Source organism: Pseudorca crassidens, chromosome Y, assembly GCF_039906515.1.
Source record: "Pseudorca crassidens isolate mPseCra1 chromosome Y, mPseCra1.hap1, whole genome shotgun sequence".
Lineage (NCBI taxonomy): Eukaryota > Metazoa > Chordata > Mammalia > Artiodactyla > Delphinidae > Pseudorca > Pseudorca crassidens.
This window is the reverse complement of record NC_090318.1, coordinates 15,857,529-15,921,819: the sequence shown is the minus strand read 5'-3', so window position 1 is coordinate 15,921,819 and position 64,291 is coordinate 15,857,529. Positions and strand designations below refer to the sequence as shown.

Here is a 64,291-nt window from a genome sequence, read left to right as displayed (position 1 = left end):
TACGAAGAAATATTCAGTTTTAAAAAGGAAAAAATCTGAGACCTTCCCTGGTGGCACAGTGGTTGAGAATCTGCCTGCTAATGCAGGGGACACGGGTTCGAGCCCTGGTCTGGGAAGATCCCACATACCGCAGAGCAACTAGGCCCGTGAGCCACAACTACTGAGCCTGCGCGTCTGGAGCCTGTGCTCTGCAACAAGAGAGGTCACGATAGTGAGAGGCCTGCGCACCGCGATGAAGAGTGGTCCCCACTTGCCACAACTAGAGAAAGCCCTCACACAGAAACTAAGACCCAACACAGCCATAAATAAATAAATTAATAAACTTCTATCCCCAACATCTTCTAAAAAAAACCAAATCTGAGATATGCCACAATATGTGTAAGTCTTGAGGACATTATGCAAAATAAAATGACCCAGTTACAAAATGACAAATTCTGTAAAATTTCACTTATATTAAGTATCGAGAGAGAGAGTCAGACTAAGACAGGGATGGTGGGGAGTGCTAGCTCTTTCTTTAAAAGGATACTATTTCTATCAAATTAGAGCCCCATTTTTATGGCATCATTCAGCCTTAATTATGTCCTTGAATTTTTTTTAATACAAAAGACTCTATTTGTCAAGACCTAAAAAATAAACAAACAAACAAGAACAACGAAAATAAAACACTAAGGTAAATTCATACCAGACCTCTGTGGTTTCCAAATGCAGACACACTGAGGATTAAGGTGTTAAGGCTTCAACATACAAACCTCAGAGAAGGGCAGACAAACATTCAATCCCTAACAACAAGTATTATCAAAATTAGGAAAGAACATTGTCATAATACTCCTTTGTGATATCAGAATTTATTCAAGTTTCTGCAATTATCCCAATGATGTCTTTCATATGAAAAAAAGTGAATTTTTCTTATCCAGAAAACAATCTAAAATTATGCATAGCATTTAATTATCATAATCCTTGTCACCTTCTCTATAATCATTTATCAGTTTTTCCTTATATTTTATGATCTTAACATTTGTCAAGAGCACAGGACATTTATTTTGCAGAAAGTCCCTCATTTTAGATTTCTGGTATTTTCTCTTGATTATAATCAGGAACTCATTCTTCACAAGAATATTACAGAAGAGATGTGTCCTCAGGACAACTGAAAACACATGATGTTAGCATCATCTTTTTGTTAACTTCTATCCCTCAATTAAAATGGTGTCTGCTAGAATTCTCCATGAAAATTACTGTTCTTCCTTGGTAACTAGTAATTAACTTATAGGTATTTACTCTGAAACAATATGTCTTGTTTCTTATCAAACTATCACCCACAAACTACAGCTTTCTTTGATGATTCTTTCCTGAATCAAGGGCATACGATGATTGCAAAAATTAATAGCTGGTATTCTACTGAAGGAAAGTGCTTTTTTCTTCTACATAATTAATTAATAAATTAGTATTTCTTGAACATGGATTCATGGATTTTTTTTGCTGAATGGATTAGGATCTATTACAATTTATAATTATTTAATATACAAATCTCCCCATATTTGATAAGTGGAAATGCTTAAATGCTGTTGTCCATATCCTTTCAAAATGTCAGTTTCTTACTTTCCGGAAGTGTATTCTAGAATATCTGAAAATACTTCAGTTTCATTTTTTACTTCCCTGCCCTATCCTGGAATCAGTCATTTTCCCAATAAGTCCTACATTTAGTGGGGATAAAATTTATTTAAAAGTTTACATTGCAGGGCAAAATGGCATGTATCTGTTTCCTCTTGCTTTTTGCCATTAAGCATAATCATGTACCCTGAAGTTAATGCCAGAGTAGATCAAAGGAGAAAATTATAGCAGCAGAGCATCTTGAATGTTTCACCTAATAGAGGAAGGCCAACCATATCCAACTTTTCCTGACCCTATTCAACAGTAGAAGGCAAATCATTTCTTCCCTGAGTCAAACGTGAATCCCAGCACATATATGGAATCTAAAAAAATGGCACTGATGAACCTAGGGGCAGGACAGGAATAAAGATGCAGATGCAGAGAATGGACTTGAGGACGGAGGAGGGGGAAGGGTAAGTTGGGATGAAGTGAGAGACTGGCATGGACATATATACACTACCAAATGTAAAATACATAGCTAGAGGGAAGCAGCTGCATAGCCCAGGGAGATCATCTTGATGCTTTGTGACCACCCAGAGGGGTGGGTTAGGGAGGGTGGGAGGGAGATGCAAGAGGGAGGTGATATGGGGATATGTGTATACATATAGCTGATTCACTTTGTTATAACGCAGAAACTAACACACCATTTTAAAGCAATTATACTCCAAAAAGATACAAAATAATAATAATAATAAAAAAAGACAAAGAAAGACACACATACACACACAAGAAAAGAAAATTCCATGTAAACAAAACACTGCTGTCAAGAGATATCAATTGAAAGCCATGCCAGAAATAAATCAAGGGGGCACTATCTTTAACCAGAACTAAGTATCCCTTTTTCAACTAAGATATGCGGCTCTGTCAAAGACACTGCATCATTCAAGTAGAACCAACAGGGGCGTACTTCTCTCTCATCAACACACATCTGACTACATTCTTGAGCGGAACTTCTGAGAATCAGTGGAATCTCAGCTGTATCAGGTAAACGAAAAAGAACAAAGGTCTGAATGTCAAATGGCAATTGAAACTGCAACTGACAAAGTAGTCCAAGCCATATGTATTATACATAAACAGGGTCATTGCCTACTAAAATAAAAAGATTTAAAGACCCAAAGACTCCTAACATAATTGACAAAATATCCAGAATACAATAAAAATCAACTATCATATCAAAAATAAGAAAATTACAACTGAAATCAGAAAAGGTAATTAACTGATACAAGCACTGAGTTGAAATTATATGACAAGATTTTTAAAGAAACCATCATGAAAACATTTGTATAACGATTACAAATTGAATAAAACAAGTAAAAAATAGAAAAATCTTGACAAAGAAAGACAAATTATAAAAAGAACAAGTGAAAATTATAGAACACAAAAACATCAATACAATAACCAAAATAATAAAATTTGTACAGTGAACTCAATAGTAAAAGATAACAGGATAGGGTTATCGAGCTTGGGAACAAAAGAATAAAATTCAGGTAGTCTAACCAATAGAGGGAAAATATCCTAGAAAAAGAATGACCGGAATCTTAGAAACATGAAAGAAATAACCAAAAAGGTCAATTTTTGTATCATTACAATCTAAAAAAGAAAGGAGAAAGAGGGAAGTAGGGAAAGATTATTGGCAGAAGCCAGATCAAATATCTTCCCAAATTTGACAAGACACACAAATGTAAAGACTGAAGGAGATGAGTGAACCAGAGATAGGATAAATTCAGAGAAATCAACACCAAGACATATTGTAACTAGACTTTTGAAAATTAAAGATAAAAAATACATCTTGAAAGCAGCCAGAGAGAAATGATGTATTATCATAAGAGAACAACTCAACAACAGTGAATTTATAATCTGAACTAATGGATGTAAGAAAGAAGTGGCAAAATATTTTTCATGGGTTGAAAGAAAGGAAATGCTAACAGAAGGAATTTTGGAGTATCACAAACGAAGGAGAAACAACAAAAAGTGCAGCAATGTGGATACATACAATGTTTTCTTCCCCATAAGTTTTATGATAATATTCGATAGTTGAAACAAAAATTGTAACACTATCTGATACTCAGAATTTTAGTATTTAAAAGTAGGAAATATAAAGGATGTAAATGCAAATTAAGCATTTCTTTTGAAGTGAAAAATGTTGATACCAGTAGATTGTGATGTCACACATGTATGGTAATATCCAAACCACTATAAAAACTATAAAGGTACACTTATAAGCACTATAAATATATAAAGATGAAAATTTTTAAATCCTAAAATAGATGGAATGCTAAAAAATTCTTAAAAAAAAAAACTCCCACAGGAAAACTCATTTTTTGTTAATGGTATAAAATTATCTCCCAAACAAACTGTGAACTTGGATACTACATCATGGTTTTTCATTAAAAAATACTGTGTTGAAAATGGAATGTCAAGGGTTGATATACAATTGATCAAAATCTAAGGACAATATTAAAAATGAATAAGAAAAATTTTCATTTGGTAAAGTTAGTCAAAAAGATGCATAATCATGTCACATTGGATGAAAGTAAAATGTGGAAACATTGTGTTTATATTTCCCTAAAATAACACCAAAACCTTAGGTTTTATGAAGATGTCAGACTCCCCCCAGAAATATATTTTATTTTTACATCTAAATTTACTTGGAATAACTGAAGCATAAGGCAAGGGTTATTTTAAATACTTAGTCAAATAATAACTACATAATTTATATATTAAAATACAACTAGGAGAGTGATAATTGAAAGTCATAAAAATATAAATAACCACTGTACACAATTTAAAATTTCTTAAGGTGAGCACTTATAAGATTGGACAGTATAAGACATGTTTTTCTAGGTACAACTGAAAATAGAAATGTAAACAAAACCAAAACTTTGGTTCAAAGATGTAGAATAAAGTTTAAAGTTAATGTTAAGAAGTGTATCTTCAGGAATAAAATGTTCAATATGCTTTTTCAAGGTGATGCAAGAAATTTTCCCCTATTGAAGTATGAAGAAGCATTCTAGCTTACACATGATTTTGCTTGAACTTTATGCTAAATAAGACAGCCTGTCTTATAGCCTGTCAAACAAATATTGTACATCTGCTTTAACCACCCAAGAAAAGAGTCACTCATCATCCAGTTACACAAAGAGTTAAGTCCAAATCCACTGCAGTTGTCCACCAACAGTGGACCCTGTGGGGAATTCAGGATGGGAAAAATAAGATGAAGAATTCTGTGCTTTGGATCTATGGGCTTCTCAATAGTTAAGATGCATATTTAAGGAAGAATTTTATTGATCCCAGATTCCAGCATCTCCCGTACATAGAAAAACACTAAAATCACTTGCTTGAGGCATCTGGTTTCTCTGAACAACCGTATGTTTGACCACATGTATTTTCCAGTTAAAAAAATTTATATATGTACAATTATTATATCAGACAAAATAGACTTTAAAATAAAGACTATTACAAGAGACAAAAAAAAAAAGACACTACATAATGATCAAACGATCAAGCCAAGAAGAAGATATAACAATTGTAAATATTTATGCACCCAACATAGGAAAACCTCAATACATAAGGCAAATGCTAAGAGCCATAAAAGGGGAAAGCAATGATAACACAACAAGAGTAGGGGATTTTAACATCCCACTTTCACCAAGAGACAGATCATGCAAAATGAAAATAAATAAGGAAACACAAGCTTTAAATGATACATTAAACAAGATGGACTTAATTTATATTTATAGGACATTCCATTCAAAAACAACAGAATACACTTTCTTCTCAAGTGCTCACAGAGTATTCTCCAGGATGAAGCATATTTGGGTCACAAATCAAGACTTGGTAAATTTAAAAAACTTGAAATCATATCAAGTATTTTTTCCAACCACAACTCTATGAGACTAGGTATCAATTACAGGTAAAAAATTGTAAAAAATACAAGTACATGGAGGCTAAACAATACACTACTAAATAACCGAGATCACTGAAGAAATCAAAGAGGAAATCAAAAATTACCTAGACACAAATGACAATGAAAACATGACAACCCAAAACCTATGAGATGCAGCAAAAGCAGTTCTAAGAGGGAAGATTATAGCAAGTCAATCCTACCTCAAAAATAAGAAACATCTCAGATAAACAATATAACCTTATACCTAAAGCAATTAGAGAAAAAACCCAAAGTTAGCAGAAGGAAAGAAATCATAAAGATCATATCAGAAATAAATGAAAAAGAAATGAAGGAAACAATAGCAAAGATCAATAAAACTAAAAGCTGTTTCTTTGAAAAGATAAAGAAAATTGATTAACTGTTAGCCAGACTCAACAAGAAAAAAAGGAAGAAGACTAAATGAATAGAATTAGAAATGAAAAAGGAGAAGTAACAACTGACACTGCAGAAGTACAAAGAATCACGAGAGATTACTACTAGGAACTATATGCAAATAAAATGGACAACCTAGAAGAAATGGACAGGGCTTCCCTGGTGGCGCAGTGGTTGAAAGTCCGCCTGCCAATGCAGGGGACACGGGTTCGTGCCCCGGTCTAGGAAGATTCCACATGACGTGGAGCGGCTGGGCCCATGAGCCATGGCTGCTGAGCCTGCATGTCCGGAGCCTGTGCTCCGCAATGGGAGAGGCCACAGAGTGAGAGGCCCATGTACCGAAAAAAAAAAAAAAAAGGACAAATTCTTAGAAAAACACAACCTTCTGAGACTGAACCAGGAAGAAATAGAAAATATAAACAGACCAATCACAAGCACTGAAATTGAAACTGTGATTAAAAATCTTCCAACAAACAAAAGCCCAGGACCAGATGGCTTCACAGGCGAATTCTATCAAACATTTATAGAAGACCTAACACTTACCTTCTAAAACTCTTCCAAAATATAGCAGAGGGAAGAACACTCCTGAACTCATTCTATGAAGCCACCATCATGCTGAAACCAAAACCAGACAAAGATGTCACAAAGAAAGAAAACTACAGGCCAATATCACTGATGAACATACGTGCAAGAATCCTCAACAAAATACTAGCAAACAGAATCCAACAGCACATTAAAAGGATCATACACCATGATCAAGTGGGGTTTATCACAAGAATGCAAGGATTCTTCAATATACCCAAATCAATCAATGTGATAAACCATATTAACAAATTGAAGGAGAAAAACCATATGATCATCTCAATAGATGCAGAAAATGATTTTGACAAAATTCAACACCCATTTATGATAAAAACGCTCCAGAAAGTAGGTATAGAGGGAACTTTCCTCAACATAATAAAGGCCATATATGACAAACCCACAGCCAACATCCTTCTCAATGGTGAAAAACCAAAACCATTTCCTCTAAGGTCAGAAACAAGACAAGGTTGTCCACTCTCACCACTATTATTCACATAGTTTTGGAAGTTTTAGCCAGAGCCATCACAGAAGAAAAAGAAATAAAAGGAATCCAAATCAGAAAGAAGTAAAGCTGTCACTGTTGCAGATGACATGATACTCTACATAGAGAATCCTAAAGATGCTACCAGAAAACTACTAGAGTTAATCAATGAATTTGGTAAAGTAGCAGGATACAAAATTAATGCACAGAAATCTCTTATGTTCCAATACACTAATGATGAAAAATCTGAAACACAAATTAAGGAAACACTCTCATTTACCATTGCAACAAAAAAAATAAAATACCTAGGAATAAATCTACCTAAGGAGACAAAAGGCCTGTAGGCAGAAATCTATAAGACACTGATGAAAGAAATTAAAGATGATACAAAGAGAGAGAGAAATATACCATGTTCTTGGATTCGAAGAATCAACATTGTTATAATGACTATACTACCCAAAGCAATCTACAGATTCAGTGCAATTTCTAGAAAACTACCAATGGCATTTTTCACCGAACTAGAACAAAAAATTGCACGATTTGTATGGAAACACAAAAGACCCTGAATAACCAAAGCAATCTTGAGAAAGAAAAATGGAGCTGGAGGAATCATCAGGCTCCCTGACTTCAGACTATACTACCAAGCTACAGTAATCAAGACAGTATGGTACTGGCACAAAAACAGAAATATAGATCAATAGAACAGAATAGAAAGCCCAGAGATAAACCCATGCATATATGGTCACCTTATTTGTGATAAAGGAGGCAAGAATATACAATGGAGAAAAGACAGCCTCTTCAATAATTGGTGCTGGGAAAACTGGACAGCTACATATAAAAGAATGAAATTAGAACACTCCCTAACACTATACACAAAAATAAACTCAAAATGGATTAAAGATCTAAATGTAAGGGCAGACACTATCAAACTCTTAGAGGAAAACATAGGCAGAACACTCTATGACATACATCACAGCAAGACTCTTTTTGACCCACCTCCTAGAGAAATGGCAATAAAACAAAATAAACAAATGGGACCTAATGAAACTTAAAAGCTTTTGCACAGCAAAGGAAAACATAAACAAGATGAAAAGGCAACCCTCAGAATGGGAGAAAATATTTGCAAATAAAGCATCTGACAAAGGGTTAATCTCCAAAATATACAGGCAGCTCATGCAGTTCAATATCAACAGAACAAATAACCCAATCCAAAAATGGGCAGAATACCTAAATACACATTTCTCCAAAGAATTATACAGATTGCCAACAAACACATGAAAGCATGCTCAACATCACTAATCATTAGAGAAATGCAAATCAAAACTGCAATTTGCTATCCCCTCACACTAGTCAGAATGGCCATCAATAAAATATCTACAAACAATAAATGCTGGGCAGGGTGTGCAGAAAAAGGAACTCTTGCACTGTTGGTGGGAATGTAAATTGTTACACCCAATATGGAGAAAAGTATGGAGGTTTTTAAAAAACTAAAAATAGAAGTACCATAGGACCCAGCAATCCCACTACCGGGCATATAGCCTGAAACACCATAATTGAAAGAGTCACGTACCGCAATGTTCATTGCAGCTCTATTTACAATAGCCAGGACATGGAAGTAACCTAAGTGTCCATCAACAGATGAATGGATAAAGAAGATGTGGGACATATATACAATGGAATATTACTCAGCCATAAAAAGAAATGAAATTGAGTTATTTGTAGTGAGGTGGATGGACTTACAGTCTGTCATACAGAGTGAAGTTTGTCAGAAAGAGAAAAACAAATACCATATGCTAACACATACATATGGAATCTAATGAAGAAAAACAAAGTGGTTATGAAGAACCTAGGGGCAGGACAGGAATAAAGACGCAGGCATAGAGAATTGACTTGAGGACATGGGGAGGGGGAAGGGTGAGATTTGATGAAGTGATAAAGTGGCATGGACTTATATATACTACCAAATGTAAAATAGATTGCTAGTGGGAAGCAGCCACATAGCACAGGGAGGTGAGCTCCGTGCTTTGTGACCACCTAGAGGGGTGGGCTAGGGAGGGTGGGAGGGAGACGCAAGAGGGAGGAGATATGGGGATATATGTATATGTATAGCTGATTCGCTTTGTTATAAAGCAGAAAGTAATACATCATTGTGAAGCAGTTATACTCCATAAAGATGTTAAAAAAAGTGAAGAAACATCTAATACAAGATCAATACCAAAGCAAGAACATAAATGGATTGATCATGGATGGATTCATGCATCCATCCATGCATTGTAAGACGTGGCCTCAGAAGAGAACTGACAACATGTATATAGTGACTGGCTACGTTCTCTGTCAATAGGTTATAAAAATGTATAGTCAATACTGTAAAGGATTTTTTTTTACCATAAATACTACAGAAGTGGCCTTTTATTTACTCATAACTTCACAAAAGCATCAACCACTTTTCATACATTCCAGACAAAGCTCATTTAAACAAAAAGTTTACTTTTTTCCAAAAGCAGTGTAGTGTCTATTTGAAAAGCAGGTCTTCTCTTTCATGTGTATAGTATTAAACTTAAGCTCTAGTGTGTCAAGTCTGGATTTGTTTAAAATATATGTGTAGGTACATATATGCAGAAATAAACTAGTGTACTTTGTTGACAGCACAAAAATATTTATTCTTCAAAACATGATAGAACTAGTAAGATTAATGAAAATTTATCACAAAATAAAAAGATTCTATGCAATAATCCAACCAGGAGAAGTGGTAAGCATATTCCACCTGTGAAAATTCCAGTTTGTGTTCTAAATGTCTAAAGTCTATGGGACACCATGTTGCTCACATAATTCTCATATGCATATAATTACTTACGCTACTAAGCTATCTCTTCTGCAGCTAGGATCACATTCAATTTATATTTCATTCTGAAGGCATTTAGATTTTCTAAAAGAATCTTTGGCTTTGTTACATTTTTAAAACAAAATTCTGAGGAGGCTATTCATTCTGCCCACACCCTGAGGAAATTTCTACTGTATAGTCCATCACTTACAGTTCATGTTCCCTCTGCCCTACCCATGCATACTGTTCACCTATGTACTGCATTTGTTTTAGCAGGCTCTAGTGTTGGTCTTGAAGCTGCTTTTGCTGTTCTTTCATTTGGGTTTACATAAAGCTCCGAAATTTCACACCTGAGAACAGCCACATCAGCATTACTTATTTAAAGTGCTGTTAGAGTTTGGTAACCTCTTGTGTTTAAGGGCTTTGCTTGGAGAACACTGAGTTATTGTTAGGGCTGCAGAATGTTCTGCAACTGGAGGAAAAACCATGAGTATTCCAGACTAATTCGATTATGGTAATTTTTTCTGAAGAATTAAAACAATTTTCTCATCAAAATATTCCATTGCCGTGGAGAAAATACCCCTAACTCTTTAAGTCCTTCATGAGCTCGTTGGGAGAATCTGGTAGAACTGACATTTCTCAGCTCACCATAATTTCATCAGTAACATTTTCTGAGATGAAGCAACAGAGATTCGAATCCACATACTTTAGGAAAGTCATATTTAATACTGAAAATCTTGTTTCAGTAGCAGTAAAGATGTCTTCATGAGCAGGTAATTAATAGTTTTTTTGTTTGTTTCTGATTCTCTTCTTGCAAGTTGTGTTTTAAATTGTTACTGAAATATATTATACCTCTCTATTTACACAAATTCCTGATTCAACATTCTCTGGCAGACCAAGTTCATTCTTTCATAGATGAGGTAGACCTAGCTAATTTAATCATAGGACATAAAGCTGATGATGTTTTTAGTAGTTATGGTGGGCAACTGCCATCAATGTTTGTTTTGAGGCAGCTGGTCTAGAGTCAGTGCTGGGGTTGGACACTACTGGGACGCCTGTTGCTAAACTGGAATAGGAGGGTGAGGGCAGTTGCTGAGCAGATTGCATGGTGGAAGAGAAGCCATTGTGAATGTGACTGCCATCTCCTTCTTCAACTATTCACTGCTTTGTTTCTCTATTGTCTTCAGGAAGGCCCATTTAAAAACATGTTTATTAATGTGTTATGAAATTCACATATTATAAGAAAACAATTCTATATTATTTAGTAATCTTACAGAGTAATGAAACTTTTACAGTCTTTAAGTATTATATTTCTATCAGCACAGAAACACTCTTTGGGCCTATTTGTAGTCAATCTTTTCTCTCACTCCAAAAAACAAAAAATATGTTTTTTGGATATTAACTTATCAGATATAGGGTTTCTAAATATTTCTCTCATTTCATAGATTAACTTTTCACTGATTGCCTGATCACAATCTTTACGTACAGAAACTTTTTAGTTTGATACAGTCCCACTTGGGTTTCTGTTGCCTATGCTTTTGATAGCATATTCAAAAAGACATTGACAAGGCCAATATCAAGGAGTTTTTACTATGTTTTCTTCTAGGAGTTTCACAGTTTCATGGCTCACATTTAAATCACTGATCAGTCTTGAGTTGATTTGTGTGATTGGTCTGAAAAACCAGTTTCATTTTTTTGTATGTTTAGATATCCAGTTTTCCCAACACCAGTTATTGAAGAGACTCTCATTGTCCCCACTATATATTCTAAGCACCTTTGACATGTAACAGTTGACCATATATATGTGGGTATTTTCTGGGCTCCCTATAATAAATATTCCAGTGGGCTCCCTATAATAGTCCAAAAAATACACACACACACACACACACACACACACACACACACACACACACAAACACACATATATATTTGATTTACGTTAGCTTTCAATATAGTCTGAAGTCAGGAAGAGTGATTCCCCCTTCTTTTTTCCTTACTTTTTTTTTTCCAAAAATGCTGTGGCTTTTTTTTTTTTATTCCATTGCTTTGAGCCACAACTGTTCTACTTCACTGGGGAAAAAAATGCCATTGGAATTTTGATAAAGATTGCTTTAAATCTATACATGACTTTAAGTACTATGAACAATATCACATTAATTCTTCCAAGCCAAGAATAAGGATATCTTTCCATTTATTTGTACTTCTCCAATATCTTTCATCAATGTCTTATAGTTTTCAGTTTACAGAACTTTTACCTCATTGGTTAAATTTATTATTAATTATTTCATTGTTTTTGATAATATCATAAATGGGATTGTTTATTTAACTTCTATTTTGAATACTTCATCATAAATGTATTGAAATGTAACTGATTTTTGTACACTGCAACTTTGCTGAATTAATTAATTAATTCTAATAGCTTTTGGGTGGAGTGTTTAAAATTTTCTCTATATAAGATTACATCATCTTCAGACAGACTATGTTTTTTAAAATTTGTTTCCTTTTCTTTCTTCACTTTTGTTTTTCTGTTTGTATTTATTTTTCTTTGTTTCCCTTTCTGTCTTTTTCCTTCTCTTTCTCCTTCTTTTTCTTTCTTCCTTTCCTTCCTTTCTTTTCCTTCTTTCCTTCCATCCTTTCCCTCTTTCTTTCTCTCTTCCTTCCTTTCTCCCTTACTCACCCCTCCCTCCTCCCCTTCCTTCCTTCCTCCCTTTCTCTCTCCCTTCCTTATTTCCTTCCTCTCTCCCTCCCTTCTTTCCTTTCCTTCCTTTTTTTCCTACCTTTCTTTCTTTCTCCCTTCCTTCTGTCCTTCCATCCTTCCTTCCTTGTTTCTCTCTCTCTCTTTCTTTCTGTCTAATCAATTGATCTAGCTGGGACTTCCAATATCATGTTGAAGACAATTGGTAAGCAGGGGTACCCTTGTTTTTTCCTGATTTTAGAGAAAAAAAAACCAAAAAAACTCTCAGCTTTTCACAATTATTATGATAGCTGTGTATTGTCATATAGGAAGTTTATTACATTGAAGTACATTTCTTTTATACCTAATTTGTTGAGGTTTTTTATTATGACAGATTATTAAAATTTGTCAAGTGCTTTTCTGAGTCTATTGAGATAATCATGTGATTTTACTCTTTTGTTAATGTGGTATATCATGTTTATTGATTTCCATATGATAAACCATCCTTACATCCTATTATGTCTCACTTGATATGTTTGATCCATTTTATGTGCTGTTAAATTCCATAACCTAGTATTTTGTTGACAATATTTGCATCTATGTTCATCAGCAACATTTTCTTGTAATTTTCTTTTCTTGTAGTGCAGTATCAGACTATGCTTTCAGGGTAATGCTACCTCAAAAATCAGTTTGGAAGTGTTTCCTCCTCTTTAATGTTTTCAAAGAATTTAAAAAGTATTGGCAGTAATTATGCTTTCAGAGTTTGGCAGAATTCATCTATGAAGCCATCTGGTCCTAGATCTTTCCTTAATTGGGAAAATTTTTTTTTAATGATTTTACCTCCTGATTCCATAATTTTCTGTTCAGATTTTCCATTTCATTACAATTCAGTTTTGGTTGGTTGTATGTTTCTAATTTTTTTTCTAAGTTGTTCAATTTGTTTTAATATGACAGTTTTCGGTGGTATCACTCATGATACTTTCTATTTCTCTGGTATAGATGTAACATTTCCTCTTTCATTTATTATTTTGTTTCTTTAAATCCCTGTTAATTTTTCTTTTTGGTTAGTCTACCTAATATTTGTCACCTTTATTTATTTTAAAAGAAAAACACTTTTTTTTTGGATTTTCTTCTACTCTCTTTCCAGTCTCTATATCATTTACTTCTGATACAATCTTTATATTCTTCCTTCTGCTAACTTTGGGCAGAGTTTGTTCTTTTTTCAGTACCTTGAGGCGGTTTAGTCAAGGACATGCTTTAATTGAGACCTTTCTTTTCCCTTAATCAAGGAACCATTTGTTGAAGAGACTATCTATTCTGAATTGGGTATTCTTGGCTCTATTGTCAAATATTAATTGATTGTATATACTGGTATTTAGTACTGAGCATTTTATTCTGTTCCCTTCGTTGATATGTCTATTTTTCTGGCAGTACCATTCTGTATTTATGGCTTTGCAGTATAGTTTGAAATTGGAAACTTGATACCTCTAGCTTTGTTCTTTTTCCTCAGAATTGCTTTGGCCATTTGGGGTTACTTGTGTTTCCACGCAAATTTTAGAATTTTTTCTGTTATTTCTGTGAAGACTGTCTTTGGTATTTTGATAGGATTTTAATCTGTACATGGCTTTGGGGAATATGGTCATGTTAATGATATTAATTCTTCCAATTTATAAACATGAGATGTTATTATTTGTTTGTGTCTTCAATTTCTTTCAGAAAAATTTTGGAGATTTTCTTGTGCAGATATTTCCGTTCCTAAGCTTTCATAATATATTTTATGTCAAACATGCTAGATTGATAAGTAATTGCCAACAATCTACCTTATTTAAAGCATCTACTTGAATAAACCTCATCTCCTTTATCTAGGAAAGGATACTCTATCGCACTATTGTTGCAGAAGCATAGATTTAATTGCATCATTATGTTGAAAAACAAATATTGAAATTGATGTGGTTTAAAACCACCAAGGAACTGACCTTTTTCTAGTTATTGTATTGTTATAATTTAAATATTAAAACAAATAAGAGGTTTCTTGACAAATCAGTCTATCTCCCTGGTGTGCCATGAGAACTTCAAAACTTTGTTGTCATCATATAAATGAACTAAATCACATATTGAAAGGGAAAACGCACAATTTTATGTTAAGGTGACACCAGCAGTTCACTTCTTTTCATTATTTGTGCGGAAGGATGTTTCTCAGAGTAATTCAGTGTCTTTAGCACTTGAAGCCTCTGATCTACTTGTCCTGAAGACCAGCTACTGCTAAAGTAATGCTAGCCTAAAAACAATGAAGCATTTTTGATGAAAATACCTTCATGTTAAGGGGGAAATGCTGTTAATCTACTCAAGACATGTATCTGTGATGTTGATAGTCTTCTTTTAGATTTTATAGTTGTTTTGGTTTTCTAGGGAGAAATGGCACAATGCATATTACATTATATACATTTATCACTGATTTACTTAATGTTAACATATAGATAAACACTAAATAAGTGGTAATACTTGGAAAGAAGCACTTATACCATAAGTCTTAGGAAATAATGCTTGTAATAAACTTAACTATGTTACATATCAACAGGCAAAATATAGAATGTTACATAGTGTAATACGATATGATGTGATTAAATTATAGTTCCTGCTGTTAAAAAATTTATCCCTCAGTATTTTACTGTTTTGATGCTATTGTGAATTGGTTAGTTTATTTAATTTCTTTTTGCTATTCTTCACCATTGGTGTAAAGAAATGCAATGATTTCTGTATGTTGATTTTGGATCCAGCAACTTTAGTAAAATTGTTGATTAATGTCAACAAATTTTTGACTGACTGGGATTTTCTATACATAAGATTATGTCACCAGCAAAAACTGACAACTTTACTTCCTTTTATCCAATTTGGATGCATTTTATTTCTTTGTTTTGCTTAACTGCTCTAACTAGAACCTACAGTACTCTATAAATAGGAGGGGTGAAGGAATTCCCTGGTGGCTCAGTGGTTAAGAATCCACCTGCCAATGCAGGGAATACAGGTTCAAGCCCTGGTCCAGGAAGATCTCACACGCCATAGAGCAAATAAGGCTATGCACCACACCTACTGAGCCTGTGCTTTAGAGCCTGCGAGCCACAACTACTGAAGCCTGCATGCCTGGAGCCCGTGCTATCCAGCAATGAGAAGCACACCCACGCAACATTTAGAAAAGGCCGCCTGCAGCAACAAAGACCAAACACAGCCAAATAAATTAAATAAATAAATTTATAAATAAGTAAATAAATAAATAGGAGTGGTGAAAATGGGCAGCCTTGTCTTGTTTCTGATCTTAGAAGAAACATTTTCAGTTTTCTTCTATTTAGCATAATGCTAAATGTGGGTTCATTCTAAAAGGCCTTTCTTATATTGAAGTCTATTTCTTCTATTCCCCATCTATCAAGGGTTTTATCATGAAAGAATATTGTATTTTGTCAAATGTTTTTCTGCCTCTGTTAAGATGATCATGTGATTTTTAACTTTCATTTTATTGGTATGATGCATTACATATATTGATTTATGTATGTTGAACCGTCTTTGCATCCTAAGGATAAATCTCATTTGGTCATGGTGTATAATGCTTTAAACGTGTTCTTGAATTCAGTTTGCTTATATTTTGCTGAGAAATTTTGCATCTATATTTATTAGGAATATTGATCTATAATTTTCTTTTTGTGGTATTCTTATCTGGTTTATGTATGAAAGTAAGGCTGGCTTCTTAAGATGAATTTGGAAGTATTCCCTCCTCTTTGATGTTTTAGAAAAGTGTGAGAATTGGTGAAATTCTTCTTTATGTGTGTGGTACAATTCTCTAGTGAAGCCATTTGGTCCTGGAGTTTTACCTGCTGGTAGGTTTTTGATTACTGACTCGGACTCTTTATTCATTACTGCTTTGTTCAGATTTTCTATTTCTTCTGGATTCAGTCTTTGTAGGATGTGTGTTTCTAGAAATACATCTATTTCTTCTAGGTTATGTAATTTTGTTGCATATAATTGTTTATAGTAGTCTTATGATTCTATGCATTTGTGTAGCATTAGTTGTGATGTATTCTCTTTTATTTCTAATTTTATTTAATTGAATCTCTGTTTTCTTCTCTAATTAAAGAATTGTCCATTTTGTTTATATTTTCAAAGAAAAAGCTATTAGTATTGTTGATCCTTTCTACTGATTTTTCTGATCTTTATTTCATTTATTTCCTTCCCTCTGCTAAGTTTGGGCTTAACTTGTTCTTTTTCTCTAGTCCCCTGAGGTGTAAATTTAAATTGTTCATTTAAGATTTTAAGATCTTTCTATTTTCTTAATATATGGTATATATTGTTGCTATAAATTTTTCTCTTAGAACTGCCTTAACCCACACTATTTGATATGCTGTATTTGTATTTTTATTTGTTTTGAGTTACATTTTCATTCCCCTTTTGATTTCTTCTTTGCCTTATGATTCTTTAGTAATGTGCTGTTTGGTGTCCACATGTTTTAAGATATTCTCACTTTCCTCTCTGTCAACTTCTAGTTTCATAACATATTGGTCAGAAAAGATAATTGGTATGATTTCAATCTTATAAAAATTTCAGGTTTTTGTTTTGTGGTCTCTTATATAATCTATCCTGGAGAATATTACATATGTACTTGAGAAGACTGTATATTCAGCTGCTGTTGGATAGATTGTTCTTAGAATGTCTATTAAGTTTGTTTGTTCTAAGTGTGGTTCAGTTCCAATGTTTTCTTATTGATTTACTGTCTGGATTGTCTACTGTTGATAGTGGTATATTGTGTTTTCTACAAGTATTGTATTGTTGCCTATTTCTCCCTTCAGGTCTATTGTTATTTCCTTAGTATATTTTAGTGCTCAGGTGCTGGGAGTGTATATCTTTACAGTTTTTATGTCTTCTTGTAGTACTAACACTTTTATTATTATATGATAATCTTTTTTGTCTCTTGCTACACTCAAGCTAAAGATGACTTGAAGTCTATTTTTCTGATATAAGTATGGTTACACCACCTTCTTTTGGTTTTCATTTAGTTGGAATATCATCTTCCAGTCTTTCACTTTTGAGCCTGTATGTGTCTTTAGAGCTGAAATAAGTCTCCTTTAGGGAGCATATAGTTGGATCTTGTTTTTGTTGTTGTTTTTATCGATCCGGCATTCTTCTGAATGGTGAGTTCAATCTATTAACATTTAGAATAATTACTGATACATAAAAATTTACTACACTTAAAAAAGATTTACTGTTTTCTAATTCTGTCTTTTTGGTTCAGCTCGAACAACTCTTTTCAACGTTTCTTGTAAGGCTGCTCTAGTGATGGTAAATTTCCTCAGCTTTTTTTTTTTTTTTTTAGGTCTGAAGGACAACTTTGCCAAATAAAATAATCTTGGCTGGCATTTTTATCTTTTAGTATTTTGAATATCTCATTCCACCCTCTCCTGGCCTGTAGAGTTTCTGCTGAAAAATCGATCTTATTTTTCTGATTGACTTTTGACAGTTTTCATACTATGCATCTTGGAGAAAGTTTGTTTTCATAGAGATAATAAATTAGCATTGTGGACTTTTATACCCCATTTCTTCCCTAGATTTGGGGAGTTCTTGGCTATTATTTCTTTAAATAAACTCTCTCCTCCTTTCTTCTTCTCTTCCTCTTCTGGTATACCCACTAATATTATGATGGCTCTCCTAATGGAGTCTGATAGTTTTTGAGGTTTTCTTCAATTTTTAAAAAAACTTAGTTCCCTTTCCTCTTCCACCTGAATTATTTCTATATTTATATCCTGTCTCACTTATTCTCTCTTTTCTATCTGATATGCTCTATTTCTTATGGTAGATAATGCATTCTCCATCTTATTCATTGAGTTCTGCAGCTCCAAAATTTGGTCAGTCCTTTTTTACAATTTCAATGGGCTTGTTAAAGTACTCCTTCTGTTCATCGTTTTTATTTCTGATACCACTGTGTTGTCTTTCTGAGTTTTGTTGTAGCTCACTGAATTTTTTTCATAACAGGTCTTTTGATTTCTTTATCAGTTAGATCACAGTATTCTGTGTCTTTGGGTTTGGTTGCTGGAAAATCATCGTTTTGTGCTACAATATATTGTAATTCTTTATATTGTTGGATACAATGTGTCACTGCCACATTTGCATTTGAGGTGGTGAACACCATTCTTATTTAGGCAAGGTTTTGTTTAATTTTTTTTACCAACAGATTGGTAATTAGGACTTTTCCTTTTCTTTTCCAGAAGGTGGTGTTATAGCACAAGGTTTTGGCTTCTCTTATCAGAGCTGAGTCGCTGCTGACTGTGATATCTGTCTCTGTTGTTCACACACACACACACACACACACACACACACACACACACTCCCATGGCGGAGAAAAAAGAGGTGGCATCATAGTTGGAGGAGGTGTGTGCTTAGAACATGGGACTTTGGGTGTGCCCAAGGCTTTGTAGGGGGATCCTCAAGTGCAGGACTTCCAGAGGTCTGCAGGTGGTCCTTTTAGGAGAATCCCTGAGCCAACAGCAGGAAACACTTTAACTTTGTTTCCTTTGTCTGCTTACTTCCCTTTCCTTTCCCACCCCCAAGTTATCACAGTTCCTTCTCAAGGAGAGCATCAGGTCCCTCCAGCTGTGACATGTGCAGCTGGGTGACCCACACGCACCACCTACACTTTCCACTTCCTCTGCCAGAAAGAAAGACAGTGCTGGCCTGCTGCTGGACCTGTTTTCACCTCTCTGCTGCCACTGACTCAGCCACTGTCAGCTCTGCCACCATTCCCCTCACTTCACAGCTACCTCTGAGGATTAATCCACAGACTTTAAGAAACACAGGTCTCTTGTGTGTCCTGGTATGTTGTGCAGATGTACTCTTTTTCAGTTATGGATGTGTAATTAGTTGTAAATCAAAGGGGAGAGAAAAAGGAATGACTCATGTCACGTGATTCTGATATGTATTATATATAATATTTTCCCACTCATCTGTTGATGAGTCCTTTGAGTATATATTCAGAAATGGAATTTCTGGATCATATGGTAGGTATATTTTTAATTTTTTGAGGAACTTACATATTGTTTCCCATACTGACTGAACAAATCTGTATTGCAAACAACAGTGCCCAGTTTTTCCCATTTTCATATTTTTTCACATCCTGGCCAATGCTTGTTAGCTCATGTCTTCTCGCTGATAGCTATTCTGAGAGGTGTGACGTGGTATCTCATTGTGGTTTTGATTTACATTTTTCTGATTATTTGTGATCCTGGACATCTTTTCATGCACCTATTGGCCATTTGCCTAGCTCCGTTGGAAAAAATGTTTATTTCCTCTGCCCATTTTTATTTTTTTCAATTTTTATATTTTTTACTTAACTTTTGAATAGGTAGTATATTCACATGGGCCAAAAGACTATATAATAAAAGTTCCCACCCAGTTCCCTGCCAACAGTTTATCTTTTACAGGCAATTAATTTGATGAATCTTTTATGAATTTTTACAAGACTATTTTATGCATGTACAAGCAAATACACAATGCTCTGCAATTTAATTTTCACACAAACACACAGCTTTCTCGTCCTTTTTTATGGCTTTGTGGTATTCCATTGTATAGATTTGACATAACTGATGGATATATAAGTTGATTATAACTGTACAGTAAGAAACACTGTGTGTAAGTTGTATCACATAGCTGTGACTATATCTGCAGCATGAATTCCTAGGGGTACAATTGCTGGATCAAATGATATCTGTACATTTGTAAATGAGTATAACATTTTGAGGAGGAATTTTGGAGATAGCTTTAAAATTTTAAATTTTTATTCCTTGGGACCCAGATGCTATCCTGCAGAAGTACTTTTTCTTGTTGTGTTAGCTTGTTGTGTTAGCCTCTACTGTACAGTGAAGTGGAGTTCCCTGTGCTATACATCAGGTTCTCATTAGTTATCTATTTTATACATAATAGTGTATATAAGTCATTTGGGAGATTAGGATTGACATATATCCTCTGCCCATTTTAATTTTTATTGTTTTTGAATTTTATTTATTTATTTTTTTATACAACATGTTCTTAATAGTTATCTATTTTATACATATTAGTGTATGTGTGTCAATCTCAATCTCCCAATTCATCCCACCACCACCGCCACTTCCCCCCCTTGGTGTCCATACATTTGTTCTCTATTCCTCTGCCCTTTTTTTTTTTTTTTTTCGGTACGTAGGCCTCTCACAGCTGTGGCCTCTCCCGCTGCGGAGCACAGGCTCCGGATGCGCGGGCTCAGCGGCCATGGCTCACGGGCCTAGGTGCTCTGCGGCATGTGGAATCCTCCCGGACCGGGGCACGAACCCGTGTCCCCTGCATGGGCAGGCAGACTCTCAACCACTGCACCACCAGGGAAGCCCTCCTCTGACCATTTTTTAATGAGGTTGTTGTTGTCATTAAGCTGAGTTTTTTTTTTTTAATCTACTTTGGATAAAACAACACCTCATTTGGTATATGGCTTGCAAAAAACTTCCCCCCATCAATAGATTGCATTCCATTTTTAATTGTTCCTTTTTTTGTGCAGTTTTCAAGTTTAATATAGTCCCGTTTCTTGATTTTTGCTTGTTTTGTATTTCCATTTGGTGTCACATCCAAATAATCATTGCTAAGATCAGTGTCAAGGAACTTCTTTCATAGTTTCTTCAAGGAGTTTTATGGTGTCAGGTCTTAACTATAAGTCTTTAATACATTTTATGTTAATATTTGTGAGCCATGTAGGATAGGGGTCTAATTGTGTTGTTCTGCATGTGTTTATCCAGTTTTTTCAATATTGTTAAAGACACAGTCTTTTTCTCATGGGTTATTGGCTCCCTTGTTGCATATTAATTGACCATATATTCAGGGGATTAATTCTGGACTCTTAAGTCTGTTCCATCGGTTTATCTCTCTATTTTTATGGCAGTACCATACTGTTTTTATTACTGTAGTAGTTTGAAATCAGAAAGTGTGATACTTCTGGCTTTGTCCTTTTCGTCACAATTGTTTTTGCCATTTGGTGTCTTTTGTGGTTCCATACAAATGTTAGGATATTTTTCTTATTTTTTGAAGAATGCCGTTGTTATTTTGGTGGAGAGTCCTTTCAATCTATGATTGGCTTTTGGTGGAATGGACATTTTAACAATATTAATTCTTCTAATTCATGAGCACAGCATATCTTTTTATTGTGTCTTCTATGATTACTTTAAACAACATCTTTAGTTTTCACTGTACATGTCTTATACTTTCTTTTTAAATTTATGTCTAAACATTTTATTGTTTTGTGCTACTATAATGGAATAGGTTGCTTTATTTCTTATTCAGATGTTTCATTGTTAGTGTATAAAATGCAAACTGATTTCTCGTGTGAAATATATATTCTTCAACTTAATTGAAATCATTAAGGTCCAACAGATTTGGGTTTTTTTTAACATCTTTATTGGAGTAAAACTGCTTTACAATGTTGTGTTAGTTTCTGCTGTATGACAAAGTGAATCAGCTATATGCATACTTATATCCCCATATCCCCTGCCTCTTGTGTATCCCTCCCACCCTCCCTATCCACCCCTCTAGGTGGTCACAAAGCCCCGAGCTGATCTCCCTGTGCTATGCAGCTGCTTCGCACTAGCAATTTCACATAGGGTGTTGTATATATGTCAATGTTACTCTTTCACTTCGTCCCAACTTACCCTTGCCCCTCCCCATGTCCTCAAGTCCATTCTCTATGTCTGTGTCTTTATTCCTGTCCTGCCCCTGGGTTCATCAGAACCTTTTATTTTTTAGATTCCGTATATATGTGTTAGCACACGGTATTTGTTTTTCTCTTTCTGACTTACTTCACTCCCAACAGGTTTTTTGTTGAGTATTTGAAGTTTTCTGTATACCAAATTTTATCGTCTGCAATAGTAATATTTTACTTCTTTTTTTCCAACTTGGATACCTTTTATTTCTTTCTCATGCCTTATTACTCTAATTAAAATCCAGTACTATATTGAATAAGAATGGTGAGAGTGGACATTCTTGTCTTGTTCTTTTTTTTTTTTAATTTGTATTCTTTTTTTAAAAAATTAATTTTTGGCTGCATTGGGTCTTTGTTGCTGCGCACAGACTTTCTCTAGTTGCGGCGAGCGGGGGCTACTCTTCGCTGCGGTGCACGGGCTTCGCATTGCGGTGGTTTCTCTTGCTGCACAGCACAGGCTCTAAGTGTGCGGGCTTCAGGAGTTGAGGCTTGCAGGCTCTAGAGCACAGGCTCACAGGCTCAGTAGTTGTGGCACATTGGCTTAGTTGCTCCACAGCATGTGGGATCTTCCCCGACCAGGGCTTGACCCCACATCCCCTGCACTGGCAAAGAGATTCTTAACCACTGTGCCACCTGGGAAGCCCTGTTGTCTTGTTTTTGATCTTAAAGGAAAAGCTTTCATTTTTTTCTCATTAACCTTTGAATATAAGGTTATCTGTGAGTATGTTATATATGACTCTCTTTACATTGAGGTACATACCTTCTATTCCCAATATGTTGAGGGTTGTTGAAAGAACTTTGCATATTGATCAAATGCTTTTTCTGCATCTATTGAGATGATCTTGTGACTTTCATCTTTAATTTTATCGATGTGATGCATTACATGTATTGATTTGTATAAGTGAAGCATTCTTGAATCCCAGAGATAAATTCCACTTGGTCATGATATATAATCTTTTTCATGTGTTATTGAATATGGCTTGCTAAAGTTTTAAGTTGTTTTAGTTTTGTGTAGTAAGTTTTATATCTTGGCTTTTTCAAGTCTGTTTTCTGTGAATTATTTTTTTCCTTTGAATGGGTAATCTTTTCCTCTTTCTATGTGTGTCTTTCAGGTTTCTTTCTTTTTTTTTTCTTTCAGGTTTCTTGATGTTGAAAACTGAACACCTATAACTCATAACTATAACTCTTAAACCAGATTTTCTCCTTTCTAGGTTTTTTTAAAATTGTTGTACAGTGTCTCCATACTTATGACTAATCTGAGGTGAAATCTTTATTAGGTCTTCTCAGAATTTTTCCTTATGCTCTTGTCTTTCCCAGATCAATGTAGCATCTTTCTAAACTTTCTAATATGTATGGTTGTTTTTAATGTTCAAGATAATGTGACCTCTTTAAGTCACCTGGAAGCTACTTTGTCCCATGGGTGTTAAAACAATGATGGCCATCCTCCATATCCACACTTCAGTCATCAGAAGAGCAATTCACAATCAGAACACAACCCTTATATTTCAAAGACAAAGTCCTTATTTCCCACCCTGGTAACAGCAAGTGGTTCCAGAATCTTTAGTTTGCATCTTATCAAGAGGTTGGGGGTAAAAATGGTTAGCTGCCACCATACTGACAGCTAAAAATGATCAATATTAACCAAACTGTCACCTGGAAATTGCAAACATTTAAATAAACTCAAGTTCCAAAATATTTACTTCAGAGAGTTTCTGCCAGTACAATTGTAGAGATGGATTCCTGACACTTTCTATTCCATCATTTTCTCTGATGTCACTTTCTTTCCTCAGGAAATGGTTTAAATGTCATTTCTGTTTTCAAAATCGGTGCCAATATATAGATTTAGTTGGAAGCCTAAGAATTAGGGAATAGTCTATTCATTTACTCAGTTCTTAAAGTATATTATATGTTATTTAGAGTCAGATCAAAACATGTACATCTTGGTAATAAATATAAAGTTTATAAATAAGCCTCCTCCCTCTCTGTGTTCTCTCCAATACTTTCTGGTTACATGGGGCTCACTTTTTCAGTGTTCTAAACAGTCTTGGTTTTGAAGTCTGATTAGAATAAATACAGGTTCTGGCAGAGAAAAAAGTTCTTGATGCAAATGACTAACTAGAACATGACAAGAGATCTGTTAGAGCAAATTCCTCATAGGCAAGTCCAATAATATTTTTTCTTGCTCATTTTACTTTCATATTATTTTTTAAAAGTTAGCTCTCAGAAGTAAAGTCATTGATAAAGACCAAAAGAATGTTCGCTACAGTATGTAAATAATAATGCAAGATAAATGGCTTGGTACCAATGTGTACTGAAGTATAAGTAACCAAATAATATTGTGGAAACTACTAAATAATATGTTAAGAGTGAATACTGTAATCAAGAAAATCATGTGAAAATTACATAATATCATATGTAGGAATTTAGAAAACAATCAAATAATAAAAGCTTATTTAGTCTAAAAGCTATAAAGTGTCCAATGGGACCTCAAATACCAGCTCAAATTTTCTTTGCCAATCTCTCCACTATGAATTTTAAAGGTCCTTAATATAGTTTGGCAGAAACCCAAATTACATGCCAAATACTAAGTAGGGATACTATTCAAGATATATTTACAAAAAAATTCCTGCATTAAGAAAATAATGTTGCTAAAATATTGCAAATTATATTGCCTAACTTTTTGTGTGTGACCTTGGTATCATACCAAACACATATGATGGACTTTCCCTAACACAAAGATTTCTGTATTAGCTAGACTTTAGTTAGAGTATGTAACTTTAAGGAATGAATGCAAAATTAGTGAAACAGCCATGGGGAGGGGTATACACATTTTTAAAAATTAAAATATAGTTGATTTATAATAATACATTAGTTTCAGGTGTACAGAATAATGATTCAGTATTTTTTGCAGATTGTACTACTCCATTACAGGTTATTACAACATAATGGCTATAATTCCTTGTGCTGAATAGTATAGCACTTTTGCTTATCTATTTTGTGCATAGTATTTTGTACCTGTTAATCCAATATTCCTAAATTGTCCCTCCCCCTTTCCTTCTCCACTTTGGTAACCATAAGTTTGTCTTATGTACCTGTGATACTGTTTTCCATAGTGGCTGCAGCAATTTATTTTCCCACCAACAGCGTACAACTGTTTCCCTTTCTCCTGATCCTGTGTTTTGATATTTGTAAGCATTTTGATTATAGCCATTCTCACAGGTGTGAGGTGATATCTCATCTGGATTTGCATTTCTATAATAATTAGCAATGTTGAGCATCTTTTCTTGTGCCTGTAATCCATCTGCTTGTCTTCTTTAGAAAAATGCCTATTTGGGTCTTCTGCCCATTTTTTGATTGGGTTGTTAGATACGGAGTTGTATGAGCTGTATGTATATTTTGGATATACAAACCTTTGTTGGCTGAATCAATCTTTTCATTTCATGGGTGATTTCCTTTGCTGTGCAAGAGTTTTAAGTTTAATTAGACCCCATTTGTTTATTTTTCCTTTTATTTCTTTTACCTTAGGTGACTAATCCAAAAAATTATTTCTATAATTTCTTCCAGTCCAAGAACAATGGATATCTTTTCACTTCACTGTATTTAAGAGTACTGTTATTCATCAAAGATATTTGCCTGTAATTTTTTTTTTTTTGGTAGTATCTTTCTGTGACTTTTACATCAGGGTAACAGTGGCCATGTAGGATGAATTTGGGAGTGTTCCCTCCTCTTCAATTTTTTGGAATACTTTTTTTTTTTTTCGCGGTACGCGGGCCTCTCACCGTTGTGGAGCACGGGCTCTGGACGCGCAGCCTCAGCGACCAAGGCCCAAGGGCCCAGCCTCTCTGCGGCATGTGGGATCTTCCCGGACCGGGGCACAAACCCGTGTCCCCTGCATCGGCAGGCGGACTCTCAACCACTGCGCCACCAGGGAAGCCCAATTTTTTGAAATACTTTGAGAAGAATAGATATCAGTTTTTCTTTACATGTTTGGTAGAATTCCTTTGTGAAGCTGTCTGGTCTTGGACTTTTGTTTGATAGTATTGTTTTTATTACAAATTCAATTTTGCTTGTGCTTATCAGTCGGTTCAAATTGTCTGCTTCTCCTTGACCAATCTTAACAGACTATATATTTCTAGAAATTTATTCATTTCTTCAGAGTTCTCCAATTTGTTGGCATATAACTGTTCATAGTATTCCCTTATTATTTTTTGTTTTTTGTATTTCTGTGGTATCAGTTGTTACTTCTCTTTCATTTCTTAATTTCTTTATTTGGGTCCTCTCTGTTTTATTCTTGGTGAACCTGGCTCAGCACTTATCAATTTTGTTTATCTGTTCATAAAAATCAGCTCTTGGTTTCATTGATTCTTTTCTCTTATTTATTTATTTATATCTCTCTTTTATTTAGTTCCTCTCTGATCTTTAGTTTTCCTTCCTCCTGCTGACTTTGGGCTTTGTTCTTTTTCCATTTCTTAGGTGGTAATTTCAGTTGTTTATCCGAGATTTTCTGTTTCTTTTTTGAGGAAGGTCTGAATTGCTATAAATTTCCATCTTACTATTGCTTTTGCTGCCTTCCATAGAATTTGGAAGGTTGTGTTTCCATTTTGGTTTGTCTTGTATTTTCTGATTTCCTCTTTGATTTCATCATTGAACCATTGTTTTTTTTTACTAGCATGTTGTTCAGTATCAGTATGTTTGTTCTTTCTCATTTTTCTCTGTGTAGTTGATTTCTAGTTTCACACCCTTGGGATTGCAGGAAAGAAAGCTTGATATAATTTCTACCTCTTAAATTTGTTGAGGTTTGTTTCGTGTCCTGGTATTTGATCTATCCTGGAGAAAGATCCATTTACACTTGTGTTCTGCTGTTTTGGAGTTATAACATTCTGCAGATGTCTATTAAATCCAACTGGTCTATTGACCACTGTTGCTTATTGATTTTCTGTCTGGATAATCTGTCCATTGATGTCACTGGGGTGTTATAGTTTCCTACTATTGTTATATTATTCTCAATTTCTCCTTTTATTTCTGTTGGTATTTGCTTTATATATTTAGGTACACCTGAATTGTGTGCATATATGATAATGAGTATAATATCCTCTTCTTGTATTTGTCCCTTTATTGTTATATAATGCCCTTCTTTGTGTTTTGATATAGCCTTTATTTTAAAGTCTATTTTATTTGATATGAGTATTGTATCGTACTTTCTTTTAATTTCCATTTGCATAAAATATCTTTCTCCATCCCTTCACTTTCAGTCTGTGTGTGTCTTTAGAACTGAAGTGAGTCTCTTGTAGGCAGTATTTTGAAAGGCTGATTTTTTGTTTTTTTATACAATCAGCATCCCTGTATCTTTTGATGGGAGCATTTAGTCCATTGACATTTAAAGTGATTATCAATACTTTAAATGTATTTTAATGTACTTTAAGGGAAGCCCCAAATTATATATTTTTGATTGGGTCTTTTTTTTTTTAATAGTTTCTATTTCCTTTTTAAAATAATTTGTGTTTAGTTCAATCCTCTTCCCAAATTCACTTAGCATTTTTACTACCAATGTTTTAAATTCTTTGTCTTATAAATTGCTTATATCTCTTTCATTTTTAATGAGTTTTGTCTTGCTCTTTCTATCAAGAGTAGTTCCTCTGCCTTTTTATTTTACTTAATTTTCTCTGTGTCTATGAATTTAAGGGAAACAGGTATCTATTGTGGTGTTGAAGTGGCCTTCCTTTGTTGGAGCATTCCTGTTTAGAAAGCATGTGCCCCATGCCTTTAGGGGCAGTGCTGGATTTGATGTGGACACCATTCACATCTCTCAGGGTGTGCCGGAAGCTATCATCTTGGTAGTGAGTGTGGCTAGTAATAGAGGAGCTAGAGCCCATGCAGTGTGTGAGGCAGGCCTTTTCAGGAGCAAGGTGTTCTCCCAATTTACTCAAGAAGAAGTTGTCAGGGTTGGGCTCAACCTGGCTGTGTTCCATTTAAGTGTGTGTGTTTCCTTCTCCCCACCACTGAGGATTTTACCTCAAAGAAGGGGAGTGCTGAAGCAAATGGGGCTCATGCCCTTACAGAGGTCTGATGCTCTGCCTGTGTAGTTGTCTAAGGCTCTGCTCAGATGCAGCCCATGGTCACATTTTTCCCCTGTTGCAGCTGGCCCTCATCCAGTGCTAGGTTATGGCATAGAGCGGGTGAGCCTGGAGTGTTCACTCAGCTTGTGCTAAGGCATGCAGTGAGGTATTTGTGGGAATTCAGGCAGCTGCACTGAAGTCAGAAATCTTGGCTCTTTCTGGGTTTAGCTATAGTAAGTGCTAACAATGGCTAATGCCACCCCACCTGGGCTATGCCTCAGGTCTCTGGGTAGCCTCTGCATCCCTAGATCGAGTATTTTCCCAGGTCCAGGACACTCTAGACCCAGTGCCAAGCTGTGATATGGAGTGAGTAGGGCCTGTGTGTTCACTTGGCTTAGACTAGGGAGTGTAATAAGGTGGTAGCAGACTTCTAGTGCAGACTCCTCTCTCCCTTGCCTAGGGGCAAGCCAGCACCTATACACTTCTGCAGTGTAGTCTATGCTTCTCTAGCATTTCTATCTGTCCCAGCAGTTTTCCAAGCAGCCAAAGCATGTTGTCTCCTATACAAAGAACCCCCAGACTGGTACTCACAGTCTGCCGCTCAACCTGCTCACCCCAGTGCAAGCATCCATCCATGTGATCTCCCTTTTTTTCTTAGTCCCTTCCCAGTGGCACAAGTCCTGACCTGATGTTTTCCTTCCCGTTCTACTCAATTACATGTGTATCATTCTTATACCCTTGGTTGTATAGGAGTCCTTCATCAGTGCCCAGTTACTTTTCCATTAGAATTACTCCTCATATTGATGTATTTTTGATGTGTTTGTTGAGAGAGGTTAGGTCCTCATCCTCTTCCTCCATCATCTTTATGTCTTCCCAATATCAATTCATCTGTTGGTGAACGTTTGGGTCATTTCTAAGTTCTGGGCATTTCAAATAATGCTGATTTAATCATTGGTGTTCAAATATATGTTTGAGTCTGTGTTTTCAAATATTTTATGTACATACCTAGAAGTAGAGTTGCTAGATTATATTTTCCACGGCAGCTGCACAACTTTACATTTCCACTAGCAATGTATGAATTTCTGCAAATCTTGATGAACATTTGTATTGGTATTTTTCTCCCATTAAAAAAAAGTAAGAGCCAGAGGAGAGATTATGGTAGCAGAGTAGAAGGACACTGAGCTCACTTCCCCCCATGAACACATCAAAAATATACCTAAATGTAGGGACTTCCCTGGTGGTCCAGTGGTTAAGACTCTGTACTTCCATTTCACGGGGTGTGGGTTCAATCCCTGGTTGGGGAACTAAGGTCCCACATGCTGTGTGGTCTGACCAAAAAATATATATATATATAATCTATTATATATATATATATATATATAATCTATATATATATAAAATCTATTTCTAAATGTGAAATAATTCCCCTGAAAACAACCTGAAGACTGACATAAAGCTTCTTCTATAACCAAGGCTGTAGAGCAAAATCCACAGTCTTATGGAAAGGGAAAAAAAGCCATCTGGTCAGGACCTGCACCCCTGCCAAGGGACCCAGAAGAAGAGGAAGATGTCACAGGCTCAGGGATCATCCTTGGGGAGTGAGGGTTTGAGCCACTCATTAGGCATCCCAGTTCTGGGGTCAAACACTAGGAAGATGAGTCCCTTTACTGGTCTGAAACCCAGTGAGGCCTACTGGAAGTCTGTAAGAAGCGAAGACTCCACTCCTCAAGAGTGCAAGGGCATACTTGTTTACTCCCAGTCACAACATGAAGGTAGGAGATTGAAAACTTCCTGGGACTATGGCTGGCTTGGCAGGACATGCCCAGAGTTCACCCTAGCCCACACCAAACCTGCTCTATACCCCCTTGTCCCAGCACTATTCTCCACTAAGACAGAGGCTGCCATTGTCAACCAGAGTGTGCACACTTAGAGGAAATGGAGCCAGCTCAGACATGACTTTGCCTCTGATAAGGGTGGATGCAGCCATTATGACCATGCACACCCCTGCCCACATTAAGGAGGAGTAAAACTAACTCCAGGGAAAAGACATCGCTGGAAGGAGAAAACAATTTCAATAGTGTGACACAAATACCTCTAGCCCCGTTGCAGCCTCTAATCAATGTATGCACACTTGGGGTAAAAGTGAAACAAGTACAAAAGTGCAACCCCTCAGTCTCCTGCCACTATGCCAACCAAGATGGAGCTGACATCACACACAAGGGAGAAACCCAACTCCTTTAGGGTGCCTGATGGACTTGTGCTAGGGCAGTGACTCCCACTGAGCATAAGAGAAACCCTAGCTTATACCTAGCTCTGACTCTACCCTGTCCATCTCCAGTCCTATTTCCCACGAAGGTGGTAACTGCCAGCAAACCCAAAAGGGAAAAAAATAACCCATTCTCACTTCCGACCCAGCTCTCCCATTAAAGCTACTGTGAGGGAACATCTCTGCACAAAGACATCACTTCAAAACCAGGATAGGTAACTGTTTCACCTAATTTCATAAGGACAGAAAAAGTTAACCAACATGAGAAGATGGCGGAATATGTTTCAAATGAAATAACAACAACAAAAACATCTGGGAAAGAAATCTAATGAAACAGATAAATAATGTACCAGATAGAGTTCAAAGTAACAGTATTGACAATGGTAATCGAACTGGAAAGATAATAGATGAACACAGTGAGAATGTAAACCACAAACTAGAAAATATAAAGAAGAACCAGTCAGAGGTTAAGAATAAAATAACTGAAATGAAAAGTACACTAGAAGGAATTAATAGCAGACTAGGTGATACAGAAGAATGCGTGTTATCTGAAAGATAAAATAATGGAAACTGCTCAATCAGAACAATAAGGAGAAAACCAAATTTTTAAAAATGAGGACAGTTTAAGGAAACTCTGGAACAACTTCAAGTATACTAACTTTCACATGTTAAGGGTTCCAAAAGGTGAAAAAAAGAGAGAAAGGGGTAGGAACTTCCCTGGTGGCGCAGTGGTTAAGAATCTGCCTGCCAATTCAGGGGACATCAGTTTGATCCCTGGTCCGGGAAGATCCCACATGCTGAGGAGCAGCTAAGCCTGTGTGCCACAACTACTGAGCCCATGCTCCGCCGTTACTGAAGCCTGTGTGCTCTAGGGCCCGTGTGACACAACTACTGTGCCCATGCACCTAGAGCCCGTGCTCTGCAATGAGAGAAGCCACCACAACGAAGAGTAGCCCCCGCTCTCCAGAACTAGAGAAAGCCCGCGTGCCGTAATGAAGACCCAACACAGCCAAAAGTAAAAAAAAAGAAAACCTTTTAAAGAGAAAGGGGTAGAAAATGTATTTGATGAAATTATGACAGAGAACTTCACAAACTGAGCAATGGAACAGATTTCCAGTAATAAGAATCACGAAGAGTCCCAAAAAGATGAACACAAACAGACTCACACCAGGACATATAATAAAAATGGCAAAATTAAAGATAAAGAAAGAATTTTAAAGGCAGAAGGGAAAAAACAACAGAACTTCCATAAGGCTATTAGCTAATTTTTTTCCAGAGACTTTGAAAAAGGAAGTGACATGATATATTTAAAGTATATATTCGTCTTTCTGATAGTAGCCTGTGATGAAGAAAAGTTTCAGATTTTAACAAAGTCTAATGTATTCTAACTTTTGTTTGTCACCTGAACTTTTTGTGTTATATCTAAGGAATCATTGGCAAATCCAATGCCATGAAGATTTTCCTGTATATTTATTTCTAAGCATTTACAGTTTTGGCTTCCATGTATAGGGTTTTTAACAATTTGGGTAAATTTTATATATGGTATAAGGCAAACATCCAAATTGACTGGTCTTGGCACGTTTCACCTCTGATGAAAATCAATTTAGCAAGACAAGAGTTGGGGTTTTCTCCTCAGGTCCTGTATATATTTGTCTTTATACCAGTACTACATTATTTTTATTACTGTAGTTTAAAACTAAGTTTTCAAATGGGAAAATTATTTATTAGCTCTACTGAGACAGGCTGGGACCTGGGATCCTATCCTGCAACGCTTGCATCTGGATGCACCTCTCCTTTAGCAACAAAATACAAAGAAACTCTATGGGACTAAAAATAACTGCATGAACATGCAGTTAAGGTAAATTCTGGACCAAAGATACAGAGATCAAAAAAACCCTCAACTGCCACTTCTGAAGAGCCAGGAGCAAAAGCAGGGCGGTCAGAATCAATAACAGGGCACTGTGCATGCCCCCTTCACTCAACACCACCAAAGAGGTGGGCAGACTACCTAAGCCACACCTCCAGCCCAACCCCTGGACACACCCCTACCCTCACCCCGTATAAGGAACCAGCTTGCCCCTCTCAGGGAGTGAGCAAGCAAGGGCACCTGTTACTTGTTCTCGCTCCCCCGTGCTGCAGCAGAGGCCCCAGTAAAGGCTTGCCTGAATTTCTTGTCTGACCCCTGATCAATTTCTATGGCCTAAATTTCTTGTCTGACCCCTGATCAATTTCTATTGATTAAGGAGGCCAAGGACCCTGGGCAGTAACACTATCATGACTCATTTTTCTTAATTTTGTTTCTAGGAACTTGTCCATTTCATTTAGGTTATCCAATTTGTACACATAGAATTGATTATTGTTTTTTTTTTTATCAAATAAAGGGTAATTTCCAAACTTTCATTTCTGATACAGTAATTTTTGTCTTCTCTTTTTCATTAGTTAAATTAGCTAAAGCTAGTCAATTTAGTCAATCTTCTGCAAGAGCTAACTTTTGATTTTGTTAATTTTTCATGTTGATTTTCTGTTCTCTATGTTTTTTATCTCCATTCTAAATTATATTGAATCCTTCCTTTCATTAGCATTGGGTTGAGTTTTCTCTGTCTTTCTATTTTCTTAATGTGCAGATTGGGTAATTGATTTGAGATTCTTCTTTAAAGTATGCAATTACAGCTAGAATTTTGTTTTTCAATCTGCCTTTGCTATATCCCATCAATTTTGGAATATTTTATTTTATTTTAAATTTTCTTAAGGTATGTTCTAATTTCGCTTGTATATTTTAATGTGTTGTTAGAGTATATTATACAATTTCCACATATCTATAAGTTTCCAACTTATAGATATGTGGAAATTCACCCCTTATCTCCTATTATTGATCCCTAGTTTTAGTTCATTGTAATCTGAGAAAACACATTTTACAATTTTTGCCTTATAAAATTTATTAATAGTTGTTTGGTGGCTTAACTCCCTCATGGAGAATCTTACAAGAATCTTACAAGTGCACTTTTTAAAATGTGTATTTTGCTTTTGTTGGTAGAGACCTAATATAAATATCTATCTGTCCAATTGGTTTATAGTGTTGTTCAAGTCCTATATTTCCTTCTTAATCTCTATTTGTTTGTTTCAAAGTTGTGTTTTGAAAGCTTCAACTGTTATTATAGAATTATCCATTTCTCCCTTAATTCCGTACATACTTCTTTTCTCTATTGGTTTTTGTTCTTTGGTACATATACATGTATAAAATGTTCCTTTTTTGTTTCTTGTAATAGTTTTAGACTTAAAGTATATTTTGTCTTGTAATAATATAACCGCCACAAGTATTTGATTGCTAATTAAATGAATTTTTTTCTAACCCTTTATTTTCAACCTATCTGTGTCTTTTGCTCTAGGTAAGACTCACTTTACAGGAAGCATATAGTTAGTGTTCTTAAAAAAATTTATTCTGCCAATATGTTCCTTTGATTATAGACTTTAATCTATTTACATTTAGAGAAATTAATGATAAGGGAGACCGTACTCCACATATTTTGTTGTTTGTTTCCTATACATGTAGTTTTTGTCCTTTATTTTCTCCATTACATTTCTTTATGTTTTGTTAAATTTCTGTAGTAGATTGTTATCTTCTCAGTTGCTTTTGTGTACATTCTATAGAAATTGTAGTTATGATCATTATGGGGATTGCATCAAATATTCTAAAGCTATAAAAATATAATTTAAATTATTACCAATTAAACTTAAATTCCGTACTAAATCTCTACCCTATACAATGATGCAACTATTTTAACCCTCCTTTATGTTACCAATATCAAAAAATTTCCTTATATGTTTTATGCCCAATGAAAAAGAGTTATAATTATTTATATATATTTGCCTTTAAAATCCTGTACAAAGAACAACTGAGGTTAGAAACAAAAATTGCAAAATATTGACTTTTATTTTTCTTTAATGGAGATATTCACATTCTTACATGGTTTTTAATTACTGTCTAGAATTATTTTAGTTTAACCTGTGGATATTTCCTTTAGTAATTCTTAGGACAGGTCTATTAAATAAACACTGTCAGCTTCTGTGTATCTGGGAATGTCTAAATTCTTGTTCATTTTAAAAGGGAAATTTTGGTGGATATAGAATTCTCAGTTGACAGTTTTTTTTTCTCTTTCAGCAGTTGAAATATATAATCCTAGTTCCTTCTGCTTGCCAATGTTTTACATGAGAAATGCCTGTGTGATTTTCAGGGATGGTGTTCTATGCATACATGTCCAGGAGGACCATTCTCTGATTATTGGTTAGTTCTCGGTGCAGTCCTACGAACGGCTTAGAGGGATTCTAATTTCTCCAGGCCCTCTCCCGCATGTTTTCCCTGTAGACATTTTGATCACAGCCATTCTGCCTGGTCTTTTTTTAGCTGTACAACCTCTTGGTCACAGAGGCCTTAGGGAATAGAGGAAGTATTCCTTTAATTTAAATTGAATTTCTTTTTATACTGGAACATCCTTAATTAACACTGCTGTGTTTCATTGGCTGTACAGCCACTTGAATCCATTATACATGTATATCTATATATCTGTATGTATATATCTCTATCTATATATGCTTTTTACAATTCTCTCCCCATACAGCTTATTTCAGAGTGCTGGGACCATTTGACTGAGTAAAACTTAAGTCCTGGCTGGTGTTCTCTTTTACATGTATATTAGTGTGCATATGTTAATCCCTACCTCCTTGTTTATGCCTCCCCCAAATTTCTCCCTTTGGTATCCATACTTTGGTCACTACGTCTGTGACTCAGTTTCTGTGTTGTAAAGTAGAGTTTATTTGTGTCAAGTTTTAAACCCCACCCAAAACAGATATCCCAGGATATGTGTCTTTCTCTGTCTAATGGACTATGCTGAATATGATCCATCCAGGTCTTTCCACCTTTTTATATTTACATTTTTCATCCTTTTTTATGGCTGTGTAATAGTCCTCTGTATATATGTACCACATCTTTTTTCAATCATCTGTTGATTGACCGTATGCTGGCTGCCATATCTTGGTTATCATAAATAGGTCTGCAAGCAACGAAGGGTTGCAGGGGTGATTTGCAAGGATGGTGTTCTAATTGTATCTGTCACGGAGGGCCATTGGGTTGCCACAGAGTAGTTCTTGGTGTATCCACTTAGGGAAGCTGCATACAGTTTTCCATAATGCCACTTTCCAATATGCAGTCCTCTGAACGGCTTAGCGGGATTCTCATTTCTCCAAGCCCTCTCCCACATGTATTGCCGGTAGACATTTTGACCTTACCGATGCTGACTGCTGTGCAGTGATACCTTTCTGTAGATTGCATTTTCCTTTCTGAAATACTTACCAATGTAGGTCACCTTTCCTTGTGTGTGAGTTATTTGTTAAGCACACTTTGAATAAAATGTTCGTCTTGAAATTGGCTTGTTGAAATTGGGACCAGATTTGAATCCTTTTTCAATGACAAACCCCAGAACCTTTCTGGAGGGTAGATGTCCATTACAGCACCACTAAAGTTTTGATAATGAAGTTCCCCTAAGCTCCAGTTTTTAAGTTGTTGTTAAAAGATGCAGCCAAAGATCGGCAGGACGTTTTTCAACCATAGTCTGCTTATCTGGGAATCCAGTCGTTCTGGAAAATCGTGTCCCAGAATCCAAAGTAGAGTGGTAGGTACCAAAACAAATACCCAAGGGATTGTGTTCCATTACATCTTCCCCCTTAACCTCCAGCCACTTGACAGATCACCAACCTGGCAGAATCCCCTAGATGAGAGTGTTGCCGTCGGCAAATGGGGGGGACTCTGAAGTAAGTGGCTGGACGTGGGAACACCAGCACCAAGATAACTGGAGAATGTGTTTTCACAGCACACTTGCAGCCTCATGGTCCATCATTCTTTGGGTGCATTGGCCTTAGGTAGCTATAGCAAAGCACTCCTGGATATGGAGATAGTTGTGCTATTCAGAGTGGATGAGGCACTACAGATGCAAGCTTGACCCCTTTGCTGGAAAATCCACCCCAGCTGCCTCAGTGCAACCATAGTACAGCTTTGCGACCCAACACATCCGAGACTCTAGCGGTGTGACTCCGGCTGGATCCTCGAAGACTTAGGGAATACAGGGGTTATGCCCTTAATTTAAAATGAAGTTTTATCTTACACGGGAACACACTTAACATACACTGTTGTCTTTCATTGGCTGTACAGCCACTTGAATCCGTTATACATGTGTATGTATCTATGCTCTTTTCTCTTTCCACTTAGTTTATCCCAGAGTGTTGGGAACAGTGACTTAGTTCAACTTTATTCCTGACTGGTATTCTGTTTTACGTATATTAGTGTGCATATGTGAATCCCAGTCTGTTAGTCTATGCCTCCATCCAACCTTCTCCCTTTGGTACGCATACTTTTGTGTCTACGTCTGTGAGACGGTTTCTGTGTTGTAAAGTATAGTATATTTGTGTCAAGTTTTAAACCCCACCCATGAGTGATATCCCAGGATATGTGTCTTTCTCTTCCTAACTTACTTTCCTGAATGTGATCAAATCTAGGTCCATCCATGTTGCTGTAGTGGGCATTTTTTCATACTTTTTTATTGTTGTATAATCCACCATTATATATATGTACCCAATTGTCTATTTTCATTCCTCTGTGGGAGAGCATTGTGGTTTCTGCGTATCAGGGCTATCATACACGGCTCTGCAAGGAACAAAAAGGTGACTTTCTGATTTTCAGGGATGTGTTCTGCATATATACATCCATGAAAGCCATTGTCTGATCATAGGTTAGTACTCGTTGTATATATGCGGGAAACTGCATACTGTTTTCCATAAGACCAGTTTCTAATGTGCACTGCTACGAATGCCTTGGGGGAATTCTCATGTCTCTAAGTCCTCTCTCGTATGGATTGCCTGTAGACATTTGACCTTGCCCATTCTGACTGCTGCGGAGTGATACCTTGCTGTAAGTTGTGCTTCCCTGTCTCAAATACTTAGTGATGTAGATCACTATTCCTTGTGAGTTTATTTTGAAGAACACAGGGAATAAAATGTACCTCTTCAAATTGGCTTGTTGAAAAAGGACCCTGATTTGATTCCTTTTTCCACGACCTTCCCCAGGGTATTTCTGGAGGGTAGGTGTACTTTATAGCGCCTCAGGATTTTTGATTATGAAGTTCCACTAACCACCGGTTTTTAAGTTGCTGTTACAAGACGCGGACACTGGGGGGCAGAATATTATTTTAGAACTGCCTGGTTATCCGGGAATCCTGAACTTCGGAAAACTCGTGTCCCGGAATGGAAATTAGAGCGGAATGTGCCATCACAAACACCCAAAGCAGTGTGTCTCATTACTTATTCCCACTGACACTCTAATATTCGAGAGATCCCCATCCTGCAAATTCCCCGAGACGAGAGTGTTGAGGTAGGTAACTGGGACGATTCTGAGGAAGAAGGCTAGAGGTGAGAACCCCAGCCCCAAAACATCTGGACACCGGGTGTTTTCACAGCGGTCTTTCAGGCACAGGATCTGTCATTCTTTGAGTTCATTGTGCTTGGCTAGCTGTAGGAAGGCACTCCTATATATGGAAATAGTGGTGTCGTCCAAGGTGGATGAGGCATTACAGCTTCCCGTGGGACCACTTTGCTGGCAAATCCTAACCAGCTGCCCTGGTCCCACCATAGTCCAGCGTTGGGACCCAAGCCTGTTCACCCTTCAAGGATGTGACTCTAGACAAGGTCAACGAGGACTGAGGGGAATAGAGGCGCATTCGTTTATTTTATTATTAATTGAATTTTTATTTTATAGTGCAACATAATTAATTCGTGTGTTGTGTTTGATAGTGCTCCAGACTCTTGATTCCGTTCTATATGTACATATACCTATTCTCTTTTGGATTGTGTTCCCATGAAGTTTATTCCACAGTGTTGGGAACAGTTGTTTGAGTTCAATGTAGGTCCTGGCTGGTATCAGTTTAATATATATTAGTGTGCATGTGTTAAACCCAGCCTCCTAGTTTATACCTCTGCCAACCTTCTCCATGTGGTACAAATTTGTTTCTACGTCAGTGACTCGGTCTGTGTTTTTAATGTATAGTTTACTTGTATCAACTTTTAAACCCAACAATAGTGATATCGTATGAAATTTCTTTTTTGGTCTAACTTAGTATCCTGAATGTGACCCATCCAGGTCCTTCCACGTTTTTACATTTGCATTTTTTCATCCTTTTTTATGGTTTTATAATAGTCCTCTGTATATATGTACCACATCTTTTTTCAATCATCTGTTGATGGGCCGTCTTTTTGGTGCCATATCTTGGTTATCATAAATAGGTCTGCAAGCAATGTAGGAGTGCCGGTGTGATTTGCAAGGATGATGTTCTAGTTGTATCTGTCCCGGAGGGCCATTGGGTTGCCACAGGGTAGTTCTTGGTGTATTCACTTAGGGAACCTGCATACAGTTTTCCATAATGCCAGTTTCCAATATGCAGTCCTCTGAACGGCTTAGCGGGATTCTCATTTCTCCAAGGCCTCTCTCACATGTATTGCCTGTAGACATTTTGAACACAGGCATTCTGACTCTTGTGAGGTGATACCTTTCTGCAGGTTGCATTTCACTTTCTTAAGTGGTTAGTGATGTAGATCACATTTCCTTGTGAGTGAGTTATGTTTTAAGAACACTGTGAGTAAAATATACCAGTTGAAATTTGCTTGTTGACAGAGAGCCTTGATTTGAATCCTTTTTTCTGTGACTTTCCACAGGACATAACTTGAATATAGGATCCTTTACAGAGCCGTTGACTTTTTGATTATGAAGTTCCCCTAAGAACCGGTTTTTAAGTTGTTGTTACAAAAACGGCCACAGATCGGCAGGATTTTTTCCAAGCAGAGTTCGGTTATCGGGGTTTCCAGTTGTTGGGGAAAATCGTGTCCCAGATTTCAAATTACATCGGGAGGTGCCACAACATGTACCCAAGGAATTGTGACCCATTATTTCTTCCCTTTTACCCTCCAACTACTTGAAAGATCCCCATCCCGGCAAAATAGACAAGATGAGGGTTTAGCCATCTGTATTGGGGTGACTCTGGAGAAGGAAGCTGGAGGTGGGAACCCCAGCACCAAGAGACCTGGACACCGGGTGTTTTCACAGCGCTCTTGCAGCCACAGGTTCCATTATTCTTTGAGTGCATTGTGGCTAGCTAGCTGTAGGGAAGTACTCCTGCACATGGAGGTAATCTTGCTGTTCATCTTGCAGGAGGCACGACAGGTGCAAACTGGAACGCTCTGGTGGCAAATCGGCCCCGGATGCCTCACTCCCACTGCTGTACAGCTTTGGGACCCAAGACCACTGCGGCTCCATGTATGTGACTCCTGGATTGGTCACCGAGGGCTTAGAGAATACAGGAATTGTTCCTTTAATTTAAATTGAATTTTTATTTTATACTGGAACATCCTTAATTTACACTGCTGTTTCTTTGGCTGTACAGCCACTTGAATCCATTATACATGTATGTCTGTATGTCTCTATATATCTCTAACTATATAACTCTTTCTATATCTATATAAACTCTTTTCAATTCTCTCTGCGTATAGCTTCTTCCAGAGTGTTGGGAACATTTGACTGAGTGAGTCTTAAGTCCTGGCTGGTGTTCTCTTTTATATGTATATTAGTGTGCATATGTTAATCCCAACCTCCTTGTTTATGCCTCCCCCCAAACTTCTCCCTTTGGTACCCATACGTTTGTCTCAACGTCTGTGACTCGGTTTCTGTGTTGTAAAGTAGAGTTTATTTGTGTCAAGTTTTAAACCCAACCCATAAGAGGTATCCCAGGATATGTGTCTTTCTCTGTATAACTTACTATCCTGAATGTGATCAAATATTGATCCTTCCATGTTTCTGTAGTTGGTATTTTGTTTATATTTTTTATGACTGTGTAATACTGCACTGTATATATGTACCACATTTTATTTGTCAATCAACTGTTAATGGACTGTCAGTAGGTTCCAAATCCGGGTTATCACACATAGGTATGCATGGTGCAGAGGGTTGCCGATGTGATTTGCAATGATGGTGGTCTATTTATGTCTGTCTAGGAGGCCACTGCGTGACCATACAATAGTTCTTGGTGTGTTTATTTAGGGAAACTCCATACTGCTATCCATAATGCCCGTTTCCACTGTGCAGTCCTACAAAAGGCTTAGTGGGATTCTGATTCCTCCAAGTCCTCTCCCGCATGTATTACCTGTAGACATTTTGACTGTTCCCATTCTGACTGCTGCGGGGTGATAGCTTTCTGTAGGCCGCATTTCCCTTTCTAAAATACTTACCGATGTAGATCACCTTTCCGTGTGTGTGAGTTATTTTTTAAGAACACTTTGAATAAAATGTACCTCTTGAACTTGGCTTGTTGAAAGAGGGCCCTGATTTGAATCCTTTTTCAATGACCATCCCCAGGACATTTCTGGAGGGTAGATGTCCTTAACAGCGCCACTGACTTTTTGATTATGTATTTCCCCTAAGCACCGGTTTTTAAGTTGTTGTTAAAAGAAGCGGCCAAGGAAGGCAGGTTTCTTGTCAACCAGAGTCTGGTTATCCGGGAATCCAGTCATTCGGGAATATTGTGTCCCAGAATTCAAAGTAAAGCGGTAGGTACCAAAACATATATCCAAGGGATTGTGTCCCTTTACACCTTCCCCCTTACCCTCCAACCACTTGACAGATCACCAATCCGACTGAATCCCCTAGATGAGATTGTTACCATCGGCAAATGGGGCGCCTTTGTTGTAGTTGGCTGGACGTGGGAACTCCAGCACCAAGATACCTGGACAATGCATGTTTTCACAGCGCTCTTGCAGCATCATGGTCCATCATTCTTTGGGTGCATTGGCCTCTTGTAGGTATAGCAAAGCACTCCTGGATGTGGAGATAGTGGTGCCGTTCAGAGTGGATGAGGCACTACAGCTGCAAGCTTGACCGCTTTGCTCGAAAATCCTCCCCAGCTGCCTCAGTCCCACTACTGTACAGCTTTGCAACCCAAGACATCCGAGAATCGAGGGATGTGACCCGGCGGCGTCACTGAAGAAATTTCATCTTTCTTTGGGTTCATTGGGCGTAGCTAGCTATAGGAAAGCGCTCAAGGATGTGGAGATAATCTTCCCATTCATAGTGGACGAGGAACTACAGATGAAAGCTGGAACCCTCTGCTGGTAAATCTGCCCAAGCTGCTTGAGTCCCACCTCAGTACAGCTTTGGGACCCAAGCCTACTGCTGCTCCAGATATGTGACCCCTGTCTTAGTCACCGAGGCCTTAGGGAATACAGGAAGTATTCCTTTAATTTAAAATGAATTTTTTTTTATACGGGAACAGCCTTAATTTACACAGCTGTGTTTCTTTGGCTGTACAGCCACTTGTATCTGTTATGCGTGTATATCTATATATATCCATATATCTCTATCTTTATATATCTATCTATATCTATATATGCTGTTTTCAATTCTCTCTCTGTATACCTTATTCCAGAGTGTTGACTGAATAAAACTTGAGTCCTGGCTCATGTTCTCTTTTATATGTATATTAGTGTGCATATATTATTCCCAAACTCCTTGTGTATGCCTCCCCTGAAACTTCTCCCTTTGATACCCATACTTGGTCTCCACGATGCTGACTCGGTTTCTGAGTTGTAAAGTATAGTTTATTTGTGTCAAGTTTTAAACCCCACCCATAAGAGGTATCCCAGGAGATGGGTCTTTCTCTGTCTAAATTACTATCCTGAATGTGATCAAATCCAGCTCCTTCCATGTTTCTGTAGTGGCCATTTTGTTCATTTTTTTTTATGTCCGTGTAATACTCCACTCTATATACGTACCACATATCATTTTTCAATCAACTGTTGATGGGCCGTCAGACGGTTACATATCTGGGTTATCCCACATAGGTCTTCATGGCGCATAGGGGTGCTGGTTTGATTTGCAACGGTGGTGGTCTATGTATGTCTGTCTAGGAGGCCTTGGGTGACCATATGACAGTTCTTGGTGTATTTATTTAGGGAACCTCCATACTAATTTCCGTAATGCCCATTACCAATGTGCAGTCCTATGAACGCCTCAGCGGGATTCTCAAGCCATCACCTGCATGTATTGCCTGTAGACATTTTGACCTTACCCTTTCTGACTGCTGCGGATTGATACCTTTCTGTGGGTTGCATTTCCCTTTCTGAAATGCTTACCGATATAAATCACCTTTCCTTGTGTGTGAGTTATTTTTTAAGAACACTTTGCATAAAAGGTACCTCTTGAAATTGGCTTGTTGAAAGAAGGCCCTGATTTGAATCCTTTTTCAATGACCATCCCCAGGCCCTTTCCTGAGGTTAGATGTCCTTCACAGTGCTACTGACTTTTTGATTATGAAGTTCCCCTAAGCACCAGTATTTAAGTTGTTGTTAAAAGAAGTGGTCAAATATTGGCAGAATTTTTTTCAACCAGTCTGGTTATCGGGGAATCCAGTCATTCGGGAAAATCGTGTCCCGGAATTCAAAGTAGAGCTGTAGGTACCAAAACAAATACCCAAGGAATTGTGTCCCATTACATCTTCCTCCTTACCCTCCATCCACTTGACAGAACACCAACCCAGCAGAATCCGCTAGATGAGAGTGTTTCCATCAGCAAATGGGGTGACTCTGAGGTAGGTGGCTGGACGCACCAAAACACTTGGACAATGCCTGTTTTCACAGTGATCTTGCAGCCTCATGGTCCATCTATCTTTGGGAGCTTTGCCCTTAGGCAGCTATAGCAAAGCTATAGAAGTGGAAGTGGAAGTGGAGATAGTGGTGCCGTTCAAAGTGGATGAGGCACTACAGATGCAAGTTTGACCCCTTTGCTAGAAAATCCTCCCCAGCTGCCTCAGTCCCACCACAGTACAGCTTTGCGACTGAAGCCGTCCGAGACTCCATGGATGTGATCCCGGCGGGGTCACCGAAGACTTAGGGAATACAGGGGGTATTCCTTTAATTTAAATTGAAGTTTTATCTTATACGGGAACACACTTAATTTACATTGTGTGTGTTACTGGCTGTACAGCCACTTGAATCTGTTATACATGTATATGGATCTATGCTCTTTTCTATTCTCTTTCCATTTAGGTTATTCCACAGGTTGGGAACAGTTGACTTAGTTCAACTTTATTCCTGACTGGTATTCTTTATACATATATTAGTGTGACTACGTGAATCCCAGTCTGCTAGTCTATTCTTCCACCCAAACTTCTCTCTTTCGTACGCATACTTTGGTCTCTACGTCTGTGACTCGGTTTCTGTGTTGTAAAGTATAGTTTATTTGTGTCAAGTTTTAAACCCAACCCATAACAGATTTCCCAGGTTATGAGTCTTTCTCTGTCTAACTTACTATCCTGAATGTGACCAAATCCATGTACTTCCAGGTTGCTTTAGTGAGCATTTTTTTTGTGTGTGGTACGCGGGCCTCTCACTGTTGTGGCCTCTCCCGTTGCAGAGCACAGGCTTCAGACGCGCAGTCTCAGCGGCCATGGCTCATGGGCCCAGCTGCTCCGCGGCACGTGGGATCTTCCTGGACCGCGGCAACGAACCCGTGTCCCGTGCATCGGCAGGCGGACTCTAAACTACTGCGCCACCAGGGAAACCCAAGTGGGCATATTTTCATACTTTTTTGTGGTTATGTAATCCTCCATTCTATATATGTACCCCATTGTCTATTTTCATTCCTCTGTGGGTGGGCGTTGTGGTTTCTGCGTATCAGGGCTATCATACATGGTTCTGCAAGGAACAAAATGGTGTCTTTGTGATTTTCAGGGATGGTGTTCTGCACATATGCTTCCATGAAAGCCGTTGTCGGATCATAGGTTAGTACTTGGTGTATATATGCGAGAAACTGCATGCTGTTTTCCATAAGACCAGTTTCTAATGTGCACTGCTACGAATGCCTTGGGGGAATTCTCATTTCTCCAAGTCCTCTCCCGTATGGATTGCCTGTAGACATTTGACCTTGCCCATTCTGACTGCTGCGGGGTGATACCTTTCTGTAATTTGGATTTCCCTTTCTCAAATACTTAGTGATGTAGATCACTATTCCTTGTGAGTTTTTTTTAAGAACACAGGGAATAAAATGTACCTCTTGAAATTGGCTTGTTGAACAAGGGCCCTGATTTGAATCCTTTTTCAACAACCTTCCCCAGTACATTTCTGGAGGGTAGTTGTACTTTATAGCGCCTCAGGATTTTTGATTATGAAGTTCCACTAACTACCGGTTTTTAAATTGCTTTTACAAGCAGCGGCCACAGGAGGGAAGAATTTCTTTTGAGCACTGTCTGGTTATCCTGGAACCCTGACCCTTGGAAAACTCGTCTCCTGGAACGGAAATTAGAGCGTAATGTGCCCTCACAAACACCCAAAGGAGTGTGTCTCATTACTTGTTACCCCTGACACTTCAATATTCTATAGATCCCCATCCTGGCAAAATCCCCGAGACAGAAAATTGACGTAGGTAATTGGGACGATTCTGAGGAAGAAGGCTGGAGGTGAGAACCCCAGCCCCAAAACATCTGGACACCGGGTGTTTTCAGAGCGGTCTCTCAGCCGCAGGATCCGTCGTTCTTTGAGTTCATTGTGCTTGGCTAGCTGTAGGAGGTGACTCCTACATATGGAGATAGTGGTGCCGTCCAAGGTGGACAAGGCATTACAGCTGGACATGGGACCACTTTGCGGGCAAATCCTCCGCAACTGCCTCGGTCCCACCACAGTCCTGTGTTGGGACCCAAGCCTGCTCACCCTCCAAGGATGTGACTTCAGGCAAGTTCAACAAGGCCTGAGGTGTATACGGGTGCATTCTTTTATTTTATTATTAATTGAATTTTTATTTTATAGTGCAACATAATTAATTACTGTGTTATGTTTTTGTAGCACTCTAGACGCTTGATTCCGTTCTATATTTACATATATCTATTCTCTTTTGGATTGTGTTCCCATGAAGGTTATTCCACAGTGTTGGGAACAGTTGTTTTATTTCAACGTAGGTCCTGGCGGGTATCAGTTTGATATACATCAGTGTGTATGTGTTAAACCCAGCCTCCTAGTTTATACCTCTCTCAACCTTCTCCATGTGGTACAAATTTGTTTCTATGTCTGTGACTCGGTCTGTGTTTCTCAAGTATAGTTTACTTGTATCAAGTTTTAAAGCCAATGATAAGAGATATCCTATGTAATGTATTTTTCTGTCTAATTTAGTATCCTGAATGTAATCCATCCACGTCCTTCCACGTTTTTATATTTGCATTTTTTCATCAATTTTTATGGCTCTGTAATAGTGCAATGTATATATGTCCCACATTGTTTTTCAATCATTTTTTGATGCGCCGTCTGGTGGGTGTCATATCTTTGTTATCATAAATAGGTCTGCAAGCTACGTAGAGGTGTCATTGTGATTTGCAAGGATGGTGTTCTATTTGTGTCTGTCCCAGAGTGTCATTGGGTTTCCATAGGGTAGTTATTGGTGTATTAATTTAGGGAATCTGCATTAAGTTTTCCATAATGCCAGTTTCCATTATGCAGTCTTATTAACGGCGTAGTGGGATTCTCATTTCTCCAAGCGGTCTCCCACATGTATTGCCTGTAGACATTTTGACCACTGGCATTCTGACTGTTGTGAGGTGATACCTTATGTAGGTTACATTTCCCTTTCTTAAATACTTAGGGATGAAGATCACTTTTCATTGTGAGTGAGTTATATTTTAAGAACACTGGGAATAAAATGTACCTGTTGAAATTGGTTTTTTACAGAGAGACTTGGTTTGAATCATTTTTCAGTGACCTTCCACAGGACATAACTGGAATGTAGGTGTCCTTTATAGCGCCGTTGTCTTTTTGATTATGAAGTTCCCTAAGAAACGGTTTTTACGTTGTTGTTACAAAAATCGGCCACAGATTGGCAGGATTTTCTCCAAGCAGAGTCCAGTTACCGGGGTTTCCAGTTGTTCGGGAAAATCGTATCCCAGAATTCAAAGTACAGCGGGAGAAGACACAATATGTACCCAAGGAATTGTGTCCCATTACTTCTTCCCTTTTACCCTCCAACTACTCCACTGATCCCCATCCCGGCAAAATGACCGAGATGAGAGTTTTGCCGTCGGTCAGTGTGGCGACTCTGAGGAAAGAAGCTGGACGTGGGAAGCCCAGCACCAAGAGACCTGGACCCAGGGTGTTTTCACAGCGCTCTTCCAGCCACAGGTTCCATCATTCTTTGGTTGCACTGTGCTTAACTAGCTATAGGAAAACACTCCTCGATGTGGAGATAATCTTGCCATTCATAGTGGACGAGGCACTACAGGTGAAAGCTGGAACCCTCTGGTGGGAAATCCGCCCCAGCTGCCTCAATCCCAGCACAGTACAGCTTTGGGACCCAAGTCTACTGCAGCTCCAGGTATGTGACCCCTGGCTTAGTCACCGAGGACTTAGGGAATACAGGAAGTATTCCTTTAATTTAAATTGCTTTTTTAAAAATTCTGGAACATCCTTAATTTACACTGCTGTGGTCCTTTGGCTGCACAGCCACTTGAATCTGTTATGCGTGTATAGCTATATATCTGTATGTATATATCTCTATCTATATCTATATATGCTCTTTTCAATTCTCTCTCCATATAGCTTATTTCAGAGTGTTGGGACCATTTGACTGAGTGAGTCTTAAGTCCTGGCTGGTGTTCTCTTTTATATGTATATTAGTGTGCATATGTTAATCCCAACCTCCTTGTTTATGTCTGCCCCCAAACTTGTACATTTGGTGCCCATACTTTGGTCTCAACGTCTGTGACTCAGTTTCTGTGTTGTAAAGTAGAGTTTATTTGTGTCAAGTTTTAAACCCAACCCATAAGAGGTATCCCAGGATATGTGTCTTTCTCTGTATAACTTACTATCCTGAATATGATCAAATCCAGGTCTTTCCATGTTGCTGTAGTGGGCATTTTGTTCATATTTTTTATGTCTCTGGACTACTCCACTGTACATATGTACCATATTTAATTTTTCAATCAACTGTTAATGGGCCGTCAGTTGGTTCCATACCTGGTTTATCACACAGAGGTTTGCATGGCCCATAGGGGTGCCGGTGTGATTTGCAATGATGGTGCTCTATGTATGTCTGTCTAGGAGGCCATTGTTGGACCATATGATAGTTCTTGGTGTATTTGTTTAGGCAATCTCCATACTGCTTTCTATAATGCCTGTTTCCAATGTGCAGTACTACGAAAGGCTTAGCGGGATTCTCATTTCTCCAAGCTCTCTCCCACATATAGTACCTGTAGACATTTTGACCTTGCCCTTTCTGATGGCTCTAGGGTGATACCTTTCTGTAGGTTGCATTTTCCTTTCTGAAATACTTATCGATGTAGATCACCTTTCCTTGTGTGTGAGTTATTTTTAAGAACAGTTTGAATATATTGTACCTCTTGAAATTAGCTTGTTGAAAGTGGTCCCTGATTTGAATCCTTTTTCAATGACCATTCCAAGGACCTTTCTTGAGTGTAGCTGTCCTTCAGAGCAACATTGACCTTTTGATTATGAAGTTCCCCTAAGCACTGGTTTATGAGTTGTTAAAAGAAGCCTCCAACGATAGGCAGGATTTTGCTCAACCAGAGTCTGGTTAACCGGGAATCCAGTCATTCGGGAAAATCATGTTCCAGAATTCAGAGCAGTGCAGTAGGTAAGAAAACAAATACCCAAGGGATTCTGTCCCATTACATCTTCCTCCTTACCCTCCAAACACTTGACAGATCACCAACCCACAGAATCCCCTAGATGAGGGTGTTGCTGTCAACAAATGGGGTGATTCTGAGGTAGCTGGATGGACGTGGGAACCCCAGCACCAAGATACATGAACAATGCTGTTTTCACATCGCTCTGGCAGCCTCATGGTCCATCATTCTTTGGGTGCATTGCTCTTAGGTAGTTATAGCAAAGCACTCTTAGATGTGGAGATAGTGGTGCTGTTCAAAGTGGGTGAGGCACTACAGATGCAAGCTTGACTCCTTTGCTGGAAAATCCTTCCCGACTGCGTCAGTCCCACCACAGTAGAACTTTGCAACCCAAGCCATCCGAGACTCCAGGGAATAGACCCCGGCAGGGTCACAGAAGACTTATGGAATACAGGATTTTAATTAAATTAAATTAAATCTTTTAATTTAAATTGAAGTTTTATCTTATATGGGAACACAATTAATTTACACTGCTGTGTTTCATTGGCTGTACAGCCAATTGAATCCGTTATACATGTATATGTATAACGTTATACATGTATATGTACATGTACATATACATGTATACATGTATATGTATCTATGCTTTTTCCTATTCTCTTTCCAGTTAGGTTATTCCAGATTGTTGGGAACAGTTGACTTAGTTCAACGTTATTTCTGACTGGTTTTCTCTTTTACATATATTAGTGTGCATATGTGATTCCCAATCTGCTAGTCTATGCCTCCAGCCAACCTTCTCCCCTTTGTATGCATACTTTGGTGTCTACGTCTGTGACTCGGTTTCAGTGTTGTAAAGTATAGTTTCTTTGCGTCAATTTTTAAACCCCACTATAGGAGATATGCCGGGATATGTGTCTTTATCTGTGTAACTTACTGTCCTGAATGTGATCAAATCTACATCCTTACATGTTGCTTTAGTGGGCATTTTCTCATACTTTTCTATGGCTGTGTAATCGTCCATTGTATGTATGTACCCCATTTTCTATCGTCCTTCCTTTGTGGGTGGGCATTGTGGTTTCTGCATATCAGGGCTATCATACGTGGCTCTGCAAGGAACGAAAGGTTGCCTTTCTGATTTTCAGGGATGGTTCTGCACATATACATCAATGAAAGCCACTGTCTGATCATAGGTTAGTACTCGGTGTATATATGCGAGAAACTGCATACTGTTTTACATAAGGCCAGTTTCTCACGTGCACTGCTACGAATGCCTTTGGAGAATTCTCATTTCTCCTAGCCCTCTCTAGCATGGATTGCCTGTAGACATTTGACCTTGCCCATTCTGACTGCTGCGAGGTGATACCTTTTGTAAGTTGGATTTCTCTTTCTCAAATACTTAGTGATGTAGACAATTATTCCTTGTAAGTTTCTTTAAGAACACTGGGAATAAAATGTACCTCTTGAAATTGGCTGTTGAACAAGGATCCTGATTTGAATCGTTTTTCAAGGACCTTCCCCAGGACATTTCTGGAGGGTAGGTGTACTTTATAGCGCTTCAGGATTTTTGATTATGAAGTTCCACTAAGCACCAGTTTTTCAGTTGCTCTTACAAAAAGCGGCCATAAGGGGGCAGAATTTTTTTTAGCACTGTCCGCTTGTCCGGGAATCCTGACCTTTGGAATACTCGTGTCCCGGAATGGAAATTAGAGTGGAATGTGCCCTCACAAACACCCAAAGGAGTGTGTCTCATTACTTGCTCTCCCTGACACTCCAATATTTGACAGATCCGCATCCCGGCAACTTCCCCGAGACGAGAGTGTTGAGGTAGGTAACTGGGACGATTCTGAGGAAGAAGGCTAGAGGTGAGAACCCCAGCCCCAAAACATCTGGACACCGGGTGTTTTCAGATTGGTCTTTCAACCACAGGATCCGTCGTTCTTTGTGTTCATTGTGCTTGGCTAGCTGTAGGAAGGCACTCCTACATATGGAGATAGCGGTGCCGTCCATGGTGGAAGAGGCATTACAGCTTCACGTGGGACCCGCTTTGCTGGCAAATCCTCCCCAGGTGCCTCGGTCCCACCACAGTCCAGCGTTGGGACCCAAGCCTGCTCACCCTCCAATGATGTGACTCCAGGCAAGGTCAACGAGGCCTGAGGGGAATAGGGGCATAATGTGTTTTTTTATTATTAATTGAATTTTTATTTTATAGCGCATCATAATTAATTACTGTGTTGTGTTTTGTAGAGCTCCAGACACTTGACTCCGTTCTATATGTACATATATCTATTCTCTTTTGGATTGTGTTCCCATGAAGGTTATTCCACAGTGTTGGGAACAGTTGTTTGAGTTCAACGTTGGTACTGGCTGGTATCAGTTTGATATACATTAGTGTGCATGTGTTAAACCCAGCCTCCTAGCTTATATTTCTGCTACCCTTCTCCATGTGATACAAATTACTTTCTATGTCTGTGACTTGTTCTGTGTTTCTGAAGTATAATTTACTTGTATCAAGTTTAAAAGCCAACGATAAGAGATATCCTATGAAATGTCTTCTTCTGTCTAACTTAGTATCCTGAATGTGACACATCCAGGTCCTTCACCGTTTTCATGTTTGCAGTTTTCATCTTTTTTATGGCTGTATACTAGTCCACTGTATATGTGTACCACATCTTTTTTCAGTCATTAGTTGATGGACCGTTTGGTTGGTGCCATATCTTGGTTATCATAAATAGGTCTGCAACAATGTAGGGGAACAGGTTTGAATGGCAAGGATGCTGTTCTATTTGTATCGGTCCAGAGGGCAATTGGGTTTCCATAGGACAATTTTAGGTATATTAATTTAGGGAACTGCATACAGTTTTCTACAATGCCAGTTTCCAATATGCAGTCCTATGAACGTCTTGGCAGGATTCTCATTTCTCCAAGCCCTCTGTCACATGTATTGGCTGTAGACACTTTGACCACAGGCATTCTAACTCTTGTGAGGTGATACCTTGCTGCAGGTTTCATTTCCCTTTCTTAAATTGTTGGTGATGTAGATCACTTTTCCTTGTGAGTGAGTTACTTTTTCAGAACACTGGGAATAAAATATACTTGTTGGAATTAGCTTGTTGATAGAGAGCCTTCATTTGAATCCTTTTTCAGTGAACTTCCACAGGACATAACTGGAATGTAGGTGTCCTTTACAGCGCCATTGACTTTTTGATTATGTAGTTCTCCTAAGAACCGGTTTTTAAGTTGTTATTACATCAAGCGGCCAGAGATCAGCCGGATTTTTTCCAAGCAGAGTTCGGTTATCAGAGTTTCCAGTTGTTCGGGAAAATCGTGTCCCAGGATTCAAATTACAGCAGGATGTGCCACAGCATGTACCCAAGGAATTGTTTCCCATTACTTCTTCCCCTTTACCCTCCAACTACTCGACAGATCCCCATCACAGCAAAATCGCTGAGTTGAGAATTTTGCAGTCGGTAATTGGGGCGACTCTGAGGAAGGAAGCTGGACGTGGGAAACCCAGCAACAAGAGACCTGAACGCCGGGTGTTTTCACAGCGCTTTTCTAGCCACAGGTTCCATCATTCTTTGGGTGCACTGGGCTTAGCTAGCTATAGGAAAGCGCTCCTGGATGTCGAGATGATATTGCCATTCATAGTGGACTAGGCACTATAGGTGCAAGCTGGAACACTCTGGTGGGAAATCCGCCCCAGCTGCCTCAGTTCCACCACAGTACAGCTTTGGAAAACAAGGTTCCTGCGGTCGAGGGATGTGACCCCTGTCTTGGTCACCAAGGCCTTACGGAATACAGGAAATATTCCTTTAATTTGAATTGAATTTTTATTTTATACTGGAACATCCTTAATTTGTACTGCTGTGGTTCTTTGGCTGTACAGCCACTTGAATCCGTTATACGTGAATATCTATATATATCTCTATCTGTATATCTCTATCTACATCTATATATGCTCTTTTCAATTCTCTCTTTGTAAAGCCTATTCCAGAATGTTCGGAACATTTGACTGAGTAAAACTTAAGTCCTGGCTGGTGTTCTCTTTTGCATGTATATTAGTGTGCATATGTTGATCCCAACCTCCTTGTTTATGCCTCCCTCCAAAATTCTCCTTTTTGTACCCATAATTTGCTCTCTACGTCTGTGATTCAGTATTTGTGTTTTAAAGTATAGTTTATTTGCATCTAGTTTTATACCCCACCCATAAGCGATATCCCAGAATATGAGTCTTTCTCTGTCTAAATTACTATCCTGAATGTGATCAAATGCAATTCCTTCCATGTTGCTGTAGTGGGTATTTTGTTCATGTATTTTTATGTCTGTGTAATACTCCACTCTATATATGTACCACATTTTATTTGTCAATCAACTGTTGAGGGCTGTCAGTCTGTTCCATATCTTGGTTATCACCCGTAGGTCTGCATGGTGCATAGGGGTGCCGATGTTATTTGCAATGATAGTGGTCTATGTATGTCTGTCTCCGAGGCCATTGGGTCACCATATGATAGTTCTTGGTGTATTTATTTAGGGAACCTCCATACTGCGTTCCATAATGCCCGTATCCAACGTGAAGTCCTACGAACGGCTTAGCGGGTTTCTCATTTCTCCAAGCCATCTCCCACACATATTGCCTATGGACATTTTGACCGTGCCCATTCTTACTGCTGCGGGCTGATACATTTCTGTAGGTTGCATTTCCCTTTCTGAAATACTGACCGATATAGATCACCTTTCCTTGTGTGTGAGTTACTTTTTAAGAACACTTTGAATAAAATGTACGTCTTGAAATTGGCTTGTTGAAAATGGGCCTTGATTTTCAGCCTTTTTCAAAGACCATCCCCAGGACCTTCCTGTGGGGTAGATGTCCTTCGCAGCGCCACTGACTTTTTTATTATGAAGTTCCCCTAAGCACCGGTTTTTAAATTGTTGTTAAAAGAAGCGGCCAAAGATCGGCAGGATTATTTTCAACTAGAGTCTGGTTATCCGAGAATCCAGTCATTCGGGAAAATCGTGTCCCTGAATTCAAAGTAGAGGGGTAGGTACCAAAACAAGAGATTCCCAAGAGATTGTGTCCCATTACATCTTCCCCCTTAACCTCCAACCACTTGACAGGTCACCATCCTGGCAGAATCCCCTAGATGAGAGTGTTGCTGTCGGCAAATGGGGCGACCCTGAGGTAGGAGGCTGGACGTGGGAAACCCAGCACCAAGATACCTAGACAATGCGTGTTTTCACAGCACCATTGCAGGCTCATGGTCCATCATTCTTTGGGTGCATTGGCCTTATGTAGCTATAGCAAAGCACTCCTGGATGTAGAGATAGTGGTGCCGTTCAGAGTGGATGAGGCACTACAGATGCAAGCTTGACCCCTTTCCTGGAAAATTCTCCCCAGCTGCCTCAGTCCCACCACAGTACAGCTTTGCGACCCACGCGTTCCGAGACTCCAGGGATGTGACCCCGGCCCAGTCACCAAAGACTTAGGGAATACAGGAGGTATTCCTTTAATTTATATTTTTTATATATATTTCCAATATTTTTAATGCATTAATATATTTTTACACAAATCATATTGTACATATCATCTTATGTTTTTAGTTAAGATATGAACACTTTCTTATTTAATATTAATCAACATCACTTTTAACAACTTTTAAGACTTGTATACATTCATGATTGTTTCTGAAGCATACATTTCCAGGTAGAATTTTAAAGTCAAAAGGCAATGTTTAAGCCTTCTGGTATTGATTGCCACACACAGCATCTATTCACATCTCACCAGCAGCAATAGAGTCCCAATTTCTCTGAATCTTTGTTAGTTTTATGAGGGAAAAAAAGTGCCATCTCAACTCTTGCTTTAATATACATTTTTAATTCTAGCAAGGCTAATATTTATTGTCCATTGGCATTTATTCTTTTGTGATTCGCCTATTTAAGTACTACTTTTTTCTATTGGGACTTTTTCATGGGGAGATAGTACAGAGAAGTGGCTCCCCAGACTCGTTCTGGATTCCTACTGTCTGGGTCTAAAGTCTGAGCTCACCACTTTGTAGCTACATGACCTTGAGTAAGCCATGACCTCAAGCCTTCATTTCTTCATCTGCAAAATATGGGCTGAGAAGTAATACATATACACAAAGCCCTTTGCAAGTACCTATTATGTTTCTTACCAATATATGTAAGAACCCTCTATATAAAGAATATTTGCCTTTTGTAATATATGTTGTATCAATTCCTACTTAACATTTGTTCTGCCCTTTTCAGTTTGATTGGATCTTCCTCTATGGAAGAGGAATATGAGTTGAATAGTTTTACCATGCTATTTTGTTATTTAACCTAGCCCTTTCTTTTGTCACATTCTGTCTCCAAGCATGGACATCTAGTCCTCCTGCCATTCTTACTGGTTAGTACATGCTCATGCCCCAACAGAAACATTACTTCTCTATTTATCCTCATTAAAACTCTTCCTATGTAGAGGACTCGAGATTCCCAAAGGCTTGAATTTTTGGTAAGGTGTGTCGTAACTCTGTCCTATTAGGTATTTTAAATAACATGTCTTTCTGTTGCTGACTAACCTACACACCTTTCTGCATTGCACTGTGAAGCACCAGTCTAGGGACCCTTTTCCTGCTGGGTCCCTCAGAAGAGGGCAGTCTCTCTGGATGGATCGTGACTGTTACTGTTATTTCCCTTTAGCATGGTCTTTAACAAAATTCACAAGACTGTGAAATACTGCTGATATGACAAAATTGAACACATGGGAGGCGCCTGGAGAGTAACAGACCCAGCAATGGAGGAAGTTCTTAGTGCCTGAGCCTAGGGGTGCACACTAGGAACTGTGAGAGTACAGACCCAGAAACAAATGAAATGGCAGCCGTAGCGGCTTCCGACCCGGAGCCTGGGGAGTTAGGAGGAAGCCGGCAGAAGCGCTGGTCACGTCTTAAGAATCAAAGGAGTCTTTATGTCTGTGAGGGTGAGATTTGGAACTCTAAGACTCTTAACTTCTAGACTGGGCTCTTTCTGGCCCCCTGCCCTCACCCACATGGAAGCCCTAGCCTCCAGATTGGACAAGGAAACTATATTTTAACCCTTACCCTGGGGTCATACAAACCAAGACAAAGCTCCTCACCACCCCATGCTCCAAGGACTCCAGGTTTTGTCTATTAACATATTTCTCCACTGGCTCATGTTTCACTATAGGCACTGTAGTAAACAGAGATTCTGGCCACATGCATGCTTTTCCTACAGACAGGAATCCACTTCAAAAGGAACTCAAAAAGAATACTCCAGGCAAAATGGCCTTTTCCTTTCCTCAGATGTGCCAGACTGTCTTCCTGGCCGGCCTACATTCCTGGCCACTCATCCTTCAGACAATTTTTCTCAGAAGCCTCCCCTGATGCAAGGTTGGGCCAGGTACTCCTTAACATCACACAGCACTGATTGTACCACAGTGTCACTGCCTGTTTGTGTTGTCTGTGAAACTGAAGGTATGGTCTTATTTTCCACTGTATCCCTAGTGCCTGGAACAAAACAGCCACTCAAAAAATAACTGTTGCATAACTTAATTTGTATTTCCTTTTCACTATCTCACTTCTGGTCTGCCGTGGGCTCAATAAGTTATCGATGAAACTGTTTCCCCATATCTTGCTGCCCTGCCACTGTTCTTAACTGGTCAGTAAAATTTTTGCATTCCTGAGACAAAATATCCCTCATAATCTCCACACCATCCTCCAAATCTGGCCCACTGACAATTAGATGCAGTGACAGAGTTGCTGTGCCCTTTGTGACATTCTCATGGGAAATGATATTTCAATGTTATAGTCCCATCTTTCACAGTTCCTGAGTATTCTTACTGGTAAGAGAAAGGTGGAAGCAATGATTCTTCTGTCTGCTCTTCTAATTTGTCACAGGAAAACTTTCAGGGGACAATGTGCATGAGCACTGGCAAGTGCTATATAAAGTCAGATTGATTTGAGATCTAGTACTGTACAACTACCTCCATGGAGTCTTACTCCAAAGTAAATTAAACCCTTTTAACTAACAAAGATAGAAGCCTGACTGAAGTGTTTACAGTATTCATTGTATTCATAAGTCACTTTGCAGTGTGGACTCTCTGATGGCACATGAGGACTGATCTGTGCCTGAAAGCCTTCCCACATTCACTACATATGTAAGCCTCATCCCCAGAGTGGATTCTCTGATGTTGAACAAGGGCTGAGCTCCTTTTGAAGGTTTTGCTGCATTCATTACACTGATAAGGTTCCTCTCCACTGTGAATTCTCTGGTGTCTAATGGGGTTTGAGCTCAGACTGAAGGCTTTTCCACACTCACTACATTAATAGGGTTTCTCTCCACTATTCTATGATGGGTTATCAGCTCTAAACTCTGCCTGAAAGCTTTTCCACACTCATTACATTCATAAGGTCTTTCTCCTGTATGAATTCGCTCGTGTCTAATAAGATTTGAGCTTTGGCTAAAGGTTTTCCCACACTCATTACACTCGTAGGGTTTCTCACCAGTGCGAATTCTTTGATGGATAATGAGAGATGAACTTTGACTGAATGCTTTGCCACATTCATTACATTTACAAGCTTTCACACCAGTATGGATTTTCCGATGTCTACTGAGGGCTGAGCTCTGGTTGAAGGCCTTCCCACATTCACTACATTCATATGCTTTCTCACCACTATGAATTCTCTGATGAATGATAAGATAGGACCTCAAACTAAAGGCCTTCCCACACTGGCTACATTTGTATGGCTTTTCTCCAGTATGGATTTTCTGTTGTTGAGTTAGAGCAGAATGCTGTTTGAAGCTGTGCCCGCATACATCACACCTGTAAGGTCTCTCTTCTATAGGAACTTTCTGATATGTTATAGAGTTTGTATTTAGAGTCAACCTTCTCTGGGGCTCAGGATGGTCTTTGTTTCCTAGAGATTTGTGTATGAAGATTACTTGACTAAAACTACCCCCTTGGGAAGGGGATCTTCTTAATTTCTCCCCTGTAGCACTTCCTTGCTGCCACTCTGAATAGCTTTTTTCATGTTCACTAATTCCTCCAAATGAAGGCTTCTGGGGAAGTCTTTGCGACTTCTCTCCTGAAATGTCCTTCTTTGTTGCTGATCCATTGTTCTCACAATCGCTTCTGTGAGAAAGGCAAGGTTCCGAGGGTTTCAGCTGTGTCTTTAAAGGCTGGAGTTCAAAGTTTGTTAACTCCTGGGATGGTCCAAGACATGTCAAATCCATCCATGGCACTGCTGGTCCCTGTGGATTAGCTGGGACATGCTGCCCTGGATCATCAAATTCCCTCTCCAAATCCTCCAAGAGTCACAGCTTCCTCAGCACTTTTTGGACTGTGTTGCTGAACCCAGATCTGCAGCTCCTCAGGCAGGATTCTCAGGAACTGCTCCAGCACCAGCAGCTGCAGGATCTGCTCCTTCATGTGCAACTCTGGCCTCAGCCACTGAGAGCAAATCTCCTGGAGTCGGCCCAGAGCCTCCCGGGGCCCAGATGTCTCCTGGAAGCAAAACTTTCAAAACTGCTGGTGAAACAATTCCTGGCAGGATTGGGTACTCCCATTCTGCTTAAGTTTCTGACCCCAAGAAAAGCTTTCTTCTACTTTCACAAGTATTAGCTCTTGTTCCTGAGAATTCGGAGGTACAGGGCTTGAAACTGCTCTGAATTCCATAGCCGTTCTGGGCTGAAAAGCTTAGCAAAAAGCTCACTACAACTGCGTCCTCTACTTCAGAATTGTTTTTGAGTAATCTCTTCTTTCCGCAAAGCTCAGGAACTGCGGGGCACGAGCCGGGAACCTGCAGCTGCGAACCACAAACACAGGAAGTGCGCCTATTCCTTTAATTTAAATTGATGTTTTAATTATCAATTTAACACAGTTAATTTACACTGTTGTGTTTCATTGGCTGTACAGCCACTTGACTCTGTTATACATGTATATGTATCTTTGCTCTTTTCTATGCTCTTTCCATTTAAGTTATTCCAGAGTGTTGGGAACAGTTTACTTAGTTCAACGTTATTCCTGACTGCTATTCTGTTTTACATACATTAGTTTGCATATGTGAATCCTAATCTGCTAGACAATGACTCCACCCAACCTTCTCACTCTGGTGCGCATACTTTGGTGTCTAATCTGTGACTCAGTTTCCATGTTGTAAAGTATAGTTTATTTGTGTCAAGATTTAAACCCCACCCATAAGAGATATCTCAGGATATGTGTCTTTCTCTGTCTAACTTACTATCCTGAATGTGATCAAATCCAGGTCCTTCCATGTTGCTTTAGTGGGTATTTTTTCATACATTTTTATGGTTGTGTAATCCTCCATTTTGTATATGTACTCCATTGTCTATTTTCATTCCTCTGTGGGTGGACATTGTGGTTTATGCATATCAGGGCTATCATACATGGCTCAGCAAGGGAGGAAGGGGTGCCTTTGTGATTTTCAGGGATGGTGTTCTGCACATATACTTCCAGGAAAACCATTGTCTGATCATGGGTTAGTACTTGGTGTATATATGCGAGAAACTGCATACTGGTTTCCATAAGGCCAGTTTCTAATGTGCACTGCTAAGAATGCCTTGGGGGAATTCTCATTTCTCCAAGTCCTCTCTCATATGGATTGCCTGTAGACATCTGACCTTGATCAGATGCAGTGTGTGTGATGCCTTTTCGTAATTTGGATTTCCCTTTCTCAAATACTTAGTGATATAGAACACTATTCCTTGTGAGTTTTTTTTTAACACTGGGAATAAAGTGTAGCTCTTCAAAATGGCTTGTTGAACAAGGGCCCTGATTTGAATCCTTTTTCAACGACCTTCCCCAGGACATTTCTGCAGGGTAGGTGTACTTTACAGCGCCTCAGTATTTTTGATTACGAAGTTCCACTAACCACCAGTTTTTAAGTTGCTGTTACAAGAGGCGGCCACAAGGGGTCAGAATTTTTTAGCACTGTCCGGTTATACGGGAAGCCTGACCTTCGGAAAACTCGTGTCCCTGAACGGAAATTAGAGCGGAATGTGCCATCAGAAACGCCCAAAGGAGTGTGTCCCATTACTTGATCCCCCTGACACCCCAATATTTGACAGATCCTGATCCCGGCAAATTCCCCGAGACGAGAGTGTTGAGGCAGGTAACTGGGACGATTCTGTGAAGAAGGCTAGAGGTGAGAACCCTGGCACCAAAACATCTGGACTCCGGGTGTTTTCACAGCAGTCTTTAAGCCACAGGATCCGTCATTCTTTGAGTTCATTGTGCTTGGCTAGGTGTAGGAAGGCACTCCTACATATGGAGATAGTGGTGTCGTCCAAGGTGTACGAAGCACTACAGATGCACGGCGGACTGCTTTGCTGGCAAATCCACCCCAGCTGCCTCGGTCCAACCACAGTCCAGTGTTGGGACCCAATCCTGCTCACCTTCCAAGGATGTGACTCCAGGCAAGGTCAACTAGACATGAGGGCAATAGGGGTGCATTCTTTCATTTTATTACTAATTGAATTTTTATTTTATAGTGCCACATAATTAATTACTGTGTTGTGTTTTTTGTAGCACTCCAGTAGCTTGATTCCGTTCTATATGTACATATATCTATTGTCTTTTGGATTGTGTTCCCATGAAGGTTATTTCACAGTGTTGGGAACAGTTGTTTGAGTTCAGCGTAGTTCATGGGTGGTATCGGTATAATATACATTAGTGTGCATGTGTTAAGCCCAGCCTCCTAGTTTATAGCTCTCCCAACCTTCTCCATGTGGTACAAATTTGTTTCAACGTCTGTGATTTGGTCTGTGTTTGTAAAGTATAGTTATTTGTATCAAGTTTTACACCCAACAATAAGAGATATTCTATGATATTTCTTTTTCTTTCTAACTTAGTATCCTGAATGTGATCCATCCAGGTCTTCCAAGTTTTTATATATGCATTTTTTCATCCTTTTTTACTTCTGTATAATAGTCCATTATATATATGTACCACATCGTTTTTCAATCATCCGTTGATGGGCCGTCTGGTGGGTACCATATCTTGGTTATCATAAATAGGTCTGCAAGCAACGTAGGAGTGCTGTTGTGATTTGCAAAGATGGTGTTCTATTTGTTTCTGTCCCAGAGGGCCATAGGGTTTCCATAGGGTAATTCTTGGGAATTTAGGGAAACTGCATTGAGTTTACAATAATGCCAGTTTCCATTATGCAGTCCTATGAATGGCTTAGTGGGATTCTCATTTCTCCAAGCCCTCTCCCACATATATTGCCTGTAAACATTTTGACCATAGGCATTCTGACTCTTGTGAGGTAATACCTTGCTGCACGTTGCATTTCCGTTTCTTAAATACTTAGTGATGTAGATCACTTTTCTTTGTGAGTTAGTTATTTTTCAAGAACACTTGGAATAAAATATACCTGTTGAAATTGGCTTGTTGACAGAGAGCCTTGATTTGAATCCATTTCCAGTGAACTTCCACAGGACATTACTGGAATCGAGGTGTCCTTTACAGTTCCTATGACGTTTTGATTATGAAGATCCCCTAAGAACTGGTTTTTAAGTTGTTGTTACAAAAAGCGGCCACAGATCGGCTGGATATTTTCCAAGCAGAGTCCAGTTATCGGGGTTTCCAGTGGTTCGGGAAAATCGTGTCCCAGGATTCCGAATACAGCGGGAAGTGCCACAACATGTACCCAAGGAATTGTGTCCCATTATTTCTTCCCTTTTACCCTCCAAATACTCGACAGATGCCCATCCCGGGAAAATCGCTTAGATGAGAGTTTTGCCAACAGAAATTGGGGCAACTCTGAGGAAGGAACCTGCACGTGGGAAACCCAGCAACAAGCGACATGCACGCTGGGTATTTTCACAGCACTTTTCCAGCCACAGGTTCCATCATTCTTTGGGTGCACTGGGCTTAGCTAGCTATAGGAAAGCACTCCTGGATGTGGAGATGATCTTGCCATTCATAGTGGACTAGGCACTACAGGTGCAAGCTGGAACACTCTGCCGGCAATTCACCCCAGCTGCCTCTGTCACAGCACAGTACAGCTTTGGGACCCAAGCCTACTGTGGCTCTAGGGATGTGACTCCTGGTCTGGGCACCAAGGCCTTATGGAATACAGAAAAAATCCTTTAATTTACACTGAATTTTTATATTATACTGGAATATCCTTAATTTACACTGCTGTGGTTCTTTGGCTGCACAGCCACCTGAATCCGTTATACGTATATATCTATATATCTCTATCTATATATCACTATCTATATCTATATATGCTCTTTTCAATTCTCTCTATGTAAAGCATATTCCAGAGTGTTTGGAACATTTGACTGAGTAAAACTGAAGTCCTGGCTGGTGTCCTCTTTTATATGTATATTAGTATGCATATGTTAATCCCAACCTCCTTGTTTATGCCTCCCCCAAACTTCTCCTTTTGGTACCCATACTTTGACTCTATGTCTGTGATTCTGTTTCTGTGTTGTGAAGTATAGTTTATTTGCATCAAGTTTTAAAATCCACCCATAAAAGATATCCCAGGATATGAGTCTTTCTCTGTCTAACTTACTATCCTGAATGTGATCAAATCCAGGGCCTTCAATTTTGCTGTAGTGGGTATTTTTTTCATATATTTTTATGTCTGTGTAATACTGCACTGTATATATGTACCACATTTAGTTTTTCAATCAACTGTTGATGGGCTGTCAGTCGGTTCCATATCTGTGTTATCACACATAGGTCTGCATGGTGCATACGGGTGCCGGTATAATTTGCAACGATGCTGGTCTCAGTATGTCTGTCTAGGAGCCCATTGGTGACCATACAATAGTTCTTGGTGTACTTATTTAGGGAACCTCCATACTGCTTTCCATAATGAACGTTTCCAATGTGGAGTCCTACGAACGGCTTAGCGGGATTCTCACTTCTCCAAGCCATCTCCAGCATGTATTTCCTGTTGACATTTTGACTTTGCCCATTCTGACAGCTGCAGGCTGATACCTTTCTGTAGGTTTCATTTCCCTTTCGATAATACTTAAATATGTAGATCACCTTTCCTTGTGTGTGAGTTATTTTTTAAGAACACTTTGAATAAAATGTACCTGTTGAAATTGGCTTGTTGAAAGTGGGCCTTGATTTGAATCCTTTTTCAATGACCAGCTTCAAGATCTTCCTGGAGGGTAGATGTCCTTCACAGTGCCACTGACGTTTTAATTATGAAGTTATGGTAGGCACCGGTTTTTAAGTTTTTGTTAAAAAGAAGCGGCCAAATATCAACAGGATTATTTTCAACATAGTCTGTTTATCCGGGAATCCAGTCGTTTGGGAAAATCGTGTCCCAGAATTCAAAGTAGAGTGGTAGGTACCAAAACAAATACCCAAGGGATTGAGTCCCATTACATCTTCCTCCTTACCCTCCAGCCACTTGACAGATCACCAACCCGGCAGAATCTCCTAGATGAGAGTATTTCCATCAGCAAGTGGGGCAACTCTAAGGTAGGAGGCTGCACGTGAGAACCCCAGCACCAACGTACCTGGACAATTCGAGTTTTCACAGCACACTTGCAGCTTCATGGTCCAACATTCTTTCGGTGCATTGACCTTTTGTAGGTATAGCAAAGCACTCCTGGATATGGAGATAGTGGTGCCGTTCAGAGTGGATTAGGCACTACAGATGAACCCTTTGCTGGAATATCCTCCAGAGCTGCCTCAGTCCCACCACAGTACAGCTTTGTGAACCAAGCTATCCGAGACTCTAGGGGTGTGACACCGGCCGGCTCACCGAAGACTTAGGTAATACAGGTGGTATTTCTTTAATTTAAACTGAAGTTTTATCTTATACGGGAACACACTTAATTTACACTGTTGTGTTTCATTGGCTGTACAGCCACTTGACTCTGTTATACATGTATATGTATCTATGCTCTTTTCTATGCTCTTCCCATTTAGGTTATTCCAGAGTGTTGGGAACAGTTCACTTAGTTCAACTTTACTCCTGACTGCTATTCTGTTTTACATATATTAGTGTGCATATGTGAATCCCAATCTACTAGTCTATGCCTCCACCGAAACTTCTCACTTTGGTATGCAAACTTTGGTGTCTATGTCTGTGACTCGGTTTCTCTGTTGTAAAGTATAGTTTATTTGTGGCAACTGTTAAACACAACTCATAAGAGATATCCCAGGATATGTGTCTTTCTGTGTCTAACTTAGTATCCTGAATGTGACCAAATCCAGGTCCTTCCATGTTGCTTCAGTGGGCATTTTTTCATACATTTTTATGGTTGTGTAATTCTCCATTGTATTTATGTACCCCACTGTCTATTTTCATCCTCTGTGTGTGGGCTTCATGGTTTCTGTGTATCAGGGCTGTCATACATGGCTCCGCAAGGAGCGAACGGGTGCCTTTGTGATTTTCAAGGAAGGTGTCCTGCACATATAATTCCATGAAAGCCATATCTGATCATAGTTTTGTACTCGGTGTATATATGCGAGAAACTGCATTCTGTTTTACATAAGGCCAGATTTAATGTGCACTGCTACGAATGCCTTTGGGGTAACTCCCAATTCTCCAAGCCCTCTCTCGTATGGATTGCCTGAAGACATTTGACCTTGCCCATTTTGACTGCTGCGGAGTGATACCTTGCTGTAAGATGGATTTCCCTTTCTGAAATACATAGTGATGTACATCTCTATTCCTTGTGAGTTTTTTTTTTAAGAACACTGGGAATAAAACGTACCTCTTCAAATTGGTGTGATGAACAAGGGCACTGAATTGAATCCTTTTTTAATGACCTTTCCCAGGACATTTCTTGAGGGTAGTTGTACTTTCTAGCGCCTCAGGATTTTTTATTACGAAGTTCCACTCACCACCGGTTCTGAAATTGCTGTTACAAGAAGAGGCCACAGGGGGGCAGAATTTTTTTTTAGCACTGTCCGTTATTCGGGAATCCTGACCTTCGGAAAACTCGTGTCCCCGAATGGAAATTAGAGCGTAA

General features: G+C 38.6%; 1 protein-coding gene and 1 pseudogene across 1 annotated transcript; both read right to left on the bottom strand.

The window, feature by feature from the left end:
* Window positions 1-9,923: 9,923 nt before the first annotated feature.
* Window positions 9,924-41,695, bottom strand: LOC137217885 (F-box only protein 28 pseudogene; annotated as a pseudogene).
* Window positions 41,696-55,386: 13,691 nt separating this feature from the next.
* LOC137217883 (zinc finger protein 397-like) lies at window positions 55,387-57,992 on the bottom strand. Its single transcript, XM_067724884.1, is given in 3 exon segments — window positions 55,387-56,662; window positions 56,665-57,629; window positions 57,631-57,992. Coding segments are annotated over 3 exon segments (1,593 nt in total). The 3' UTR covers window positions 55,387-56,396.
* Between the last annotated feature and the right edge of the window lie 6,299 nt (window positions 57,993-64,291).